Raw genomic sequence first — 72,089 nt, forward strand, 5'->3', positions numbered from 1 at the left:
TAAAGAACAAACAGAAACCAATAGTAAACTTCAACACAATAGTAACGACTTCATGAACTTCTTTTCTAACAAAATTACGTCTATAAGGGAAAACATCGTAGCTACCCAGGCAGCCACCACTCAACCCGTTAGTTCACTTAACACTAGACTACCATACGAACATCTTGATTCATTTAAACCTACTACAATAGATGAGCTCTCTAGACTAGTTACATCATCCAAATCATCATCCTGTATATTAGACCCCGTTCCCACAAAACTGCTTAAAGAGGTATTCCCTGTAGTGTCAACCCCGGTTCTAAATATCTTTAACTCATCGCTAGAAATAGGATATGTTCCAACAGCTTTCAAACTAGCAGTTATTAAACCGCTGATTAAAAAACCGCAGCTTGATCAGGGAGAGCTTAATAACTTTAGACCAATCTCAAATCTCCCTTTTCTTTCGAAAATATTAGAAAAGGTAGTGGCAAGCCAGTTACGCACATTCTTGACAAATAATAGTACATATGAAAAGTTCCAATCAGGATTCAGGCCCCACCATAGCACAGAGACAGCGTTGCTTAGAGTTACAAATGACCTCCTATTAACATCCGATCGTGGTGAAATCTCAATTCTTATATTATTAGACCTTAGTGCAGCCTTTGACACAATAGATCATACAATCTTACTCAATAGACTAGAAAACTATGTTGGTATCAGTGGTCAGGCGCTAGCCTGGTTTAGGTCGTATCTAACCAATCGCTATCACTTTGTTTATGTAAACGAGGAAGAGTCATATCACTCCCTGGTTAAATACGGTGTACCGCAGGGATCGGTTTTAGGTCCTATCCTGTTCTCGTTATACATGTTACCTCTAGGAGACATTATCAGGAAACATAACATAAGTTTTCACTGCTATGCGGATGATACCCAGCTTTACATCTCCTCACATCCCAGCGAAACACACACGTTTTCTAAGCTAACAGACTGCCTTAGCGATGTTAGTGACTGGATGGCACATAACTTTCTTAAACTGAACTCCAATAAGACAGAGATACTTATTATTGAACCGAATCGCTACAAACATAATATGTCAGATTACAAGTTGCACATAGATGGCTGCGCTGTGGTGCCATCTTCCACGGTTAGGAACTTAGGTGTGATGTTCGACAGCAACTTATCCTTCGATAGTCATATCGCCAACGTCTGCCGCACAGCATTCTTCCATCTTAGAAATATCTCGAAAATACGCCATATACTGTCTACATCTGACGCAGAGAAGCTTATCCATGCTTTTATGACCTCTAGAATAGACTATTGTAACTCGCTACTCGGGGGATGCCATGCAAATCAAGTAAACAAGCTTCAGCTAGTTCAAAACGCTTCCGCAAGGGTACTTACTCGATCTAAAAAGTATGACCACATAAGCCCAATTCTGGCATCTTTACACTGGCTACCAGTTAAATATCGCATACAATTTAAAATATCACTAATCACCTACAAAGCTTGAAATGGCCTAGCACCCTCATATCTTAGAGAATTACTATCAGAATACAATCCATCACGCACACTACGGTCGCAAAATTCTGGTCTCTTGATTATCCCTAGACTATCAAAAGTGTCTAAAAGTGGAAGGTCATTTTCCTACTTAGCCCCTAAGCTCTGGAATGATTTACCAACCGATGTCCGAGAATCAGACACAGTCGATAATTTTAAATCTAGACTTAAAACTTTTCTCTTCAACAAGGCATTCACATAATTGTTTTATTAATGGTACTCATCTCACAATAGATAGCTTGAACAACCTAATAAATAAATAAACTAAATATTCTTACGAAAATGTTTAATCTCTCCTTACTCGTTTACATATGTGCAGCAAACCATGAGCCGGGCATAAACTTTTAAAAACAAAGGTCACGTATAAAATAGAAAAGGCTACATACAAGGAAAAGAAACGCTACTCTGTGCACATACAAACCACAATACAAGGCCAAAACTTCAAAATTACACCAATAAATCCCCGAATCGGGCCATTAATTGCCAAGCGCAGAGGAGTGATTGAAAGTTATGTATGGAATTATGTTATCACTTGCTCGGCCCATCTCCTGAGGTTTCTGAGTCGAGTAGGGGAGTACTGTGAAGCCCAGACAGGCATCAGGGAGATGGCTGGCGCAGTCACGTCCCCGTCTCCCCTTTACTCCCTTGCTCGTCCGAACTTCAATAAAGCACGATGGGTATAGATTTGTGGTGTTAAGGCGGGACTTCAGTCCTTAAAGGGTGTCACTGCACCCATTTCCAAAACATTCGCCGTCCCGTGCATTTTTCTCATTCTCCCTAAACCAAACTGTGCAGAGTCTTTCACTAGGATGACGTTGTATCTTCAATACGTATATGTACATGTGTGTGTATGTATGTGTGTATGTGTGTATGTATATATATGTATATGTGTATATATATGTGTATGTGTGTGTATGTGTATGTATATATATGTGTATATATGTATATATAGATATGTGTGGATATATATGGATATATGTTTGTGTATATGTAAAGGTGTATACATATGAATGGCCCCTACGCTAATTACTTCCCCGGCTGAGCCTGGGGTTTTTTTTCTCCTAGGGGGTTTTTCAACCCGGGGAGGCAGCCCTCTTGGGCTTAACTTAGCACCATCTTCTTTACGTTACATTAGCAATACGCACGCTTAAAATGTTGATTCATAGCCGCATCAAATTTAGCTGCTTGTGCTATCGTGTATTATGTTGTGCTATCTGTCGTTTTTCTGTGCTTTTCACTTCTTCTATTAATGTAAAGCTGCTTTGAAACAATCACCAATTGTGAAAAGCGCTATATAAATAAAATTGAATTGATTTGAATTGAATTGAATTGAATTATTATTTATTATATCTTTATTTATTCTTATATCTGGACACTTTTTCGGCGCGTAACTCGTCCCACACAGTTTGTCGTAGACCAATGAAACAGGGCTCACAATGACCGGCTTATTGAGGACACGTCTGCTATGACTTTTATAAGGGATCGGGTGCAAGATTTCCGAAAGGGGGGCGAAAAACCACCCGAAAAATCCCATTGACTTAACATTGCGCCCAACTTTGATGAGTCATAGCTCCGCTCGAGGATTTTATAGAAACATGTGGGTTACAACATTTGAAGAGGGTGGTAGGCTCTGTAACAACATGGATCACAATGGGGTGTAAGTTGTACCCCTGGGGTGTAAGAGGTGCCCAAAAATGCCCAATGAAAAGTCAATGGGGCAAAATCCCATAGACTTACCATTGGAAAAATTTTGACGGGTCATAGGTACGAGTGAGGATTTTGTAGAAACATGTGGGTTACTAAATTTGAAGAGGGTGGTAGGCTATGTAAGAACATACATGACATTGGGGTGTAAGTTGTACCTCTGGGGTGTAAGAGGCACCCGAAAATTCCCATTGACTTATAATGGGGCAGGAAACATGCCCATATAAGAGAATAAAACAGTTCCAGATGGGATATCTTTGCTTTACAGTGTCGTAGAGATAAGTGGGTGGGCTCATTTCACTCGGGCATCCAATCAGTCTCTCAGGATCATCCCAGAGCTATTAAGCCACGCCCCTAGCAACAATTTTGGGCACCCTAGCAACATCTCCCATAGATTGCCATTATAAAATGCCCAGATGGATATCTTTGCAACACAGTGTCATAGAGACATGGGGGTGGGCTCATTTTACTCAGGCATCCAATCAGTCTCTCAGGATCCTTACATAGGTATTAAGCCACGCCCCTAGCAACCACTTTTGAGCACCCTAGCAACATAAAATTCAAACAGTTATATCTCGACATACGAACATCGTAGAGACACGGGGGTTGGACCGTTTGACTCGTGACTCAGAGTGTAATCATTATGGGATGCCAATTTTTTCCCTAGCAACCAAATACAGTACCCTAGCAACAGAGTAAACAAAGCCTTATATCTCCTCATCAGAACATCGTAGAGACACGGGGGTTGGACCGTTTGACTCGTGACTCGGAGTGTAATCATTATGGGATGCCAATTTTTTCCCTAGCAACCAAATACAGTACCCTAGCAACAGAGTAAACAAAGCCTTATATCTCCGCATCAGAACATCGTAGAGACACGGGGGTTGGACCATTTGACTCGTGACTCGAAGTGTAATCATTATGGGATGCCAATTTTTTCCCTAGCAACCAAATACAGTACCCTAGCAACAGAGTAAACAAAGCCTTATATCTCCGCATCAGAACATCGTAGAGACACGGGGGTTGTATGAAGGTATATTTGGTGCAAAACAACTCCACACCTGTGACAGTGGAATTTGTATTTGTAGAGATTATCCACACATGTGTATCAGTAAACTTGAAGTCGCAGAGGACGTGATGCAAACTTGTAGATTTTTTTTCTTTCCCCCAAATACAACACACCAGCCACACATCCACAAATCCTCCAGTGCAGCTGCACAAATCCCATTTTACAAATCACAGATTAAGAAACTCACAAGTTCACATTTTTTGCTACAATTGATGCAGTAAATATGGTGCATAACCTACTTGAATGCCTGCATCAAATAATGTGAAGTCACACACAAATTTTGTACATTTGCAAAATCAGTTTGTGCATCTGTGCGATGAGACTTGCATGTGTGTACAATTTATTTTTCACAAATATTTTTTTATTTTTTTAATATTTTCTAGCCCAAACACAAGTACATAAATACAACTGCTTGAATCTGCTGCTACGAGTTTCAAATACTCTTTTTCATGTGCTCTCTCTTCTGCACCAAATATCTTGAGATAAATGGTGCGAAAGTGATTTGTATACCTGTAGGCTTTGGCGAGCACTGTTCAGCACTGCCCACCAGGTGGCGCCCCAGACACTCACTGAAGCAGAGTTTATAAATTACCACCAATGTTTCAGCAAAGTAAATCGCCTTTATCAAGGTATTATTTTCAACAAGTGGAGAACAATATAAATGGGAGTGCTAATTGTACACACATGAAGGTAATTACATACAATATTCCAATGATTCATTAGTAAACAAAATATAAGTTCCATAAATTTCAAACCATCAATATAAGTAGATTAAAAAATACAAGCAGCAAATACACACATAGGCCTACATTTAAATAAGATACCAAATGATGTAAGTCCCATTCATTTTTAATATCATAAAACAAATTATTTTATTTTTCAGATAATTTTTAATTCAAACAGGAGGTTGGGCCATGGAAAGAATGTTTGTGATTTCTTTTGCAAGATAACCTTTTTTTGAAGAAAAATATGTGTACTTAAATCATGCTTTTTCTTCTAATATACTAATTTGGGTGATTATTTCTGTCTTTTTGAATCGGGTTACTGATAAATTCTTTTTTATTATTGTCTAAACAGTTGTTCTGATTTCTTAACATTTACTTTGGATGCTAACCCAAATCAAATCAGCTTTTTAGACTTGTGGATAGCTCGTAATTGTTTATATAGGGATCCGATTAAAAAACCTACAGGGCCGTACGCAGGATTTTATAAATACCGAGGTCCATATGTATTTTTCTAGGGCATGCACCCCAGGAAAAAAATTCTTATTTCTCTGCTCTACATATATGACTTCTAACACATCAGAAAAAAAAACAATCAAATAAATATAGATTTAAAACCATGTCAGTATGCGCAAGACTTGTGTTGTTTATTAGTAAGACATTGAAATAATTATGTTACCATCCTGGGCACTGTCAGTTAAGTAAACATAGGCTAACTGAATATAGGATCAGTTTAATGAATTAACCAAAGGCTATCAAGAATTTGTTTATTAAATTCATTCACAATATGCACACACTTATTATACACTTAATATGCTGAAATACAACATCAATATTGCAGTGGCAGCACTAGAATTTTATAAATGGGGTGGCCAAGGCTACTTTAGGGGGTCCATATCCCATGAAAGAAAACGATATGTAATTATTATAATACTTCACATTACCCCATATTAGATAAATATTCTTCTTGCCCTGAATTCATTACATGCATTATACTAACTGTAAGATACAAACATAATGCAAGGCTGAACTTGCCTAATAAACCAATAATAAACCAACTTACTTCAAAGAGCAGAGCTCAACATTAAGGATTGTTGGCAGAAAAAGATATTTATTTAAAATCAAATATGGATTAATCTTTTTTTATGAAGTTACAGTCAGGACCAGTGAGTGATTTTCTCTTCTTTTGTTATTTAAGTAACTTTAATGACTTCAACAGGTACTGTTTTTTAGGCTTTAAGACAAAATGTAATAAAATGTTTACATTCGGAAGACATATTACAGTTTTTTCCAATTGCTAACACACAATTTTGCAAACTAGTCTGGTTTTATCAAAAAACTTAACACAATTTACAAAACCACACACCCAAATAGCAAAATACCACATATATCCTGCAAAATGGAGCACTCCAACCTAAACTACATATAACATTATCAAAATCAAACTTTGACACAAATTGGAACACACTTCATTCATATTACCAGATTTTTGTCTAACCAACTACACACAGTTGGGCATAATGAAAAGTGCACGTTTCTTTAGCATGCTTTGCCATAATACTAAAATATGTATTAGATTGTTCACATGCACAAAAATATTTGCAGATACCCACACATGCTGTTGAATTTTTTTTATTTTTCACCAAACAAGTCACAACGCCTCGTCCACATCACAGGCAATATATTCCCTTGCCAGACATCGAGGGAAGAAGCGCCTTGAGCGCCTTATCCATCCCTAAATTGCACCAACATCATTCTCATCACATGTCTCTTCCATAGCCTGCAAAAGAGGCATGCACACAAAGGGCTGGTGGTCATATACCTTCCATATAACTCTTCTATGGGGTTCAAAAATGGCAAGTATGGGGGGAGGTATTGCACGATAAATGTTTGGTTGTCAGCAAACCAGATTTGGACTGGGGCTGCATGATGAAAGCTCAGGTTGTGCCATACTACAACATACCGGTTTCTTTGGTCTACATCATTCATACACTCAGATGGTATGAGAATGTTGTGGAGTCTTTCTAGAAATGTGAGAATATGGGCTGTGTTGTATCAAGGTTGACATGACGGTGGAGGACACCATCCATATTGGAGATGGCAGCACACATTGTGATGTTCCCACCACGTTAGCCAGGAACATCTATAATGGCTCTGTGGCCAATGACGTTCCTGTGGTCTTTTCTAGTGCTTACATCCTGATTGAAGTGTTAACAATTAACCATTCAGGTGTTTGGGCAGGTGGCACATATATTGGACATTTAGCTCGTGTAGTGTCATTTTGAATGGTAGTGTTTTGAAAAGGCAAACATGTGACTTTATGTCAGATTATTGTGTCTTATGCAGAGAACCGTGTTCAGTGCATTTAAAAAGTGCCATTGTGAATTGCAAAATGTGTGTAAAGCAGAAAATGTGTTTAGACTTTTGGAGACTTGAGAAGAGGTGTTGCTCTCTGTGTGTCAGTTTAAATAGTTGTGCTGTTCATGTCATTTTAGTGTGTTAACAATTGGAAAAAACTGTAAGACATAATCAGTAGTTTACTATGATACTCACTAAAACAGTACGGACCTCAATGGTGGGTACGGCCAAGGTCAAGAGTCCTGTCTGTGTCTGCCCTATTTCCCTCTTGTTCCTTTGTTGCCCCGCCCCCTTTTTTGTTGCCATGGACATTAATTCATACTCCACCCACTGCCCATCTGTTTCCATAGTAATTAATTGTTTCTGTTCTGTCATTGGTGCTTGTCACGTTTAATTACCCTGCCTGTTGATTGCCTGTTTGTCAGCCGTTGTTTTATGTTGGTTGTTTCCTGTCATGTGTTACTGTTCGTGTTCTTGCCTGTGCTCCTGTACCTTTTTTGGATTTAATACACTTTAAAACTGCATTTGGATCCACTCATCTTGCCATGTTTCGCCTTCCTGTGACAGTTATCATCCGTTAACATTGAAGAAAAGTCTTCCTTAAGGTCAAATGTAATATATAAAGTCTAAAAATAATATATAAGGGACCAAATGATTTTATTAAGAATCTTAATGATATGGAAATATCTTTGGGATTCACCCCCAAACAAATACAAGCTTATTTATTTGATAACATGTCACTGTGGTAAATAATATGTAGGAAAAACAAATAGAGAGTATAAAACACACATCACAAAACATCAGAGTGCAATAATATGCAGAAATATGAACCTGCCATTAGCACTGCATTTTATTGAACTTAATCATCATATTACTTCATTATTGTATATAGGAATTGAGAGGGGATTTCCATCTAGAAGGTGAGGTGAGTTTGACCAATTTTTACTTAGACAGAAGGCCTTTTAGGTATATTAAATGTGAACATTGGCACACATGGTTTAAAAGTAGATTTTGATTTGGGTTGTTTTTATAGGTATTATGATATTAAAAATGAATGGGACTTATTTAAAGTTAAAATGTGTGTATTTGCTGCTTGTATTTTTTAATCTACTTATATTGATGGTTTGAAATTTATGGAACTTATATTTTGTTTACTAATGAATCATTGGAATATTGTATGTAATTACCTTCATGTGTGTATAATTAGCACTCCCATTTATATTGTTCTCCACTTGGTGAAAATAATACCTTGATAAAGGCGATTTACTTTGCTGAAACATTGGTGGTAATTAATAAACTCTGCTTCAGTGAGTGTCGGGGGCGCCACCTGGTGGGCAGTGCTGAACAGTGCTCGCCAAAGCCTACAGGTATACAAATCACTTTCGCACCATTTATCTCGAGATATTTGGTGCAGAAGAGAGAGCACATGAAAAAGAGTATTTGAAACTCGTAGAAGCAGATTCAAGCAGTTGTATTTATGTACTTGTGTTTGGGCTAGAAAATATTAAAAAAATAAAAAAACATTTGTGAAAAATAAATTGTACACACATGCAAGTCTCATCGCACAGATGCACAAACTGATTTTGCAAATGTACAAAATTTGTGTGTGACTTCACATTATTTGATGCAGGCGTTCAAGTAGGTTATGCACCATATTTACTGCATCAATTGTAGCAAAAAATGTGAACTTGTGAGTTTCTTAATCTGTGATTTGTAAAATGGGATTTGTGCAGCTGCACTGAAGGATTTGTGAATGTGTAACTGTTGTGTTGTATTTGAGGGAAAGATAAAAAATCTACAAGTTTGCATCTCGTCCTCTGTGACTTCAAGTTTACTGATACACATGTGTGGATAATCTCTACAAATACAAATTCCACTGTCACAGGTGTGCAGTTGTTTTGCACCAAATATACCTTCATAGGGTTGGACCATTTGACTCGTGACTCGAAGTGTAATCATTATGGGATGCCAATTTTTTCCCTAGCAACCAAATACAGTACCCTAGCAACAGAGTAAACAAAGCCTTATATCTCCGCATCAGAACATCGTAGAGACACGGGGGTTGGACCATTTGACTCGTGACTCGAAGTGTAATCATTATGGGATGCCAATTTTTTCCCTAGCAACCAAATACAGTACCCTAGCAACAGAGTAAACAAAGCCTTATATCTCCGCATCAGAACATCGTAGAGACACGGGGGTTGGACCATTTGAATCGTGACTCGAAGTGTAATCATTATGGGATGCCAATTTTTTCCCTAGCAACCAAATACAGTACCCTAGCAACAGAGTAAACAAAGCCTTATATCTCTGCATCAGAACATCGTAGAGACACGGGGGTTGGACCGTTTGACTCGTGACTCGGAGTGTAATCATTATGGGATGTCAATTTTTTCCCTAGCAACCAAATACAGTACCCTAGCAACAGAGTAAACAAAGCCTTATATCTCCGCATCAGAACATCGTAGAGACACGAGGGTTGGACTGTTTGACTCGTGACTCGGAGTGTAATCATTATGGGATGTCATTTTTTTCCCCTAGCAACCAAATACAGTACCCTAACAACAAAGTAAACAAAGCCTTATATCTCCGCATCGGAACATCGTAGAGACACGGGGGTTGGACCGTTTGACTCGTGACTCAGAGTGGAATCACTATGGGATGCCAAATTTTTCCCTAGCAACCAAATACAGTACCCTAGCAACAGTGTAAACAAAGCCTTATATCTCCGCATCAGAACATCGTAGAGACACGGGGGTTGGACCGTTTTACTCGTGACTCAGAGTGTAATCACTATGGGATGCCAATTTTTTCCCTAGCAACCAAATACAGTACCCTAGCAACAGTGTAAACAAAGCCTTATATCTCCGCATCAGAACATAGTAGAGACACGGGGGTTGGACCGTTTGACTCGTGACTCGGAGTGTAATCATTATGGGATGTCAATTTTTTCCCTAGCAACCAAATACAGTACCCTAGCAACAGAGTAAACAAAGCCTTATATCTCTGCATCAGAACATCGTAGAGACACGGGGGTTGGACAGTTTGACTCGTGACTCGGAGTGTAATCATTATGGGATGTCAATTTTTTCCCTAGCAACCAAATACAGTACCCTAGCAACAGAGTAAACAAAGCCTTATATCTCTGCATCAGAACATCGTAGAGACACGGGGGTTGGACTTTTTGACTCGTGACTCGGAGTGTAATCATTATGGGATGTCAATTTTTTCCCTAGCAACCAAATACAGTACGCTAGCAACAGAGTAAACAAAGCCTTATATCTCCGCATCAGAACATCGTAGAGACACGGGGGTTGGACTGTTTGACTCGTGACTCGGAGTGTAATCATTATGGGATGTCAATTTTTTCCCTAACAACCAAATACAGTACCCTAGCAACAAAGTAAACAAAGCCTTATATCTCCGCATCGGAACATCGTAGAGACACGGGGGTTGGACCGTTTGACTCGTGACTCAGAGTGGAATCACTATGGGATGCCAAATTTTTGCCTAGCAACCAAATACAGTACCCTAGCAACGGAATAAACAAAGCATTATATCTCCGCATCGGAACATCGTAGAGACACGGGGGTTGGACCGTTTGACTCGTGACTCGGCATGTAATCACTAGTGGATGCCAATATTTTCCCTAGCAACCAAATACAGTACCCTAGCAACAGAGTAAACAAACCCTTATATCTCTGCATCAGAACATCGTAGAGACACGGGGGTTGGACCGTTTGACTTATGACTCGGAGAGTAATCACTAGTGGATGCCATTTTTTCCCTAGCAACCAAATACAGTACCCTAGCAACAGAGTAAACAAAGCCTTATATCTCCGTATCAGAACATTGTAGAGACATGGGGTTTGGACCGTTTGACTCGTGACCCGGAGTGTAATCACTATTGGAAGTCAAATTTTTCCCTAGCAACCAAATACAGTACCCTAGCAACCGAATAAACAAAGCCTTATATCTCCGCATCAGAACATCGTATAGAGACGGGGTTTGGATCGTTTTACTCGTGACTGGAAGTATGATCATATACTGTCCCCAAAAATTTGCCACGGCAAGCACCACTCACATTTTCTTCAGGAAATGTACCTATCTAGTTATAATTATTATTCTTATGTCTGGACACTTTTTCGGCGCGTAACTCGTCCCGCACGGTTTGCCGTAGTCCCACGAAAGAGGGCTCAAATCGACCGGATTATTGAGGAGAGGTGTGCTATGACTTTTATAAGCGATCGGGTGAAGGGTTTCCGAAAGGGGGGCGAAAAACCACCCAAAAAATCCCATTGACTTAACATTGCGCCGAACTTTGACGGGTCATAGCTCTGCTCGAGGATTATGTAGAAACATGTGGGTTACATTGTTTGAAGAGGGTGGTAGGCTCTGTAAGAACATACATAACATTGGGGTGTAAGCTGTACCCCTGGGGTGTAAGAGGCACCCGAAATTTCCCATTGACTTATAATGGGGCAGGAAACACGCCCATATAAGGGAATACAAACATTTCCAGATGGGATATCTTCGCTTTACAATGTCATAGAGAAAAGGGGGTGGTCTCATTTTACTCAGGCATTCAATCAGTCTATCAGGATAGTCCCAGAGCTATTAAGCCACGCCCCTAGCAACCATTTTGGGCACCCTAGCAACATCTCCCATAGACTGCCATTATAAAATGCCCGGATGGATATCTTTGCAGCACAGTGTCATAGAGACATGGGGGTGGGCTCATTTTACTCAGGCATCCAATCAGTCTCTCAGGATTCTTACATAGGCATTAAGCCACGCCCCTAGCAACCACTTTTGAGCACCCTAGCAACATAAAATTCAAACGGTTATATCTCAGCATCAGAACATCATAAAGACACGGGGGTTGGACCGTTTGACTCGTGACTCAGAGTGTAATCATTATGGGATGCCAATTTTTCCCCTAGCAACCAAATACAGTACCCTAGCAACAGAGTAAACAAAGCCTTATATCTCCGCATCAGAACATCGTAGAGACACGGGGGTTGGACCGTTTGACTCGTGACTCAGAGTGTAATCACTATGGGATGCCAATTTTTTCCCTAGCAACCAAATACAGTACCCTAGCAACAGAGTAAACAAAGCCTTATATCTCCGCATCAGAACATCGTAGAGACACGGGGGTTGGACCGTTTGACTCGTGACTCGGAGTGTAATCATTATGGGATGCCAATTTTTTGCCTAGCAACCACATACAGTACCCTAGCAACAGAGTAAACAAAGCCTTATATCTCCGCATCAGAACATCGTAGAGACACGGGGGTTGGACCGTTTGACTCGTGACTCGGAGTGTAATCATTATGTGATTCCAATTTTTTCCCTAGCAACCACATACAGTACCCTAGCAACAGAGTAAACAAAGCCTTATATCTCCGCATCAGAACATCGTAGAGACATGGGGGTTGGACCATTTGACTCGTGACCCGGTGTGTAATCACTATTGGATGTCAAATTTTTCACTAGCAACCAAATACAGTACCCTAGCAACCAAATACACAAAGCCTTATATCTCCGCATCAGAACATAGTAGAGACACGGGGGTTGGACCGTTTGACTCGTGATTCAGAGTGTAATCACTATGGGGTGCCAACTTTTTCCCTAGCAACCACATACAGTACCCTAGCAACAGAGTAAACAAAGCCTTATATCTCCGCATCAGAACATCGTAGAGACACGGGGGTTGGATCGTTTTACTCGTGACTGGAAGTATAATCATATACTTTCCCCAGAAATTTGCCACGGCAAGCACCACTTCACATTTTCTTCAGGAAATGTACCTATCTAGTTATTCTTCTTTTTCTGGACACTTTTTCGGCGCGTAACTTGTCCCGCACGGTTTCACGTAGTCCCATGAAAGAGGGCTCAAATCGACCGGATTATTGAGGAGAGGTGTGCTATGACTTTTATAAGCGATCGGGTGCAGGATTTCTGAAAGGGGGGGAGAAAAACCACCCGAAAAATCCTATTGACTTAACATTGGGCCCAACTTTGACGAGTCATAGCTCCGCTCGAGGATTTTGTAGAAACATGTGGTTTACAATATTTGAAGAGGGTGGTAGACTCTGTAAGAACATACATCACAATGGGGTGTAAGTTTTACCCCTGGGGTGTAAGAGGTGCCCAAAAATGCCCAATGAAAAGTCAATGGGGCAAAATCTCATAGACTAACATTGCGGAAAACTTTGTCAGGTCATAGGTCCGAGCGAGGATTTCGTAGAAACATGTGGGTTACTAAATTTGAAGAGGGTGGTAGGCTATGTAAGAACATACATAACATTGGGGTGTAAGTTGTACCCCTGGGGTGTAAGAGGCACCCGAAAATTCCCATTGACTTATAATGGGGCAGGAAACATGCCCATATAAGGGAATAAAACAGTTCCAGATGGGATATCTTTGCTTTACAGTGTCGTAGAGATAAGTGGGTGGGCTCATTTTACTCGGGCATCCAATCAGTCTCTCAGGATCATCCCAGAGCTATTAAGCCACGCCCCTAGCAACAATTTTGGGCACCCTAGCAACATCTCCCATAGACTGCCATTATAAAATGCCCAGATGGATATCTTTGCACCACAGTGTCATAGAGACATGGGGGTGGGCTCATTTTACTCAGGCATCCAATCAGTCTCTCAGGGTCCTTAAAGACTTACTAAGCCACGCCCCTAGCAACCACTTTTGAGCACCCTAGCAACATAAAATTCAAACAGTTATATCTCAGCATCAGAACATCGTAGAGACACGGGGGTTGGACCGTTTTACTTGTGACTAGGGGTGTAACAATTGGGCACATAATTGGCCACTCCCAAGCCACGCCACTAGCAACCAAATTTGAGCACACTAGCAACCGAATAAACAAAGCCTTATATCTTTGCATCAGAACATCGTAGAGACACAGGGTTTGGACCGCTTGACTCGTGACTCGGAGGGTAATCACTAGTGGATGCCATTTTTTCCCCTAGCAACCAAATACAGTACCCTAGCAACAGAGTAAACAAAGCCTTATATCTCCGCATCAGAACATGGTAGAGACACGGGGGTTGGACCGTTTGACTCGTGACTCGGCGGGTAATCACTAGTGGATGCCATTTTTTTCCCTAGCAACCAAATACAGTACCCTAGCAACAGAGTAAACAAAGCCTTATATCTTCGCATCAGAACATCGTAGAGACACGGGGGTTGGACCGTTTGACTCGTGAATCGGCGGGTAATCACTATGGGATGCCATTTTTTCCCTAGCAACCAAATACAGTACCCTAGCAACAGAGTAAACAAAGCCTTATATCTCCGCATCAGAGCATCGTAGAGACATGGGGGTTGGACTGTTTGACTCGTGACTCGGAGTGTAATCATTATGGGATGCCATTTTTTCCCTAGCAACCAAATACAGTACCCTAGCAACAGAGTAAACAAAGCCTTATATCTCCGCATCAGAACATTGTACAGACACGGGGGTTGGACCGTTTGACTCGTGACTCTAAGTTAAATCATTATGGGATGCCAATTTTTTCCCTAGCAACCAAATACAGTACCCTAGCAACAGAGTAAACAAAGCCTTATATCTCCGCATCAGAACATCGTAAAGCCACGGGGGTTGGACCGTTTGACTCGTAACTCAGAGTGTAATCATTATGGGATGCCATTTTTTCCCTAGCAACCAAATACAGTACCCTAGCAACAGAGTAAACAAAGCCTTATAACTCCGCATCAGAACATCGTAGAGACACGGGGGTTGGACCGTTTGACTCGTGACTTAGAGTATAATCATATATTGTTCCCCGAAATTTGCCACGGCAAGCACCACTTCACATTTTCTTTAGGAAATGTACCTATCTAGTTAGTGGTGCTTGCATTTATGCAAGGCATCACTATTACTATTCCTCATACTTATTATAATAATTATTATTATTCTTCTTTTTCTGGACACTTTTTTCGCCGCGTAACTCGTCCCGCACGCTTTGTCGTAGACCCACGAAATAGGACTCAAATCGACCGGCTTATTGAGGAGAGGTGTGCTATGACTTTTTTAAGCGATTGGGTGCAGGATTTCCGAAAGGGGGGCGAAAAACCACCCGAAAAATCCCATTGACTTAACATTGCGCCCAACTTTGACGGGTCATAGCTCCGCTCGAGGATTTTGTAGAAACATGTGGGTTACAACATTTGAAGAGGGTGGTAGGCTCTGTAAGAACATGGATCACAATGGTGTGTAAGTTGTACCCCTGGGGTGTAAGAGGTGCCCAAAAGTGCCCCAATGAAAAGTCAATGGGGCAAAATCCCATAGACTTAACATTGCAAAAATCTTGACGGGTCATAGCTCAGCTCGAGGATTTTGTAGAAACATGTGGGTTACAACATTTGAAGAGGGTGGTAGACTCTGTAAGAACATACATAACATTGGGGTGTAAGTTGCACCCCTGGGGTGTAAGAGGCACCCAAAATTTCCCATTGACTTATAATGGGGCAGGGAACACACCCATATAAGGGAATTAAATTGTTCCAGATGGGATATCTTTGCTTTACAGTGTCTTAGAGATAAGTGCGTGTGCTCATTTTACTCGGGCATCCAATCAGTCTCTCGGGATCATCTCAGATCTATTAAGCCACGCCCCTAGCAACAATTTTGGGCACCCTAGCAACATCTCCCATAGACTGCCATTACAAATTGCCCAGATGGATATCTTTGCACCACAGTGTCATAGAGACATGGGGGTGGGCTCATTTTACTCAGACATCCAATCAGTCTCTCAGGATCCTTACATAGGTTTTAAGCCACGCCCCTAGCAACCACTTTTGAGCACCCTAGCAACATAAAATTCAAACAGTTATATCTCGACATCCGAACATCGTAGAGACACGGGGGTTGGACCGTTTGACTCCTGACTCGGCGTGTAATCATTATGGGATGCCATTTTTTCCCTAGCAACCAAATACAGTACCCTAGCAACAGAGTAAACAAAGCCTTATATCTCCGCATCAGAACATCGTAGAGACACGGGGGTTGGACCGTTTGACTCGTGACTCGGAGTGTAATCATTATGGGATGCCATTTTTTTCCCTAGCAACCAAATACAGTACCCTAGCAACAGAGTAAACAAAGCCTTATATCTCCGCATCAGAACATCGTAGAGACACGGGGGTTGGACCGTTTGACTCGTGACTCGGGGTGTAATCATTATGGGATGCCAATTTTTTCCCTAGCAACCAAATACAGTACCGTAGCAACAGAGTAAACAAAGCCTTATAACTCCGCATCAGAACATCGTAGAGACACGGGGGTTGGACCGTTTGACTTGTGACTCGGAGGGTAATCACTAGTGGATGCCATTTTTTTCCCTAGCAACCAAATACAGTACCCTAGCAACAGAGTAAACAAAGCCTTATATCTCCGCATCAGAACATCGTAGAGACACGGGAGTTGGATCGTTTTACTTTTGGCTTGGAGTATAATCATATATGTTCCCCAGACTTTTGCCACGGCAAGCACCACTCACATTTTCTTCAGGAAATGTACCTATCTAGTTATTATTCTTCTTCTGTTCATACTTTTTACCAATTGTAACTCCTACCAGAGCTTTCAAGCTACACCCACAAAACTTTACAAAACTTTTAAGACTGGTCCGTAGATGGGTGCTATGACTTTTCTAACTGACGGGACCTACCGAATTCCTAAACGGGGCACTCAAACACCCCAAATTTTCCATTGACTTAACATTGCGACAAACTTTGACGGGTCATAGCTGCAAGCGAGAAATTTGTAGAAACCTGTGGGTTACCCCATTTGAAGAGGCTGGCAGGCTCTGTAAGAACATACATCACATTGGGGTGTAAGTTTCACCCCTGGGGTGTAAGAGGCACCCAAATTTCCCCATTGACTTATAATGGAATAAAAGGGAATAAGGGAATAAAAGCGTCCCAGATGGAATATCTTCACTTTAGAGTGTCGTAGAGACATGGGGGTGGGCTCATTTTACTCAGGCATCCAATTAGAGGCCTGCACTCCCGCGGGAGTCCCGTGGGACCCGCGGGTCCCGAGGCAAAACCGTGCGGCGCGGGACAAATTTTGAATGGTCATTGCGGGAGCGGGCGGGATTATCGAGATGCACTTGCGGGTGCGGGCGGGTGGGATGATACGCTGCACTCCCGCAAATTAAATATTAGTTAATATTACAAAACTTTAGATTTATTTATGTTAAAAGATGAGTAAATGTTTTCTGTCTATTAGTTTTTGTTAAACGTTCCATTTAATAAGCGAGTCATTTTACTAATTTATTGTTGTTCTGTTTTAACAAAAAAAAAAAAAAATACTAAGCATTCGTAGTGATGGAAAATTATGTCTTTCATTTATTCGTTATAACGCAAATAGCATCCGTTGAATTCATTTTATTATTAAAACAAACTGTTTAATATAAGTGAGTTTGTCATTGTAAGCCTACTATTTTATTGGTGTTGATTTTGAGGCTGCAAGGGTCACTCTGATAATAGTTATACATTGCGAGTTATAGCAACCCCGTCTGGCGGCTTGATGTGAATATAATTCATATTATAAACGAGAGTATTCAACTGCAATATGGCAATATATATTCTCACAACATTATTATTTCTCAAAACTTTGACAAAAATTATTTTTAAGGATTAACTGTATTCTTACAGTTATTCAAAGATGCACACATTATTCCGCATATGATTTGAATATTAGTCGAGAGTATATAACGGCAATTAACGTCTTATATGGCAATAAATATCCACATAACTTAATATAACAGCATAATGAAATGAATAAAAGACAAGGAAGTAGGATTGGCATGTAAATTGTATTATTATTATTACCGGAAAAACAGCAACATAACTGAAATAAACTCTGAGGTAAATGCGCGAGGTAAACACGTTAAAATAAATGAGCAATCACAGTGGAAAAAAACATTATTATCTCTCAAAACTTTATATGACAAAAATGATATTTAAAGGAAAAATTCTTACAGTTTTTCAAAGATGTAAAGAAAGTATTCCATATTACTCCAGTTTATGAGCACGTTCATCTCTGGTCTCGCTCTGTTATGTAATAGCTGATTGACAGGTGCGCATCTCCGTCTTTTAAACAGGTATCATTTTGTAAAGATACTCATTTAGGGAAATTATCAATGATTTGATGATTTTATTATTGTTATGAAAAAGTTTTTTTATTTTTGCAGATTGATTGCGATTTGTATTACCGTTTTACTACAAATACAAAATCTTTTTTTTTTACCACGGAGGGCAGGTGGTATATGAAATTTCCCGGTAGATTTTTTGGTCCTACTCTGCCCCTGATATATACAATGAATAATAAACAAACATTTACCAAATTTATTTTATTAAGAAATGGAAATAATTAATAATCTAACGATAAATATTAAATGTAGCCTACTGGGTAGGATTTTAAACGTCTTTGCCAAATTTATTTTCGTTTAAAATATGCGGTGTGTTTAATGTATTCAGAAGGTGAAAAAAATCCTCACCTGCATATCCCTAAATCCAACACATCTTTGTAAGAACGTAAGTTAAGTGTCCATGTTATTTTTACATTCTGACTTTAAAGAACAATTTGGAAAAAGAGATCAGAGCAGAGGAGCGTGTAAATGCTGCAATTACACTTGCTCTGACAGCAGCTTATTTTTAAAAGACGCTGTATTTTTTTGCTCTATTCGCCAAGTGTATTTTAATTGGCCACACTATGAAATTTATATATAAATTCAGAACTTTTTAAAATTTTATTCACTTAAATTTATTCAAAAACTACTGAAAGGAAATAAATGTGTTTGTTTCTATTTTTTTAAATGGTGGGTCTTGAGATTACCTGTTGGGTTGAAAAAGTTTGCAAACCCCTATAATACATAAGCAAGATTGATCAAAGCTTTATCAAATCTTTTAATTTTTTTTATTAGTAATTATATCATGTTATTCATGTATATAAGTAAATAACGTCGTAAGATACGCATACTTTGTGTCCAAAAACTTACTTTATTTTCCAATAAACTGATGAGTTTTGCATCAAATAGATTTTTGATACTCTTGCAATAGACTATTTATGACGATTCACAGACGATTCATTGTTACATCTATGACTTAAAAAATTACGATTTGTATATCCTTTTCTTTTTAGAGACCGTTCGCATCAAGTTGCCAAGTTTATTTTAAATCTTGATGAGCGGCAAGCGCACACAAATATAGACGCGTCTGAAACAAAACTCGTATTTACAGGCGAAGGCTTTGAAAAGAAGAAGAAATTCAGTGCGTCCTTCGTTTTCCATTCACTTTAGATGTTAAGTTAATGGACTCGAATGCAAAAATTCTTCCAATAAGTGGTCGGGACTCAGGACACAATCACTTTGGGCATAAAGTGGTGGGGCTGCTGTGACTGCAGGCAGCCTATGACAGCAACCTTCAACCTGGTGGCATGACAACAACCGGCCTCGTTGCCAAAAAACAGACCGGCCCATCAGGAATTTTCCTTGTCCGATCTAAGCCTGTTACCATGTATTGGTAAGGAATTATATGTGCACGCACATTTTTTTAAGACCTTTCCTGCGACCGAAAGTAAACACCCATCCATCCTGCCTGCGGGCATTTGCAGGCGGGAGCGGGACAAAATATCACAGATGCGGGCGGGAGCGGGACTAAAAATTAAAAATCTTTGCGGGAGCGGGCGGGAGTGGGACTGAACATTGCGGGTGCGGGCGGGAGCGGGACTGAAAATTGTGTCCCGCGCAGACCTCTACATCCAATCAGTCTCTTAGGATCATCCCATAGCTATTAAGCCACGCCCCTAGCAACCATTTTTGGGCACCCTAGCAACATATCCCATAGACTGCCATTATAAAATGCCCAGATGGATATCTTTGCAGCACAGTGTCACAGAGACATGGGGGTGGGCTCATTTTACTCAGGCATCCAATCAGTCTCTGAGGATTCTCATCAAGGTATTAAGCCACGCCCCTAGAAACCAAATATGAGCACCCTAGCAACATAATAAACAAAGCCTTATATCTCTGGATCCGAGCATCATAGAGACATGGGGGTTGGGTCTTTTGGACATGTTAGCCTTATGCTAGCTTCATGCTAAGTCATACTAGCTTCATGCTAGTTTTATGCTAGCTTTATGCTAATTTTATAATAAGTCTTGTTAACTTTATGCTAAATCATGTTAGCATCAAGCTAGCTTCATGCTTATTCATGTTAGCATCATGCTAGCTTCGTGCTAATTCATGTTAGCATCATGCTAGCTTCGTGCTAATTCATGTTAGCATCATGCTAGCTTCATGCTAATTCCTGTTAGCTTCATGCTAGCTTCATGCTAATTCATGCTAGCTTCATGCTAATTCATGTTAGGATGTTAACTTCATGCTAATAAATGTAAGCATCATGTTAGCTTTATGCTATTTAATGTTAACATCATGCTAGCTTCATGTTAATTAATGTTAACATCATGTTAGCTTCATGCTAATTAATGTTAGCATCATGCTAGCTTCATGCTAATTCATGTTAACATCATGTTAACTTCATGCTAATTAATGTTAGCATCATGCTAGCTTCATGCTAATTCGTGTTAACATCATGCTAGCTTCATGCTAATTCATGTTAGCATCATGCTAGCTTCATGCTGATTCATGTTAGCATCATGCTAGCTTCATGCTAATTCATGTTAGCATCATGCTAGCTTCATGCTAATTCATGCTAGCTTCATGCTAATTCATGCTAGCATCATGCTAGCTTCATGCTGATTCATGTTAGCATCATGCTAGCTTCATGCTAATTCATGTTATCATCATGCTAGCTTCATGCTAATTCATGTTAGCATCATGCTAGCTTCATGCTAATTCATGCTAGCTTCATGCTAATTCATGCTAACATCATGCTAGCTTCATGCTGATTCATGTTAGCATCATGCTAGCTTCATGCTAATTCATGTTATCATCATGCTAGCTTCATGCTAATTCATGTTAGCATCATGCTAGCTTCATGCTAATTCATGTTAACATCATGTTAGCTTCATGCTAATTCATGTTAGCTTCATGCTAGCTTCATGCTAATTCATGTTAGCATCATGTTACCTTCATGCTAATTCATGTTAGCTTCGTGCTAGCTTCATGTTAATTCATGTTATCATCATGCTAGCTTCATGCTAATTCATGTTAGCTTCGTGCTAGCTTCATGCTAATTCATGTTATCTTCATGTTAGCTTCATGCTAATTCATGTTAGCATCATGCTAGCTTCATGCTAATTCATGTTAACATCATGTTAGCTTCATGCTAATTCATGTTAGCTTCATGCTAGCTTCATGATAACTTCATGCTAATTCATGTTAGCATCATGTTACCTTCATACTAATTCATGTTAGCTTCATGCTAACTTCATGTTAATTCATGCTAGCTTCATGCTAATTCATGTTAGCATCATGCTAGCTTCATGGTAATTCATGTTAGCTTCATGCTAGCTTCATGGTAATTCATGTTAGCATCATGCTAGCTATGCTATTTCATGTTAGCATCATGCTAGCTTCATGCTAATTCATGTTAACATCATGCTAGCTTCATGCTTATTCATGTTAGCATCATGCTAGCTTCATGCTAATTCATGTTAGCATCATGCTAATGATTCTTAGCATCATGCTAACTCCTGTTAACATCATGCTAACTTAGTGCTAAATCATGTTAACATGCTAACTTTTTGTTAAATCATGTTTACGGAAAGTTAGACTACTAAACTAAACTTGTTTTAAGTTTCTCTCAAACTGTTTTAAACATTTAGGCCAGGCTTTGTCAAGCCAACATAAAGTTTGTCTTCAAACTTTTCTATCTAGTTATTATTATTATTCCAACCAAATTTCCGCAATTAATACGGCTCGAACCGTTTAACTTAGAAACTTCATTCAAACTCTCAAACGTGCGGACTATTCGGGAATAGTGTGCTATGACTTTTATAAGCGGTCGGGGGTACGTTCTTCGCCCCAGGGGCGACAAAGCAGCCGAAAAATCCCATAGACTTAACATGGAGACAAACTTTGACGAGTCGTAGCTCAGACCTAGGATCTCACAGAAACTTGTGACTTGCCACATTTGAAGAGGCTGGCAGGCTCTGTAGGAACATACCTCACAATGGGGTGTAAGTTGTACCCCTGGGGTGTAAGAGGCCCCCAAATTTCCTATAGACTTATAATGGGGCAGGAATCATGCCCATATAAGGAAATAAAAACGTCCCAGATGGGATATCTTTGCAGTGCAGTGTCATAGAGACATGGGGGTGGGCTCATTTTACTCAGGCATCCAATCAGTCCCTTAGGATCCTTATTGAGCTATTAAGCCACGCCCCTAGCAACCATTTTGGGCACCCTAGCAACATTTCCCATAGACTGCCATTATAAAATGCCCAGATGGATATCTTTGCAGCACAGTGTCATAGAGACATGGGGGTGGGCTCATTTTACTCAGGCAACCAATCAGTCTCTCACCATCCTTATTGAGGTATTAAGCCACGCCCCTAGCAACCAAATATGAGCAGCCTAGCAACATAATAAACAAAGCCTTATTTCTCTGGATCCGAACATCATAGAGACATGGGGGTTGGGTCGTTGGGTCATATTAGCTTCATGCTAGCTTCATGCTAAGTCATACTAGCTTTGTGCTAGTTTCATGCTAGCTTTATGCTAATTTCATAATAAATCTTGCTAACTTAATGTTAAATCATGCTAGCTTCATGTTAAATCTTGTTAGCTTCACGCTAAATCATGCTAGCTTCATGCTAATCATGCTAGCATCATGCTAGGATCATGCTAATTTCATGCTAAATTCATGCTAACTTCATGGTAATGATGCTAGCATCATGCTACCTTCATGCAAATTATGCTAGCTTCATGCTAATCATACTAACATCATGCTAGCTTCATGCTAATCATGCTAACATCATGCTAGCTTTATGCTAATCATGCTAACATCATGTTAATCATGCTACCATCATGCTACCTTCATGCAAATTATGCTAGCTTCATGCTAATCATACTAACATCATGCTAGCTTCATGCTAATCATGTTAGCATCATGTTAGCTTCATGCTAATCATGCTAGCATCATCCTAACTTCATGCTAATCATGCTAGCATCATGCTAATCATGCTAGCATCATGCTAGCTTCATGAAAGCGATCGGGAAGCCGTGGAGGAGCCGCTGCCCGGCCGTCGCAGATTCAGCGTGCCTCACATCACACTGGCTACAGACGTCCGCAGGCGATCGGGGCGTGCTGTGAGTGAGCTTCCCTCGCGATGTAGCTTCACGGACCGCGTCCAGGTGACCGGAGACACCATCACCCAACATGAAAGCGGTAAGACTCCGCTTGTTATTGTAACCTGCATTACTTGCCACATGTACAGTTTAGCTTCTTCCATCAGCACAGAGGGGTTTACTTGTGCTAAGTGTATTGAAGTAGTAAGGCTGACGGAGAAGATTGCAGAACTAGAAGCGCGCATCCAAACGCTAGTTGATGACAGCAATACCGCTAATGCTACAAACGCTAATACCGCTAATGCTACAAACGCTAATGCTACAAACGTTAATACCGCTAATGCTACAAACGCTAATACCGCTAATGCTACAAACACTGTTTCGGGTGCGTCTAGTGTTAAACGTAATACAAATAGCTCGGTTCCATCATCTGAGTCAAGGGGGTCGACTAACTGGGTGACTGTCAGGCGGCAAAGTCGTTTCCAGTGCCCACCCAAGACCCCCCTGGTAATTTCAAACAGGTTCGATATTCTAAGCAACACACTGACTGAGACGTCTGTTAAAAGTGCCTTGGTCATTGGAGATTCGATACTTAGGAACGCGAACATTGAGGCACCAGCCACCATAGTCGATTGTATACCGGGAGCCAGGTCTTCAGACATTAGATCAAAACTTAAAGTGCTGGCTAATGCTAAGCGTAAGTTTTCTGAAATTGTTATTCACGCCGGCACGAATGACACCAGACTCCGCCAGTCGGAGATCACCAAAGATAATATTAAAGAGGTATGTGAAATTGCTAAAACAATGTCAGACAATGTAATATGCTCTGGTCCCCTCCCCGCCTACCGGGGGGATGAAACTTACAGTTGATTATTGTCTCTTCACGACTGGATGTCAAAATGGTGCCCTCAGCATAACGTAGGGTTTATAGACAATTGGAAGCATTTTCGGGGGAGACCTGACCTGCTAAAGAGAGATGGCCTCCATCCATCTCAGGAAGGAAGGGCGATTCTCTCTATAAATCTGACCAATAGTCTTACTTCGAATACAGTCTGACTATCCAGGGTACAAGTCAGGCAACAGACGGATCGGCTTAACCGTCCATTTGTTAGCTGCCGTGATATGTCAAGATCACTTATATCCCAGCACTTCGAGTCAATCTTACCAGAATATCAACACATTTCAACTGTATCTGTTCTCCGAACAAATAAATACAGAGCACCGCTTGCCACATCTGGTACAAATCTGATTAATATAAAATTAGAAAACAATACATTAACAGATGAACCTCGAATGTTAAAATTCGGCCTTCTTAACATTAGATCGCTTACCAATAAAGAACCTATTGTCAATGAAATAGTTACAGACCAAAACTTAGATGCACTCTGTTTAACAGAAACCTGGCTTAAAGCAGACGACTACATTAGTTTAAACGAATCCACCCCACAAGACTATTATTATAAACACGAACCTCGATTAAAGGGGAGAGGGGGTGGTGTAGCTACAATATACAACAAAATTTTTAAAGTAAACCAAAAATCTGAAGTAAAATTTAAATCATTCGAACTAATGTTGTTAAATATGGAAATAACCGATCGTAACCACAAACAGCTCTCTTTTGCCTTAGCTACAATCTATAGACCTCCGGGCCACCATGCAGATTTCCTTAAAGAAATAGCAGATTTCCTGTCTGAGCTTGTAGTCACTGTAGATAAAGCTCTTATCGTTGGTGATTTTAATATTCATGTGGATAACCCAAAAGATGCACTAGGCCGTGCATTTATGGATGTTCTAAATTCTCTCAATATTAGACAAAACGTGACAGGGCCAACGCATACTCGTAAGCACACATTAGACTTAATTCTGTCACTCGGGCTCAATATTAATGACATCAAAATATCACCTCAGAGTGATGCAGTTTCTGACCATTACCTTGTGTCATACACTGTACTTCTAGATAGGATCACTCAATCCACAACATGCTACAGATTAGCCAGAACAATAATTTCCACCACTAAAGATAGCTTTATTAGCCCTCTTCCAGACCTGTCCCAAATTAAACATGTAGCAGATAACTGTGACGATCTAGATATTGTAATAGAAAACCTAAACAATGTCTGTTCTAACACATTGGATGCCGTTGCTCCCATTCGAAAAAAGAGAATCAAAGAAAAACCGCCAGCTCCATGGTATGACCATCACACCGCAGCACTCAAAAAGGCAACTAGGAAAATGGAAAGAAATTATAGAAGCACAAAGTTAGAGGTATGGCGTGCAGCATGGAAAGAGAGTGTTAAACAATACAGACAGGCTATTAAAACCGCCAGATCTACCTATCTTAGCAAGCTTATAAATGAGAATCATAATAACCCTCGTTTCCTCTTCAGCACCGTTGCAAAACTAACTAGAAACAAAGAACAAACAGAAACCAATAGTAAACTTCAACACAATAGTAACGACTTCATGAACTTCTTTTCTAACAAAATTACGGCTATAAGGGAAAACATCGTAGCTACCCAGGCAGCCACCACTCTACCCGTTAGTTCACTTAACACTAGACTACCATACGAACATCTTGATTCATTTAAACCTACTACAATAGATGAGCTCTCTAGACTAGTTACATCATCCAAATCATCATCCTGTATATTAGACCCTGTTCCCACAAAACTGCTTAAAGAGGTATTCCCTGTAGTGTCAACCCCGGTTCTAAATATCTTTAACTCATCGCTAGAAATAGGATACGTTCCAACAGCTTTCAAACTAGCAGTTATTAAACCGCTGATTAAAAAACCGCAGCTTGATCAGAGAGAGCTTAATAACTTTAGACCAATCTCAAATCTCCCTTTTCTTTCGAAAATATTAGAAAAGGTAGTGGCAAGCCAGTTACGCACATTCTTGACAAATAATAGTACATATGAAAAGTTCCAATCAGGATTCAGGCCCCACCATAGCACAGAGACAGCATTGCTTAGAGTTACAAATGACCTCCTATTAACATCCGATCGTGGTGAAATCTCAATTCTTATATTATTAGACCTTAGTGCAGCTTTTGACACAATAGATCATACAATCTTACTCAATAGACTAGAAAACTATGTTGGTATCAGTGGTCAGGCGCTAGCCTGGTTTAGGTCGTATCTAACCAATCGCTATCACTTTATGTAAACGAGGAAGAGTCATATCACTCCCTGGTTGAATACGGTGTACCGCAGGGTTTGGTTTTAGGTCCTATCCTGTTCTCGTTATACATGTTACCTCTAGGAGACATTATCAGGAAACATAACATAAGTTTTCACTGCTATGCGGATGATACCCAGCTTTACATCTCCTCACATCCCAGCGAAACACACACGTTTTCTAAGCTAACAGACTGCCTTAGCGATGTTAGTGACTGGATGGCACATAACTTTCTTAAGCTGAACTCCAATAAGACAGAGATACTTATTATTGAACCGAATCGCTACAAACATAATATGTCAGACTACAAGTTGCACATAGATGGCTGCACTGTGGTGCCATCTTCCACGGTTAGGAACTTAGGTGTGATGTTCGACAGCAACTTATCCTTCGATAGTCATATCGCCAACGTCTGCCGCACAGCATTCTTCCATCTTAGAAATATCTCGAAAATACGCCATATACTGTCTACATCTGATGGAGAGAAGCTTATCCATGCTTTTATGACCTCTAGAATAGACTATTGTAACTCGCTACTCGGGGGATGCCATGCAAATCAAGTAAACAAGCTTCAGCTAATTCAAAACGCTTCCGCAAGGGTACTTACTCGATCTAAAAAGTATGACCACATAAGCCCAATTCTGGCATCTTTACACTGGCTACCAGTTAAATATCGCATACAATTTAAAATATCACTAATAACCTACAAAGCTTTAAATGGCCTAGCACCCTCATATCTTAGAGAATTACTATCAGAATACAATCCATCACGCACACTACGGTCGCAAAATTCTGGTCTCTTGATTATCCCTAGACTATCAAAAGTGTCTAAAAGTGGAAGGTCATTTTCCTACTTAGCCCCTAAGCTCTGGAATGATTTACCAACCGATGTCCGAGAATCAGACACAGTCGATAATTTTAAATCTAGACTTAAAACTTTTCTCTTCAACAAAGCATTCGCATAATTTGTCTAGTAAAAGTACTTAACTCGAAATAGTTATCTGTACGGAACAAAGCACTCGCGGTCATAACACAGACCAACCAAATAAATAAATAAAAACCTTATCTTAACCTATAGTCGGATTGCGATTCTGGAACTTTCGTGTTCTTGTGAATAGTATGCCATACAAACCCGTTTGCCACTGAACCTGCATTAACGACGACAGTGGGGCCTCCAGCCTTAGTCAAACGGGTTGGCACGTATGGTTGGGTTGTGATTTTGGCGCTTTCTTTGTATTGCAAATATTATGCCATACAGACCCGTTTGCCACTGAACCTGCAATAACGACGACAGTGGGGCTTTTGGCCTTAGTCAAACGAGTTGGCACGTATGGTCGGGTTGCGATTTTGGCGCTTTCTTGTGTCTTGTGAATAGTATGCCATACAGACCCGTTTGCCACTGAACCTGCATTAACGACGACAGTGGGGCCTCCAGCCTTAGTCAAACGGGTTGACACGTATGGTCAGGTTGCGATGTTGGAGATATTTCGTGATCTTGTAAATAGTATGCAATATAGACCCGTTTGCCACTGAACCTGCATTAACGACGACAGTGGGGTTACAGGCCTTAGTCAAACGGGTCGACAGGTTTCATTTTCTCTTAAAAATCGGAAGGTGACCCTAAGTTACCATATATACCGTCGCAGTGGGCCCCCAATTTGCAAAATCCTCAACTGTGGATAAAACAATTATGCCTCAATAGTTAGTCTGTCTGAAACTAAGCTGATTAAACCACATCACTGTGTGACACTTGCATTACATGTGAACGGCCCCTACGCTAATATGATTTTGTTTTTCTCTCCCTGTCTTGTCCCTGGGTCCCATTGACCCTGAGGACAATGGGACAAACAGACCCAGTTCCGGTAGATGTGAAAGTCGGCACACCTCTGATCTACTGGTCGTCCTTCAATGTGATGCCCAGCTGATGCCTGACCAACGACCATCGGCAGGACCCGCTTAATATCCGCTTAATCTCTGCTTAATCTCCTTATCCGTTTATATGTGTTTATATACATGTATATCTCCCAAGGGTTTTTCCCTCCTAGGACTTTTATTTTTATTTCCTCGGCTAAACAACCCGGGGTTTTTGTTTTTTTTCTCCTAGGGGGTTTTTTACCCCGGGGAGGTAGCCTGCTTGGGCTTAACTTAGCTTCTTCTTCTACACGTTACATTAGTAATATGCTCGCTCATAATGTCGCGTCATAGCCGCAGCAAATTTGACTGCTTATGCTATTGTGTATTATGTTATGCTATCTGTCGTTTTTCTGTGCTTTTACTGCTTCTATTAATGTAAAGCTGCTTTGAAACAATTGAGTATTGTGAAAAGCGCTATATAAATAAAATTGAATGGAATTGAATTGAATTAAATCATGCTAGCTTCATGGTAAATCATGCTAGCTTCATGATAAATCATGTTAGCTTCATGCTAAATCATGTTAACGTCATGCTAAATCATGCTAGCTTCATGCTAAATCATGCTAGCTTCATGCTAAATCATGTTAACTCATGCTAGCTTCATATTTCATCATGATCACTTTTTTAAATCATGCTAGCTTCACACTAAAACATGTCAACAGCCAGGTAAACTACTAGACTAAATTTCTTTTACATTTCCGTCAATCAACTTTTTTGCATTTTCATGCACTGGTAATTCCTTGGGAATTGCATTTCTAGTTAATAAAGTGATCTTTATTAATGAAGATCTTAATAGCAATGTATTTAATGCATTAGCATGCATTAAGCGTCATGTTAATGTCCCTAAGGTTGTGTTAAGGTTTTTTTATTCTGCACAGGAATTAATAAAACTGTATATGAAGTATGACTCATAAATAAGGTATATAGTAATCTTGATCTTTAAATAGCACTGTATTTATGCGTTAAGCGTCATGTTAATGTCCCGATGTTTTTTTTTATTATTCCGGACAGGAATGAATAAAACGGTTTAAGACCCAAGATGTATGAATTTGATCCTTATATAGCACTGTATCAATGCGTTAGCTACGTTATATCCCAATGTTTTTTATGAAATTCTGGGAAGGAGTTAATAAAACTATCACGAGCCATAAGGTGTATGAATTTTATACTTAATAGCAATGTATTAATGCATTGAGCTGTGATAAGCGTCACTATTCCGATGATTTTAATGAAATTCATGGCAGGAATTTATAAAACTGCATTTAGTATGCGTCCTTAATAATGTCTATAGTGAATTTGATATTTTAATAGATGTGTTACTTACAGTGTTGTGTGTAACGCGTTACTACTGAAAATTTGGTAACGTAACGTAGTTCATTTTCCAATTCAGCGCAACGTTACTTTTGGTTAGATTTGACAGCGACACTGCCATCTGCGCACTTGCGCAATAGTCACAAGGTCCACAAACATGACAGAGGCTCGTATCAGTCTGCAAAGAAATCATGGCAAGCAAGAAGCAGCTGACGCTAACTTTTGAGGGATGGAGGCATCTTAATTTTAATCAATGTTTTATCAACCAATGGCCTGATTTTAATAAAGAAATAAATTAAAGAAAACGATTCAGTTTCATATTTTTGTTTAAATGAAATATTTTTTTAAACATAAATATAAAACTAAATCGTTTTCTTTTATTTATTTCTTATTTATTAAATTCAAGCAATTGGTTGATAAAACATTGATTGAAATTAAAGATACAATTAATACAAAACGAAATTCACTTTAGAGAAAGATTTCTACGAAAACAAACTTAATAAAGTGGTCAAAATCATGTCTACCCACTCCGTTTGTCTCCGAAAATATTGCGCAATATTATGATCCTATGCATGATTTTCACTTTTCATATAATGAACATAGATGAAATACATTTTTTATTTATTTTATGTTGATTTTATGAAAAGTAAAAAGCATGCATAAGATCATAATTTTGCGCAATATATCCGGTGACAAACGGAGTGGGTAAACATGATTTTGACCACTTTATTAAGTTTGTTTTTGTAGAAACCTTTCTCTAAAGTAATTTTGGTTTTGTATTAATTGTATCTTAATTTAAATCAATGTTTTATCAACCGATTGCTTGAATTTAATAAATAAGAAATAAATAAAAGAAAACGATTTAGTTTTATATTTATGTTTAAAAAATATTTCATTTAAACATAAATATGAAACTGAATCGTTTTCTTTAATTTATTTCTTATTTATTAAAATCAGGCAATGAGACAAAGCAGCGCCAATGAGAAGGACTTTTTTCTTTTGATGAGGAGGAGGAGGATGATGCAATGGCCTTTAGTGCAGACTCGGAGGTACTAACTTGAGTACATGAAATCGGGCTTAGAGTTAGAAGTTCTCAACCGTTTCCCCCAAGTGAAAGCTGTGTTCATGAAATACAACACTGCCACACTAGGGCTGCACGATCACAGGAAAAATGATGATCACGATTGTTTTGCTCAAACTTTTGATCACAATTAAAAATACGATCATTCTTTTAGTGAAGAACTTCTATTTACTTCAGCATTTTTATTACACTTTACAGCCATGTATATAATATTATATACATTTTATAGGCCTATATTATAAAATATTTTATTGTTTTGTAATATCCACAGCTCCCATTCTCTTAGATCTTTTTAAAACATTTAAAATAATTCCTCAAAATTCCGCATAGATTTTGCAAAAGAAATCCGCAGAAATAACAAAAATGACTCCTTACACAGATTCCTTACAGCTGTACGACTATTGCAGCAATTAAAGCAGTTCAGTTTTAACTGTCAAAATTATAAAATATCTTTTTTTATTTTAGAGCCTTTTTTGTTTGTTAAATTAAGGTTTTTGATAATGAACAAGCGGTTAGCGGCCGACAGCTAACGTCATGTTGACGACTTGTTTGATCAAATGAGCCTCTCAAATCAACAATTCACTTGCCTACAATAACGTCTATATAATATATATTTTTTCAGCATATAACAATGTTAGTTTAAATGTTTATTATCAACACATTATTTTTTAAAAAGCGGAGGGGGAGCTGCTCTGTTGCTTGCAGTTGGCAGGGTGCAGAAAAATAATGAATCAAAACAAAACGAAATAAACATGAAACAAAATAAACATGCAGGTTGCCTTACCATGCACATTCGCTATGCATTAAAATCTAAATTTACACCGCATTTTTTACATGACTACAGAAAGAAGTCTTTCATAAATTATGCGCAGTATTTAAGGTTTTTATTCAGTTCTCCATATTCCCCAATGCGTTGAGGTTCTGCTGCTGGCGGGGACGCTAAACACAGTTGCAACAGGTGCATTGTAAATGTGCGTGGTGGACTCGTGCGATAGGTTAAACGTCTTTCTTTTACAATTTATCAATGTCTCAACGTTTCTTTTAATTAAATTATTATATATATATAAAGGTGGAGAAGCCTAAAAAATCCAGAGGCCTGGCCGCATATCAACTGTGATGTTAAAATTGGTCCGAAACCCGACCCAATGGGCGTAAAAAGGTTGAAATGCAGGGCTCTAATATATATTTCTTTTCAGACTTTCAGATAAATCTATTTTGAGACATATGCCTCATTTTGAGGTTACCATGTTGTTCCTAAGGAACTTATTGATACTTTTTTATAATAAAGAGCACAAAAGAAATACCTGTTATGTCCTCCATAGTATAACTTTATTTAGGCCTACACATTTAGAAACAGAAATTGGGTTCTGCCCAAAGTCAGTCAACATAAAAGTAACGAGTAACGTAAAAAGTTACTTTCCAAAGGCGGTAACTAAGTAAAGTAATGGATTACCTTTTTTAAAGTAACGAGTAACGAGCAAACACTACTTTTTTAAAGTGACTTCCCCAACACTGGTTAGGGGAGACCGGGGTTGGTTGTCAAAATCTTTACTCATGCATGAATTGCTCATCTTCAAAAAATCTTTCAGCAGTAATTCCTACATGAAATGAAACTTTGGAGTCTTGGCTTTAAATGTGTATACTTTTTATTTTTCGAATGTATTGTAACAGGAAGTAATTAACCATCAAAGACACTCTGACACAATGTGACAACCAACCCTGTGTCACAGGGTATGGGGTTGGTTGTCCCTATAGAGGTTCAATAGGATTTCAGTGATAAATTGGGATCTGAAAAGATAATGTGTAACTTTTAATTTTTTTAAGATAGAAACTGCAAATAAGTTTTAATATGAATCCACCCCTATGATAGTTGTTATTAATGCCCCTTATGTTTAAACAATGGGACTAAAGTGGGTGATCAATTACTTGAATAGGCTTTATGCCCAGCTGCACTATGAACTTCAGCCAGCTCCTTGTGTCCTGTCTGCCATTATTGGACAAACTGATTAATCCAGGTATGTCTGATTATTGTGGTTGTGACTACTGAGGTCAGGCACACCTGGATTAATCAGTTTGTCCAATAATGGCAGACAGGAAACAAGAAGCTGGCTCAAGTTCAGGAAGTAGTGCAGCTGGGCATAAAACCTATTGCCTACTGTGTTGAGAAATAAAATGAAATAATTTTTTTGTGTTAAAACCTCTTTATTTAATGCTTTATTTTATTTTAACAGCAAACAAAAACAGACAAACAGTCTTAAAAGGTCTACATGTCCAATATTCTTATGTGACAACCAACCCCGCAAGCTATGTGACAACCAGCCCCAACTGACTTCTTGACAAACATGATAAGCTAGCTGCCAAACGGCTTTAACTTGATCGCTAAAAGATGATTCAAAATAAAGCTACTAGTTTTAGCTTTTTAATGAGTGTTTTGTTTTTGAATGACTAATATCCTACAAGATCTCAACACCAAAACAACACCAACATGAAAATTTACTCTGACCCATAAAAATAAAAAATTGTCTCCTAACCTCAATGTTTTGTGTCTGCTCGGCAAAATTTCAAATGCAAATGAGTAAGCTATTAAAGGCTAACAAATTGATATCAAAATTGTACCACAGCACCATGTAGTATGTCTGGAATAAGCAGTGTGACAACCAACCCGTGAGACAACCAGCCCCGGTCTCCCCTACTTAGCAGTGTTAATGTCCCGATGGTTTAAATTAAATTCTGTGCACTAATTCATAAAACGTGGGCACGATTTAGCTCAAACGAGGGAACGAATTACTAAAACGTGGCCACGATTTAATAATTCGTGGGAACGAATTGCTAATTCGTGGCTACGATTTAAAAAAAGTTTTACCATGTCATGAGACGGGCTCGGTAGTTTCTTACCAATTTTAACGGTTGGGAAGCCGACTGAGGAACACCCTTATCCCAAGTAATGGTTCGACTACGATGTTCCGGTAACTTTAAACCACGCCGGGGTCCTAGGGGAGACCGAATTGCTCGGGGGGACCGAATTGCTCACGACAGGTGTGTAAACACAGCGATTTGGGAACACGGTTCTACTACTTTGACTGGAGATTGCGTTACTCTCCCCCACCCGAATTCAGTTTCTGAACTTGCAGGATAACATGACGACGTGGCCCAGCATAATATACAGCAAGATTTGCTCCTACTTTGTGCAATCCATGGCAATAGATGGAAAAGCAATGGACAATCTGAAATCCTCCGATGCATGAACTGGATCTTATATCATCATGAACCGAACACTTATTAATAAACAATAAAAATGTCTCATTGAAATATTTTACATATTCATTACTTTGCTGGTTCTTTGAGACAGCTGTTAGGTGCTGTTATGAACGTGTCAACACTGCATCAGCACAGAAAAAATTGAGAGGGAGAGAATAAGATTTGTTTAACTTATCGCGCTTATTGCGGTTTGGAAAGAAACTGCTTGTTGCAGTACATTTTAAATATAGTGACTGATTTGTCATGAAACGTTGATGGAGCAGCAAAATGACACGACAAAGTCATTTTTTTTAAATGGTGTTTATTGCGTTTTGGAAAAGAGCTCTTCATTTATAAAATGAACACACACATATAGAACATATTCCAATTCCCAAGATATTACATAAGCAAATAAACAGAGGCGGACACTTGAGTATTTTTACTTTCTACAAAAAAGTACATTTTCATATATTTGTATTTTATCAGTGTTTTTCTTTGGAAAACATATATTCCAATGCATCTTTTACTTAAAGCTCCACTGTGTAGGATCTACTCCCATCAAGCGGTGAAAGTCTATATGACAACCAACTGAATTTTACTTTCTAGCCCCCCCCATTCGGAACGCGTTTTAACTCGTACGGTGGCCCGGCCGTGTCATGCCAAGGTTAACATGGCTTCCAGTAGTTACAAAGCAAAAGCAATGAAAAAAAAATGAACAATTTGCAATGTCATTTGCGTGTGATCCATCAAAGCACACAGATTTATGTTTAACATGGAAAAAGTCTGATTGTCATGATATGTCCGCTTAAAATCACATACAAAAAGCAACCATAAACGTAGCTTAGACACTTCTTTTTTCATCGACGCGAGGAAAATATCACACGGGCTGTTAAACTTGGTATTAAGATGTGTTTTCATTGATCAGATCACAAGTGGACGAGAGAGAGACATTACGTTTACACTTGGTGTTTAAATCCGTCTCTTTTTGTCCATTTTCGACAGCTTCTCTTCAGAGTCCCTCTCCTGTCATTTAATCATGAGCTAGAGTAATGACGGGTTTAAATGGACACGAACTAATATGTCAGAGTCCAATGCTTATGTTTAAGTAAACATTACATGTCTGTGTATATGTAAGAGCTTTCTCTGATATTGGTGAAATAAGATCGCTCAACTTTCACACGCTTGTAAAATGAAACGAAAGACGCGCAGATCAGACGCTTTTATCAATGAAAGGCTAAAAATAGCGCTGTACACCGTGTGTTTGTGTTAGAGGTCAGAAAAGATGAAAAACATTTATCTCAGTACCTCAGATTACATAAATGGGCGGAGAGACGGCGTGTGGCTGTTCCAAGACATTAAACCACATGCATGTTTACACTAACAAGTGTTACGCATACCCATGCTATAGTTAGTCAAGGAACTATAAAACTTCAAGTTTACAACATAAACTGTATAGATGTAAACGAATATGCTGAATTACCTGTGGTGAAGTAACCTAGCAACTTCATTGTCCAATGAGCCCCATCTTGGAAAACTAACTCCAATATTGACTTTGGTCTTGATGTTTTTCCTGTCGCGTTGTCGTTTAAAATCCCCGTTTCGCTTCCTTGGCGACTTGTTTTAATGTCCTCGAGAATAGTTCTTCAACAGGCTTTCAAATCCAAGCATTAGATCGCAGGTTTATCACGGCGTGCGGCCGAAGGATTCAGTCTAACGCAGGTCGCATATCCGGGCTGCATACGTCATCAAGCCTGGTTTATTTAAATTAACTGAGCATTACATTCGCAAGTCATAAGCATATTACATCAATTTACAATTAACTAAGAATAAATGTCAGCTTTATAATTGTTAATATTCTGAAATAAGACTGTCTTGATGACGTATACCGCCTACACATGCAGCCTCCGTAGGCTTCAGCTCGCGGCCAGCTTGAGTGTGCTCTGAAAGCGCGAAAGGTGGAGCTTGAATTTCAGGAATGTCCCTCGTCAGCGAATGTATTTCAAAGATGGAGGCACAACATGGATTCAGCCAGAGAGCGACTCGATCGTATGTATTTTAAATAGCAGATTCTACACTTACGAGAATACTTTGATTAGTGGGGTGGAAGGAATTACACATGAATGAGCACATACTTTTGGAAGAAAACATGGGTTTTTGCTAAGAATTAACTAAAAAAAGTACACACTGGAGCTTTAAGAAAGTAAAAATACACATTTTATGTACTTAGGTATTAAATGAATTTTAATATGCAATATAAAAGGAATACACAATATGATTATATGCTTTAGAATGTAGTGAACATTTATTAGTAAGGTAAATTTTTTCCCAAGACAAACACTCTGATAAAGCATAGATGCTTGGACAATTTACTTAAAGTACTCAAGTAGTGTCCGCCTCTGCAAATAAATAATAAACTACTTTTTACTTTTTACTATATCTCTCTAGGTCCGAGTCGGTATCAGGCTTGCGAAAAAATGTAAACAATTGAGCGCATGGACATTGCCTTTTCGTAGGTGGTTTGTGGTCGTAGCACTCACTTCGGGTGCTTTCTCGAGTGTTTGCAACCAACTACCGCACACGTCGTTCCCGAACCACTTTTCTTCATGTTGTAATTGTTATATCCTCTTTGTCACTGCGATATCAGTGCTTTGTCAGCACTAGGGATGGGTCGCTCGAAACACTGTCCCGACACACGTACCGAGCTTTCGAAACACTACTGCTTCGAAACAGTGCTCCGGAGCCTAGCTTGCTGCTTGAAATAAGACTGTCACGTGACCTATGAAAACGAAGCTTCGTTACCTCACTGACACGTCATGCAGGTTTTACAGCGCGCAATTTGTTCCAGTTAAAGCATTAAATAATTATAATGTATCAATGTCTATAACATTGTATGTGCATGTGTATTGTTGTTCATTAAATAATAATAATAAAACCACAATGACCGTGTTGTTTGAGTGTCATTTAACAGTTTGCCGACTCAACCATCACTCAATAAAGAATAAAAGTCCGACCTCAATCACAGTACTGTTTGCTGCTTGTACAGTAGACGCTGTCTGACTAGCACGCTAATAATTATGGAAAATGCACGAAAGAGAACCGGTTCTCAGGTGTGGGAACATTTCAGTCTAAAAAAGTCCAACACAAGTAGTATGTGGTATATGTGATCAAACTTTATCATTTTCGCCATCTACGTGCAAAACACCCACTAACTGTGGCAGAGGATAATTAATGTGCATTACGTTTTCACTTTTTTATCCATAGTGCAGGCCTAATTGAATAATATTAGAAATTAAGAATAGCCAAGCAAACAGTGCAATGAAACCACAACAAACGTGACGTCAATAAAATGACACATAGCTACTGTAATATACTGCTATGTATCTTGAAATTATGTGGCCATACAAAACATCTGGATGATGCTGGTTAAGTATGATATTTATTGAGCACCAGATGGCGATGTGGAGTAGAGTATCAAAAGCTTCGAAGCTTCAAACCTGTTTGACTGTAGAAGCGTCACTGCTTCAAAAGCCTCGCTCGGCACATCCCTAGTCAGCACAACAGAGCTAGCTAGCAAAACAAACCCAGCCCGCCAGAACGGAAGTGGGTTGCATCGATGGGAGGAGTTTAAGACGTAGAGCGGAAACGGCTCAAAAACTTTGCTGCGTCCGAAAACTCAAGGCAGTGACTCGTTGCCTCGCTGCCTCACGAGGAAATGACTTCGGAGGCATGAAGGCAGCTCAGAGAAAGACTTTCAGACACACTTCAAAGGCAGCGTGTTTGAAATTTAAACAGAGCGCGCCTTTGTGATAACTAATCACATATTTGAAAACTACAATACTAATTTCTCGCTAGAAATGCAATTAAATGTGTAAAAAGTGAAAACCTACCTTTATTTACACTCAATTGGTGGTCCAGTCGCGTCCTTGGCCGCCATTTTATTTTTTCGAACTCGACCAGGCTCGACCAATCACATTCCTAATGTATGTCCACGCATAGGTATCTCAGGAGACAGGAAGTAAACCAAACATTGAATTCGGACATGCCTTGACGCCTTCCTGCCTTGGAAAGCTGCCTCAGAAGGCAGCAATTTAGAGTTTTCGGACGCAGCCCTTGTCTCATTGGAAGCACGTGATACGTCTGGATCCGAACCTTACTTCCGGTTTTGTTTTTTTAATGCTCTGATTTGCTAAACTGATCTCTTGAACAAATGCCTCGTCGAAAATAACAAATGTTTTGGTTTCCTAGGTAATCTATGTGTTGTTTTTTTGCTTGTTATATAAATAAACTACGTTTAAAGAACTTTGTTGTTATTTATTCTTAGCGGAGTTTACCGGAAGCTACGTGCAGCAGCTTGTTTATGTTGTTACTGCTGAAACGATAGACATCATAGGTAGTTGCCTTATCGACCGCTACTGCCTACTGGCGCGGCGAGACATGGGGCCGCCATCTTAGATCGGTCACCCGCTCCACTCAGTGCAATCTGTATGACTGGTGGAATGAGCTATCAGCGCATTTAATTAATCATATCTCAGTGAATACCGAACAGATTTTCACGCGGGTTTTTTTTGCTGCAACGGTCATTCATAGAGCTATGATACAGGACACATGGTTCGGCGTATTTTAACCCCTTATGTGCCGCAAATCCCGTTTGAGTGGAGGGTGACAATGTGATGTACATCCTTAAATGAATATATTCTGGGATTCTTTGGGCTAGAAACATAATCTTGGTCTTGTTTTAAAGAAGACAATTTAGGGTTTTTCACAAAGGAGTAAGAAAGTAAAAATATTAAATATAAATATTTTTATAGCCGTTTACCTTTATTTTAATATATAAAATAATGCAGTAACATATTAATTTATTAATAAAATTACATAAAAGTTAATGTTTCACACAATAAATAATGTTAACATGAAGCAATATGTCTCAAGTAGTTGTGATCCAAATTTCAAGTTAAGATCACAAAAAATGATGTTTGTGTCACAAATTTAATGGTTTTACCAACAACTGCCACTAGATTTTGCTGCACACTCTTGTATTCTCACAAACTAATAAATTACTGTCACCGCATTATTATTCATGCAAAAAGGTTTTCAAATATTAAAACTACATTCTGAGAGCTTTCCGATGATATATAGCTTGTCATGCTTTTTTAGGTTTAGAGTAGGGTTTTAGTGTTATATGCAAAAACAAATTTGGCCTACCTGTGGGCCCGTAACCTTCTAGAAACTGATTGTCACTATGTCATAATTTTCCCCAAATGGTAATGAAATATGAAAATTATACTCTTTGAGCTTTCCAACAATATATAGTTTGTCAAGATTTAGGTTTAGAATATTAGTGTTACAAACACTAATGTGGACAGCGCCACTTAATGTTCATAGTAGGAATGAATTAATATTCACTTAACAGTAATAAAATATTCTGATATAAGATATAAAGTGAGTCCAAAATCAAAATATGTGATGTAGGATATAAGATATTTTATAAATCACACACTATAAATATGACAAAGATGCAGAAACAGATAGTTGCAGTAAAATAAGATTTTAATAAGGTGAAGAAACAATTTAAAATGATTTGCGTTCCACTTCGTCAAGTGGACGAGGGAAGTTTGTATGGACAGACCCTCGCTCCCTCGATTTTGACCGAGGGAGCGAGTCTGCTTCATTTGTACACTTCATGCAGCTTCATATCCCACAATGCAACACGATTGTGACGTCACTTCAGCAACTCGCGCTTTGCACATGGAGGGGGCGGTCTCCACTTTCCATGTGATCGAGGGCTTAGGGCGATCCATTTGAACCCACTTCAAGTGTTCTAGCAGTAGTCGGCACTTGTACAATGTAAGCAATGACGTACATCCGAGTGAACGAGACTGAGGGAAGTTAGCGAGGGGAAGTTCATAAAAAAATGAACTGGAACGCAGGGCTATAATTTGGTCTGTCCCCGATTATTTATATTATTTGACTAAATTATCAATAGTTAAAGAACAAAATACTGTTTTATAAGATTATAATCTATTGTTTGGAATAATACTATATAACACATTATATTTACTATTAATTTAGTAATTTCCCTGTTTTTTCTTCTTTCTTGTAAGCTGTTTTGAAGCAATGCAACTTTGTAAAAAAAACACTATATAAATAAATCTGGCTTGGCTTGACTTAAAATTAAATTTACACCCCATTTAGAAATTACAGATTTGTAGAAGTGTGTGTGTGCACTGTAAAATATCCAATTGAATTCCAATTAAATGTTGGACGGGCAAAAATATATAAGTTAAACCAATTTTTTTGTTTGAGCTAGTTGAGAAGACATATTATTTTAAGTCTAGATAAATCTGTGTTTAAAACATTAAATGAATGGTTATTTTCAAATCCAGTCAACATCAGAATGGCTAGTGTTGACTGAACTAATTAAGACAAATTAGGAAAATATGTGGACTTATGACAGCTATGTTTCCTGACAACAAAATTCTCATAATATTACTGTTATTTGGTCACAAAATGTAATTGTAAGAGTTGTTCAGGCGTGAATGTATGTACTTTAAGTTTAAATATGCGGTCGGTTAATAAAGATAGCGTCTATTTAAAAATGTGCTCAGACACTTTCGGACGGAGATGAGCTCCATATGAGCTCCAGAAAATCACCGACACTTAAGCGCTCACACCCCGCCCAGCTCAGCCTCGCCTCGACAAGCGCATCAGAAATCGACTGCTGGCTCTAATATCTCTGTGGCGTTTAAACATGTGATTTAATTCATTTTAATTTCTTATATTTAATAATAAAAGGTTTACCGGTATGTTTTAAATCATATTTTAGGATTGCACTTAATTGATATCGCTGTTGAGTGATGTTTCATATCTTTTACATTTGTTATAACCGGACTGGATGCGAATTTGAACTTCAGAGCTGAAGGAGCGGGTGGAGAAATAGTCCCAATGTCATAACAATCTTAAATAAAACTTCTAAATATACTCGTGTGTGTACCCGTGTGTGCGGGATCGCGCGCGCGCGAGTGTATGTACAGTATGTGCGTGAGTTTTTAATTTAAAATGTCTTAACTTAACTCGGAAGGATCTGGATCACAGGTCATTTCATCTGAGATCATTCCGCATGTAACAGCCGGAATCACTCACTGTTTCCCACAACGACACACAAGTCATCAGCCGTTTCCTCAAGTTCACGTCAGGTAAGTGTTTGTAAATAAATGCTAATTTTAGACTATATTAATTGGCAAAGACGCAAATACTCGACGTTTTTGTAAAGATATAAGTTATATAAAGGTGTGTTATTTTATGTATTTAAAGTGGAGCTATTTTAGTTAAGATTACCGGACAGGGTTTAGGACTGTGTCTTAATTATAATTGGGAAATTTTTACAAACAAACCTTATAAAATACAATACTGGCGTGCATTTTGAGACAAAACAATAGCACTTATATGTTAAGAGATGTCAGTGTCACAGGTCGGAGTGGACCCGAGATAGCTAAAGGGTCACGCCCCTTCCTAGTTTCCACCTCGAGGAGGATCCCAAAGCCACCCTAATGACCAGACAAACAGAGTATACTAAGTTTAAAACAAATCTTTATTTAAATATTTAAAAGTAAGGGGAAGGGGGAAAAGGCAAATTAAAACAACTCTCTCTCTTCTCGCCCCCAGGACCGGGCTCTGTGTGGCGCAGAGGGTAGGACTCCTTTCTAGGGGCTTTCTGTTATCAGTGGTGCCCTCCACTTCTCCTGGAGGCAGAACAAAGGAAATGCAATGAGTACTTGTTTCTGTGATTTTCGGCTACTTGCCACTTGTGTTCGTGGAGGTCGTGTCTGAGGTAGTATTTCTTTTCTCGCCCTTAGGGTTCTCCTCGGGATCGTGTTGGGGCAGGGGTCGAGTATCCGCGTCCCAGGACCTCTCGTCCTTCTTCGGAGTCGTACTGTAAGACAGAGGTAAGTATGCACCACAAAGGTAAGTTATTTATACACTGAGGCTTTTCATTCCTCTTCAGGGCGTGCTGAAGCAGAGGTAAGTTACACTGCACGGAGGTAAGTTATACACAGACTGGGGCTTTTCGTTCCTCTTCACAGGCGTGCTGAAAACAGAGGTAAGTTACACTTCACAGACATAAGTTATGCACAGACTGGGGCTTTTCGTTCCTCTTCACAGGCGTGCTGAAAGCAGAGGCAAGTTACACTTCACAGACATAAGTTATGCACAAACTGGGGCTTTTCGTTCCTCTTCACAGGCGTGCTCTAAGCAGAGGTAAGTTGCACTTCACAGACATAAGCGATGTACAGACTGGGGCTTTTCGTTCCTCTTCACAGGTGTGCTGAAAGCAGAGGTAAGTTACACTTCACAGACATAAGTTATGCACAGACTGGGGCTTTTCGTTCCTCTTCACAGGCGTGCTCTAAGCAGAGGTAAGTTGCACTTCACAGACATAAGTTATGCACAGACTGGGGCTTTTTGTTCCTTTTCACAGGCGTGCTGAAAGCAGAGGTAAGTTACACTTCACAGAGACAAGTTAGTTCATATCTCACCCAACGCTTCTCCCGGGGGCAGTGGACTTGTAGAGCAACGACTGGCAAGGCGTACGGGGCCGAACGCTTCCCTAGCTCCCCCCTCCTATCTGGTTCCAGGGGTACTGAACTGGGGCGAACTCTTTGGAGAGGCTCCGCACGCAGATGGTTATTGTAGGTAGCTGTATACAACAATGGCCTTCGGCCCAAACAGTAAATACTGGTCGCTTACTCACACTGATGCACAAATATGATTCACCACCGCCCTCTCTCAGGATCGGCGAAGATTAACGTTGACACACCGAAGATCCTACTATTTGATTTCCTTCACTTGCACTGGTCTGGCCTCAACGTGCTGATGTCTTCCCACGGGTTCACTGGACTGAGAGCGGCTTCTGTCTCTAAAAGCACAGCACCACACTGCAAGCTTTAGTGTACACACACAAAATAAAGATCAAGACTCACCCACAGCATCTCGCACACACTTCGGGAACTAAGGATTTGGCCCGCTCCGCCCAGGTCTCTTGTGTGACTCGTCGGGCGTTATTTACAGCACAAAGGGAAAGGTTTTTTTGGAGGTCGTCGATGGATCTCCTGTCCGTTCCTACTACACGTCGTTCGGCTCGCCCACGCTTCTCTCACCAATGGGGCCGGAGCTGTTTAACAACACTCACAACACACTTCAAGCAATTCTTCCTTCTCAATGTTTGTATAGTACTCCAAACGTTACTCACATGTCAACACATCCGTGAATCAACACTGCTTATCCTCCTCTACTCAACCCAGTCGCGTAGTGCATCTGTCTTTTTCTCACCCAGTCCCCTTCAATATGAGTTTCTCCTAGCTGGAACTATTAGCAAGCTTCCACTTCTTTCCCCAAGGGAACGGTTTCGTCACACACCAGCCTGCAAAGCAGCAAAACAGAGCGCACCAAACGCACAAAAGAGCACAACAACCAGACCCCGTTTGGTTTTCAGAGCTCTTTTTATACTCAGCTCCTCCTCTTCAGTATCCTATCAGCGATCGCTTTCTTTATTAATCACACCTGCATCCAATACGGCCTGATTTGTCTTCGGGGGAAACCCGGAAGTTCCGGTGTTTTCAGTATATCTTCCGGGCGGAACTCATCGTCGGGCGGAACCCATCTTCCCTACTTTTGGTTCCGCCCCCACAAAACGTCACCCTGTGACATCAGTATTTTAGTCAGTGATAAGACCTGTCCGAGAAAACCGCCCAATAGTGTTTAATTCCATTACGTGTGATGTCTGAGGGAAATTTGGCAATTTTAGGGTATAAAGTCTTTCACAGTCAAGTTTTATTATATTAAACATGTATTTATGTATGTATTTATATTCCTCTGTTTATCAAACTAGAGTGGAGATGATGTGAGAGGCACACCAGAGGGATACATGGCAAAATAAGTTCTTCTAAATGACCCTGCAGATGTTCTGACTGACTTTGGAGTGCTTTTTGGACTGTTTTATGCCTTCTATTTAAAGAAGACTTAATTCTGTATGTTCAGTCTCTATGATAAGTGAATAAAGCTTTTGTTTTTATGTGACTAAAGTTAATTATTTGTTAACAACACCAGCATAAATTATTTGAATAATAATTTAAAAAAGTTTATTAAAAATTCCCAAATAATAAATATTAATTGAAGTAACACATAAAACATTAAGTAAATACTTAAATTTTAATTGAAAGAGTCTTTGCTGTACGTTTTTAAAGATTCAACTGATTAAACATTTTAGTTGAATGAACTATAAAGCTAGTTGAGCAAACATACTTTTTTATATTTGAGTCAAGTTTGGGCCAACTAAAAAACATCAATCCAGGTAACACTTTGGAGTCAGAAATTGAGTGAACGTAACATTTCTGTGGAACTAGTTACTAAAAAATAATTAATTGAGCCAACAATTTATTTTTTACAGTGTGTTTACATTTAATATTTAATTTACTTAGTACTTATTTAGTATTTACTTAAATAGTGTGTTCTATATAAATCTGTACTTATTTCAGCACACTCTAATAAATGTCTGCATCTAAGCTTACACAAAGGTTTAGCTTATTTATTTTTTCCTTCAAATTATTGATTCATAAATAAATGAGTTCATTACACATTTCATTCATTCACTCCTGTCTACTGCAATTGCTGATTAAGAAACATGGCATTGACCTTCAGGCCTTGTTCATTAACACAGTATGACAAAAAAATTAAATTTCCTCTCGAACCTGAAATATGAACAGAAATTCATCCTTTATTCCAGAGAATTCCCCACTCAGGACCTTCCAGAGTGCATTTTGTTGATCATCTGGTCAAGTAAAGATGCAAGTTGTAAAAAAATATAAAAATCACATGAAATGATATGTAGAGTCTGTCATATCGTGGATAACTAGCGCATATGCGGTTTTACCGTCTTATCATGATTGTAGTGAGTAAATATCTATATTGCTATTATTAATGTTACATATATTGTTGCTTTTTATAAATATGACCGTTTAAAAACCAAATTCAGTGGGCCTATTTATTTATTTATTTGTAAATGCAGAATGAGGAGCAATCCCCACGTGGGTTGCCCACATGAAATTGATATAGAAACTGAGTGGGGCTTATGTGGGGTCCAGCTGGGCAACTATAGGGCCCACATTGCCCCCACCTAATGAAGCCGACGTTATTTACCAGGGCCCAGAATGGGTTTTTAATGGGTACTGGACTGATCTGGTACTGGACTGGTCCCTTATTATGTAATAATTATACTTTTTATGCTTAATTGTAATTTACTCAAATAATATATTTGTTTTAAATTGAAAACTGATAAAAGCTAAATAATTTCAGTTCGGTAAATATCAGATTTCAGCATAAATATTCAACAGTTTATTCATCTGTAACATCACAAAACATGAAGGAGGTGCAATATGAGAAATCAAATTAACAAATTGTAAAGGTTAAATATATCAAAATACTTTATTGTCAATTTATATCAATACAATGCTAAAATAATCATGAACATTTCAAAACTGCTAAGGCAGGTAATGACTAAAAATTTAACATAACACTTAAAATAAGCATTGAAAGAAGTCGAACTCTTAAAATATTTGAGACTTAAAAACAACACAAATATTGCTCACTGTTCTTGAGATGATCTTAATTCTGATCATTATTAAATCTTTGTTCAACAGTTTTATGAAGAAATTCCAAAGCATCCACAGCCAAAATCATTAAATGTCCTTGCACGTTTGCTTTGATTCATCACTGTGCAGTCCGTGAACTTGCACCGTAGTCCCAAGGTGGGGCCCATGTGGGCCCCATATGGGCTTCCTATGTGGGCCCTATATGGGTTTGTCCACGGGTTCCACTATGGCCCCACGTGGGTTGCCCACATGAATTTGATATAGACACTGAGTGGGGCTTATGTGGGGCCCAGCTGGGCAACACACATGGGGCCCATATTGGCCCCACTTAATGAAGCCCACATTATTTACCAGGGCCCAGTATGGGTTTTCAATGGGTACTGGACTGGTCCCTTATTATGTAATAATTATACTTTTAATGCTTAATTGTAATTTATTTAATATATTCATTTAAATAATTTTTTTTAAAATTGAAAACCGATAAAAGCAAAATAATTTCAGTTCTGTAAATATCAGTTTTCAGCATAAATATTCAACATTTCATTCATCTGTAACATCACAAAACATGAAGGAGGTGCAATATGAAAAATCAAATAAAAAACTGTAAAGGTTCAATAAATCAAAATACTTTGTCAATTTATAACACTTTCAATGCTAAAATAATCATCAACATTTCAAAACTGCTAATGCTTGTAATGACTAACAATTTCACATAACACTTAAAATAGGTATTGAAAGAAGTCAAACTCTTAAAAAACTTCAAACTCAAAACAACACAAACATTGCTCACTCTTCTGGAGATGGTCTTCTGATCATCAATTAATCTTTGCTCAAACATTTTATGAAGAACTTCCAAAGCATCCACAGCCAAACTCATAAAATGTCCTTGCACGTTTGCTTTGATTGATCCCTGTGCAGTCCGTGAACTTGTACCGTAGTATTATATTTTCTAAAAACACAACTCAGGATAAATTACAAGTGTAACAGTTGTGAGAGACTCCTGGTGCTCCGGTAGAAACTGTATCCTTGCGCCTGAGCGGAAATTCTTGTAGTTTAAATGTTTATCATCTTTATAGTTGTAATTTTAAAAGTCTGCCTATTTTAGCAAAGATTATTTAAAATATGATATTATATTATGTGAAAAAAAAACTAAATTAAAAACATTTGAAGCAGGACTACTTTGTCAAGCGTAATGTGTCGTAGCAGTGAGCAGATTGTAATGAGGTCTCCTTATATGAAACACCTGACTCCACTAATTAGACTCCTTTCAAATTGTTTGAAACTTTTCTTTAATTAACACACTAACAAACTTATGAACTTTCTGACATTTCTTTTTTTCAACTCATGCTCAGCTGTGCAAATTAAAATTAATAATTGGCAGGTTAACATTACAAATATCACAATTAAATGTTAACAATAATGCATTTTTATTTAAAATGTTTTATACTGATCAGATCTGTGATATTATTTGCTCTTTGTATAAAAGTGACTATCAACCAAAAGTAATAATTTTAAATGTATATAAAATGTATTTTAGGCATGAAATTATTTTGCCCACATAGGTCCCATATGGGTCTCATATTATCATCCAACATGGGCATACCTATATGGGACCCATAGCCAACCCACATGGGACCCATATATATTGCCCATGTGAAGCCCATGCCCACATGTAACCCATGCTGCCCAGATGGGACCCACATGGGGCCCATATATCAATGTTGGCTGGGATGAGGTAAAACGCAAGGTAAGCTAACGTAACACGGCTTTCCCTTTATGATTAAATTATTAAGACAATACATCTACAGCCAAATATTAATTTGTAAAACGAAAATCATTTAATTTAATATAAAGCACATTGTCTAGGCTTGTTTGCATTGTCTAGTGCAAATGTACGGACCCTCGGTCAATGCGGTGTCTGAAGTAAAAGTGAGCCCGCAGCATGTGCTCCTGTAACTGTACAAAATAAATGCCATACAGAAGGCACTACGGAAGCGTATTGCATTCACTTGAGTAAAAAAAAATCTACTCTGTTTTTCTGAATTAACGTGTTAATTATCTCAGAATTACGAGATAATTTTTCACGGAAAAAAGTTTTTGCTCTGTTTTCTGAATTAACGAGTTAATTATCTCAAAATTACGAGATAAAAGAGTCCGCAGGCTCCGCTGGTCCGGCGACCGCTAGAAAGCGGGCGGAAAGAGTGCGGGGCTGGTCCGGGCGAAAGGACGTGTGAAGGAAGTTCATTTGTTGGGGTTGATTGTCGGAGCTGCAGTGTTCGCGTGGTGAAAACATACCGTTTCGGTGATAGAGAGGAAGGACCTGGGCACAGTCACGCTGGAAACAGTAAGAGTAAGAGTTGGTCTACTGGGAACGAAGCAGAGGAGGACAATATAGCCAGCGGCTAAGTAAGTGATAACCCTGAAGAGTTTGGATGCGAATGGATTTATGTGTATTACTGTTGTGTTTGGAGCATTGAGGAGGAATGACTTACCGCAAGAGTTGCTGATGAAGATCCGAGTGGTCCCACACAGCAAAAGGACTCCGTGGCGGATCAGTCTCGGAGGTATCGCGGCTTCTGGAACGGACCCGCGAAACGGACCCGTGTCGGCGTCCACTTGCGCGCAGTGACGGATCCGCAATGAAGGCGGATCGCGGACCCGCCGTGGCCTCGGGCTGCATACGCTCCGCATCCGTGGCGCAAATTCATTCATATATCCGCCGCGGACCCGCAACTGACTCATTAAAAGTCTGAAATAAGCTCCGGGACGGATCCGCAACGGATGCAGACCGGAGCTACTGACTCCGCAGCGGTTCCGTTACGAATCCACTCCGGAGCTTATTGCTATCAGGACCGGGTCCGTTTTGGACCCGTTTATCTCACTTTCAAATTCAAAATCCCTTCTTACTGTAGGATAAAATAGGATAAACTAAACTAAAGGATAAAACCAAAACTATCACTAGGCCTGGCCACTGCAGCAATATAGAACCTTAAATCTGCATTGTTGTATTTTTAACCTAACAATATTGTAAATAGGCCTAACAGAAAAGTTTCACTACAATATATCAATTTAATGTACAAAAGTTACTACTCAATGGAAATATAAAATTGCCATTTACATTTATGGACAGTTATAGCATATTCTGTTTTTGTTTAAAAATATTATTTTTGGGGTCAAAACCTAATTTAGTGCTTTATAGGCCCAGGTCAATGCAAACATAAAATACTTGATATATTAGGCTACAACTTCAATGAAATGCTGCATTATGCACAGCTAAAACATCTGACAATGAATAACTGGAGAAAGACAAGTTGTTCAACAAAAATGTTTTTTTATTATTTAATAATTTCTCCCATTACACAACACACGTCTCCTTGTTGCCCGATCTGTTGCCAGGTTGAACACAGCACCTGTAATCAAACAGACAGATATGGTTTGTAGCATCCAAAGTCAAGTATGCTTATCATAATAACACCACAGAATGAAGTAAAAGTACAGTTTTTTCACTAGAAATGTACTTGCGTAAATGTATCCTTAAAAAGCACTTAAAAAGTACTAGTTACCCAAAACTGTAAATGGAATTCGTTACACACCTCTGGTTAAATCACCCTGTTAACAGCCGCTCAAAATAACAGACGAGAAGATTGTCTTTACCAACCACACAGTCGCTCTGACTGACACCTGCATTCATTTAGTCACTGACTAACACCTGCATTCATTTAGTCACTGATTAGGTCACATGGCATCTTGCAGTGTGACCGTGAGTCTGAACCGAGTCAAACAATGAGTAAATTGCCAAAGATTAATTTTCATTATAAAGAAGATGGCAGATACACTACACCAAAATTGCCAACATGTAAACTTAATAATGCATAGCTAGGGCTAAACCATTATCCACGAGTGAACATGCTAAAGTTTTCCTAATATCAACGTCATTCCAATCATTAGTACAGGATGATTAAAAAACAATGTTTACTGGCACAATTATATACTCAAAGGGTTCAGCTGAACCGTGTCCCAGCAAGAAAGTCTTGATTGACAGGTGTGCATCGTTTAACCGTTCAGTAAAGGCGCGTCCGAGGATCCGACATGGGTCCGTTCAGGATCCGCTGTTTGACAGTAGAATTTACCGCGCTGCCGGAGGCGGAGCTGATCCTCTGCGCGGCTCCAAAACGAATGTGACAGTCACGCGGGTTTGGCGACTTGAACGCGGATCCGCATAGGAGTCTCCTGCTGTGTGGGGTGTATCCGAATACGGGTGAAGAGGATCTCATCGGTCTGTAGGAGAAAGAGACAAAGGAGGTCATTATTAAAACATTGTGAGTACTCAGTGTTTGATACAGTGTGTATTGGGGAGCCGTCTTGTCCAACGTGTGTTGTGAGCTCTCAGTATTCAGGTTGATGGTCCTGCCACGGAGCAGAGTGGTGGGAGAGCCGAGGAATAACGATCCTGGGAGGACCACGGGGCGCCACAGCGACGTCTATCTTGCTGGTTTTCACTTCCAACGCCAACCGGTCCCAGGTGAAACTCGAGGAAGACGGGGTTGTGACCTTAATGTGCACATAAAATGCTGTGGGTGAGTCTGTGCCTTTGCTGTGAGAATACACTTTGAATTAATGCAGTGGTGTGCTGTGTCTGTATTGTCCCTTTTCCCTTCACTGAATTCGCCGTGGGAGAACGAGAGGCTGTGGAAGCCGGTGAAACTACCCATTGTATATGCTGTGTGTGTGTCCTCTGTGCCACAGCTAGGAGCCTGCCGACGGAGAGAGAACCTAAATGCCACGTCTGTGAAATACTTACCTGCACGTCGTCAGTAGTGAGAGTTGAAACCCCAGTGTCTGTTACAAAATCTTCTGTGTTGTAGCTAAAGGCCGCAGAGAGAGAGAGAGAACCTGCATATCATACATGTGCGCTAAAGCCTGAAGGAGGAGAGAGAGCCTGAATACCATACTTGTGAGGTACTTACCTGTATGTCGTCATGGTGAGAGTGAAAGTCCCAGTGTCTGTCATGTAATCCTCTGTGCCACAGCTATAAGCTTACAGAAGGAGAGAACCTGCATATCATACCTGTGAAGTACTTACCGTACACCACCCTAGGAAAGCGCCAAGGGGATGACCAGCCTGTCGCATACAAGACCCCCAGGGCCCCGCAACCATTAATCACTACTTACCCTGTTTTTAATCTGCCTCCAGGAGGAAAAGGAGGGCGCCACGAGAGGAAGGAGCCAAGGCATAGGAGCTTCGCCCTGCTGCCCCCCCCTTGCCCCCTTACGTCCCGGCTCACCTGGAGAGCAAAAGAAGAGACCCTTATTTTTAACTTACCCTTGCCCCTTTCCCTACTTATTTTAATTAAATTAAATAAAGTGTCTTTTAAAATTATACTCACGCTTGTGTCGTCTGGTCATTGGGTTGACTTTGGGACCTCCTCGAGGGGGAAACTAGGAAGGGGCATGGCCCTTTAGATGTCTCGGGTCCGCTCCGACCTGTGACAATTGCATGGAAGTAAACATGTCCCGCCTTTCAAATTTAATCCGGTTTTATTTTACTTTGGGTTTGAGACATTGGGAGATACTGCTGTCTTTAAGTAATATAAATGGTATTGTTATTAGTGTGTCAACTTTGCGCAGACACCTCAAGACTTTGCGCCTGTTCAGACGAAAAGAACATTCTGATCTGCTTGACATTGCTATGTTTCCTCAGGATCAGTTAAACCAATATTGTATGCTTCACGGATATAAAATTATGCATCTGAAATGCATTCAGGCTGGCTACGTGGGTCAATCAGGCAATTGTTGAAAATACTGGATCCCCATGGAGTGCATCTGAGGTGCCGGAATCGTCTTCGGCGACGTTTGTATCATAATCCAGGCCAGAACTTTTTATGGCATGTTGATTCTTATGATAAACTCAAACCATATGGGATCTGCATCAATGGCGCAATCGACGGGTTTTCACGAATGATGATATGGCTACATGCATACTCTACAACAAGGGTGGGCAACTCCTGGTCCTGAGGGCCAGTGTCCCTGCAGAGTTTAGCTCCAACCCTAATCAAACACAGCTGAAAAATCTTATTGAAGTCTTCAGGACTGTTTGGAAATGACATTCAGGTGTGTTTGATTAAGGTTGAAGCTAAACTCTGCAGGACTGTGGCCGTCGATGCCCACTCCTGCTCTACAAGTAGTGATCCCAAGGTCATCTGGATACTTTATTGATGCAGTGTTATCCAGGAATGGGACAGCCACCCGAATTCGCTCAGACTTAAGTACAGAGAACTGTTACATGGAACAGATGCAGATGTTCATGAGACATGATCATACGGACGACTTTTCGAGAAATTGCTATTTGTATGGCTCAAGCAGTCATAACCAACGGATAGAGCATTGGTGGGGATTTTTGAGGAAGCAGCATGCACAGTTCTGGATCAACCTATTTGAAGATCTAAAAGATTCTGACGACTTCTCCAGTGACTTCCTAGACAAAAGTCTAATACAGTTCACATGTCTTGAAATAATAGAGGTAAGAAATGTGCATATTAACATTATTCAGCTATAGATTTTGTCAATATGCCATGTTGTGACATGCAGCATAATTATGTCATTTCGTAGGTCTAACAACTGTTCCATAACAGAAGCAAATGGGCGATAACCATTAGTTATTTTATTAGATTATTAAATTAATTTGTAGATCACAATTTTTCCTACATATAGTTGACTTTTTAATAGATATGTGGATCTCAATATAAGTAGTTAGAATTTGCAGCAGCCTACATCTACAATCAAATTCAACACAAACATTATGCAGCTGTAATATTAAAGGGATAGTTCACTTTAAAATGAAAATTCTGTCATCATTTACTCATCATCATGTTGTTGTAAACCTGTATGAATTTCTTTTTTCTAATGAACACAAAAGAAGATATTTTGAGAAATGATGGTAAACACACAGCAGTAAGTGACCATTGACTTCCATAGTAGGAATAAAAAAAATATGATGGAATTTAATGAGTACTGTCAACTCTGTGTTTACCATCATTTATCAAAACATTTTCTTCATCATTTATCACAATACTTCCAAAATATTTTTTCCTACCATGGAAGTCAATGGTCACTATCTGCTGTGTGTTTACCATCATTCCTTAAAATATATTACTTTGTGTTCATCAGAAAAAAGAAATTCATACAGGTTTAGAACAGCATGAAGATGAGTAAATGATGACAGAATTTTCATTTTAAAGAGAACTAACCCTTTAATCTTGTTATATGGATGTTGCACAAACTGCTATCTAATATTAAACCAAAAACCTCATAATAGTAAAACACTGACAAGGAAAATTTACAGCACTATGAGTAGCCTAATTTTATTCATTTCATTCTGGTACTTTTATGTACATTTAGATGAAAGAAAATTGTTTCTCTGCATTAGTGGGACACAGTATGTGAGAGAGGGAGGACTTATCTGACCCTGATCATTTAACACAAATTCTTTCCCACTCTTTTTCTTTATATTTAGAGAGAACTGCAAGATGTTGTTCACCTTTGGAACACTAACAGAATTCGCCCATTCAGAAAAGCTGTGTCTCCAAGTCCAGTGATGATGTACACCCTACCCCAACTTTTTGGTGCTAGGGAGTACCTTAAAGAGGTATCCCAACAGAAGATACAGGCTTGTAGGTAGGAATGTCGCGAGAGAGGACCATATCCCTGTGACAATACAGTGTTTGACATTTGTTGCCTTGCCATGGCAGAAAACAGTCTTCATCCACCAACCTCTCCAGAGGAAGCCATTGATCTTTACATGTTCTTACGTGCTTACATATACGCACCCAAATTTAATAATCACAAGTTGTTCTACTGGATCAAATGACTGAATGTGAGCACCCACTCATAGCCAAAAAAACAACAGAATTGCAGTTTGAACAGAAAAGGTTATATACCATGATATTCACTGTAAATGTTTGACAGAAGTACTGTGTTTAAGCAATCAATAATAGACAACTCTTTCATAATTGACTTCTCCCAACTGAGCTCCCTATCATCTCTTTTTTTTAATCATTATGTAAAAAGTACTTATCAACCACAGAACTGTAACAATCCTGTACCTGCAAATGAAAGGTATCACATGTTGCCATGATCAAAAGTGGCACATTTGTCCTTATGGTGGAACTATTTTTTATCACCAGATGTGGTCTGACACACATTGGGCTCATTGTAACAGGGCAACCTACATGATGTTTGGATGGCCTTTAAAGGTGCAGTGTGTAATTTTTAGAAGGATCTCTTGACAGAAATGCAAAATAATATACAAAACTAAATGACCAGGGGTGTATAAAGACCTTTCATAATGAACCGTTATATGTTTATTGCCTTAGAATGAGATGTTTTTTATCTACATACACAGAGGGTCCCCTTACCCCCTTAACGGACAAACTATTTTACTAAGTTGTCTCCAACGATGACATATTTGTCCGGTGGGGGCTACCGTAGCTTCTCTATGTGTTTCAAAAGCAAGAAGTGAGCAGTGGACTGAGCCGTTGGTTGCAATTCTCAACCTCACCACTAGATGCCGCTAAAATTTACACACTGCACCTTTAAATCAAACATATTATTGTATCTTGTTATCATGTGTCTCTGGGCTGCACATAAAGCACTTTTTTACACAATTATTTGGCATCATATAAATACACGCTAAACCAGTGCAGTGCAACATTTTTTCTCCCCAGTGTAATTTACTGTGTATGTAGGAAATTGGCCTATTTGGTAATGTAGAGATGACTGTTTAAATATGTTGTCTAAAGAGTGCTGGTGAGTGCAGGAACTGCAGTGCAGTTGTCAAAACTCAGTAATTCTACTGTGTGAGACAAGATCCATGTGTGTTATCTGCAGTAAAGACCCGATTTGTTTGAAAACATCTGTAGAAAACAAGAGAGAAACCTGTGCTTTTATTTGTAAAAAGCAGAAAAGGGGTGTATGTCAGAACAGATTTGCAAACACTGCCAATATTAAGATTTAACATGCAAACAGGGCAACGTAATTGGCAATTGAATGGTCCTGTATCATTATCAATAAAATCAAACTGATTATTAGGGCCCGAGCACACCGGGGTGTGAGGACCCTATTGTTCTTCAAGGAGTTATTATTAGGGCCCGAGCACAGAGGAGCAGGCCAGAATGGCCTGCACCGAAAGGTGCGAAGCCCTATTGTTTTTGCTCAAATGTATTATTATTAGGGCCCGAGCACCGAGGAGCAGGCCAGAATGGCCTGCACCGAAAGGTGCGAAGCCCTATTGTTTTTGCTCGGATTATTATTTTTATTATTAGGGCCCGAGCACCGAGGAGCAGGCCAGAATGGCCTGCACCGAAAGGTGCGAAGCCCTATTGTTTTTGCTCGGATTATTATTAGGGCCCGAGCACCGAGGAGCAGGCCAGAATGGCCTGCACCGAAAGGTGCGAAGCCCTATAGTTTTTGCTCGGATTATTATTAGGGCCCGAGCACCGAGGAGCAGGCCAGAATGGCCTGCACCGAAAGGTGCGAAGCCCTATTGTTTTTGCTCGAATTTATTAGGGCCCGAGCACCGAGGAGCAGGCCAGAATGGCCTGCACCGAAAGGTGCGAAGCCCTATTGTTTTTGCTCGAATTTATTATTTTTTTTTTATTTTTTTTTTTTTTTTTTTTTTTATTTTTTTTAACACTTTTGGGCATTTTGGGTGCCTTAACATACTCGAAAACTCTTGAAATTTGGCACAGCCGTCAGAGTCGTCTGTCATTGCGAACGGGCAAAGGCTGGAACACGGGCGTGGCACAGGGGCTCTGTAGCGCCCCCTGTAATGCAAGAAAAAACATTGGTGCACAGATCGTGCAAACATGTACGCACATGTACGAGAGTTGGTACGCATATAGATCTCATCGATCCGAACAACTTTCGCCCTCTAACATTTTAGCTCCGCTCAACAGGAAGTCAGCCATTTTGGATTGTTTAAAAAATGCATGCAGTGAACTTTTAAATACTCCTTCTAGGGGATTCATGGGATTGACACCAAACGTGGTGATCATGATGTCAAGACATTGGACTTGCTAAATTGCGAAGGGATTTTTGATATCTCGAATGGTTCTGCCATGGCGAGGCGACAAAGTCATGGCGAATTCAGAAAAACAGGAAGTGTCTAATATCTAAGGCAAAAAAAGTCTTATTGTGATGCCATGCGGAGTGTTTGTTCTTCTGAAGATTCCGATCGCATTGATGTGCCTATTGTGACTCCCGGGTATAGCGCCACCACCAGGTGCCAGGAAGTGTGTCAGTCATGAACTTTTAAATACTTCTCCTAGGGAATTCATACGATTGACACCAAACGTGGTGAAGATGATGCTGAGACATTGGACTTGCTAAATTGCGAAGGGATTCTTGATATCTCGAACGGTGTTGCCATGGCGAGGCGACAAATTTATGGCGAATTCAGAGAAACAGGAAGTGTCTAATATCTAAAGCAAAAAATTTCTTATTGGGATGAAACGCAGTGTGTATGTTCGGCCAAGGATTCCGATCGCATCGATGTGCATATTGTGAGTTTTGGGTATAGCGCCACCAACAGGCACCAGGAAGTGTGGCAGTCACAAAAGGTGGATTTTTGACAGTTCCATGCGATGTTCTTTTAAATACTCCTCCTAGGATTTTCATGCGATTGACACCAAAAGTGGTCAACATGATGCTGAGGCATTGTAGATGATAAATTGCGAAGGGATTTTTGATATCTCGAATGCTGCTCCCATGGCAACACGTAAAATTTTACTTTCATTTTCAGGCATATTTAAGCACTTGGCATGCACTTTGGGTGCCTTAACATGCTCGAAAACACCGGGAATTTGGCACAGACCTCAAAGTCATTGGCCATTAGGACCGGGCAAATGCTGGAACACGGGCGTGGCGGTAGTGCTCTGTAGCGCCCCCTATAATGCAAAAAAATTATTGGTGCACAAATCGGGCAAACATGTAAGCACATGTACGAGAGTTGGTACGTATATAGATCCCATCGACCGAACAGCTTTCACAATCAAACCTATTAGCTCCGCCCAACAGGAAGTCGGCCATTTTAGATGGTTTCAAAAATGCATACGGTGAACTTTTGAATACTCCTTCTAGGGGATTCATGGGATTGACACCAAACGTGGTGAACATGATGCCGAGACATTGTTCTTGCTAATTTGCGAAGGGATTTTTGATATCTCGAACGGTTCTGTCATGGCGAGGCGACAAATTCATTGCGAAATCAGAGAAACAAGAAGTGTCTAATATCTAAGGTAAAAAATGTCTTATTGTGATGACACACGGGGTGTTTGTTCGTCTGAAGATTCTGATCGCATCGATGTGCCTATTGTGAGTCTCGGGTATAGCGCCACTACCAGGCGCCAAGAAGTGTTGCAGACACAAATGTTGATTTTTTTGACAGTTCCATGTGATGTTCTTTTAAATACTCCTCCTAGAATGTTTATGCGATTGACACTAAAAGTGGTCAACATGATGCTGAGACATTGTAGATGCCAAATTGCGAAGGATTTTTTGACATCTCGAACGCTGTTGCCATGGCAACGCTTCAAACTTTACTTTAATTTCAGGCATATTTAAGGCTCATGGCGTGCTTAGATTAACTTTGATGTGTGTGCCAAATTTAGAGTTGTCGGCTGTTAAGATAAATGTCAGATAAAGGCGTGTCTATTAAGTGTCTCACTAGTGCCCCTGCTTGTCTAAAATGTGGGGTTTCCTTTACCTACAGTCTTCAGATTGGTCAGTAACAACATTAAATAATCCACCGATATTTACCCACTTGATGCACTTGCCCACCTTGCATCGTTTTCTATGAGGCATCGTGTAGCAGTAAAAAAAACTTGTGAGGGCCCGCCATCGCTGCTAGCAGCTATATTTAGTTTTTTTTACACTTTTGGGTATTTTGGGTGCCTTAACATACTCGAAAACTCTTGAAATTTGGCACAGACGTTAGAGTCGTCCGTCATTGCGAACTGACAAAGGCTGGAACACGGGCGTGGCACAGGGGCTCTGTAGCGCCCCCTGTAATGAAAAATAAAACATTGATGCACAGATCGTGCAAACATGTACGCACATATACGAGAGTTGGTACACATATAGATCTCATCGACCCGAACAACTTTCGCCCTCTAACATTTTGGCTCCGCCCAACAGGAAGTCAGCTATTTTGGATCGTTTAAAAAATGCATGCGTTGAACTTTTGAATACTCCTCCTAGAGGAATCATGCGATTGACACCAAACGTGGTGATCATGATGTCGAGACATTGGACTTGCTAAATTGCGAAGGGATTTTTGATATCTCTAACGGTTCTGCCATGGCGAGCCGACAAAGTTGTGGCGAAATCAGAGAAACAGGAAGTGTCTAATATCTAAGGCAAAAAATGTCTTATTGTAATGACACGCGGGGTGTGTGTTCATCTGAAGATTCCGATCGCATCGATGTGCCTATTGTGACTCCCGTGTATAGCGCCACCAGCAGGCGCCAGGAAGTGTGTCAGTCACAAAGCTGGATTTTTTGAAAGTTCCATGCAATGTTCTTTTAAATACTCCTTCTAGGATTTTCATATGATTGACACCAAAAGTGGTCACCGTGATGCCAAGACATTGTAGATGATAAATTGCGAAGGGATTTTTGATATCTCAAACGGTATTCCCATGGCAACCTGTCAAACTTTACTTTCATTTTAAAGGCATATTTAAGCCTTTCAGTTGCATACAGTTAACTTTTAAATACTCCTTCTAGGATTTTCATGCGATTGACACGAGAAGTGGTCAACATGATGCAGAGACATTGTAGATGATAAATTGCGAAGGAATTTTTGATATCTTGAACGCTGTTTCCATGGCAATGCATCAAACTTTAATTCATTTTTACACGTATTTAAGGCTGACAGTTACATGCTTTGAACCTTTAAATACTCCTCGTATGGGATTCATGCGATTGACACCAAAAGTGGTCAACATGATGGCGAGACATTGTAGATGATAAATTGCGAAGGAATTTTTGACATCTCGAACGCTGTTTCCATGGAAACGCGTCAAACTTTACTTTAATTTCAGGCATGTTTAAGGCTCTTGGCGTGCTTAGTTGAACTTCAAATTTGGCACACACATCAGAGTTGTCGGTTGTTAAGTGTTAACAAAAAGGTCAGATAAAGGCGTGTCTCTTAAGTGGCTCACTAGTGCCCCTGTTTGTCTAAAATGTGGGGTTTCTTTTACCTACAGTCCCCAAATGGCTCAGAAACAACATTAAATAGCCCACTGATATTTTACCCACTTGATGCCCTTGCCCGCCGTGCATCGTTTTCTCGGACGCACCGTGTAGCGGTAAAAAAACGTGCGAGGGCCCGCCATCGCTGCTTGCAGCTATATTTAGGGCCCGAGCACCGAGGAGCAGGCCAGAATGGCCTGCACCGAAAGGTGCGAAGCCCTATTGTTTTTGCTCGGATTATTATTAGGGCCCGAGCACCGAGGAGCAGGCCAGAATGGCCTGCACCGAAAGGTGCGAAGCCCTATTGTTTTTGCTCGGATTATTATTAGGGCCCGAGCACCGAGGAGCAGGCCAGAATGGCCTGCACCGAAAGGTGCGAAGACCTATTGTTTTTGCTCGGATTATTATTTTTATTATTATTTTTTTTATTTTTTTCAACACTTTTGGGCATTTTGGGGGCCTTAACATACTCGAAAACTCTTGAAATTTGGCACAGACGTCAGAGTCGTCCGTCATCGCCGAAAGCCAAAGGCTGGAACACGGGCGTGGCACGGGGGCTCTGTAGCGCCCCCTGTAATTCAAAAACAAACAGTAGTGCACAGATTGGGCAAAAATGTACACACATGTATGAAAGTTGGTAAACATATAGATCTCATCAACCCGAACAACTTTCGCACTCTAACCTATTAGCTCCGCCCAACAGGAAGTCGGCCATTTTGGATTGTTTAAAAAATGCATGCAGTGAACTTTTGAATACTCCTCCGAGGGGATACATGGGATTGACACCAATCGTGGTGATCATGATGTCAAGATATTGAACTTGCTAAATTGCGAAGGGATTTTTGATATCTCGAAGGGTTCTGTCATGGCAAGGCGACAAATTCATGGCGAAATCAGAGCAACAGGAAGTGTTTAATATCTAAGGTAAAAAGGGTCTTATTGTGATGACACGCATTGTGTTTGTTCGTCTGAAGATTCTGATCGCATCGATGTGCCTATTGTGACTCCCGGGTATAGCGCCACCACCAGGCGCCAGGAAGTGTGTCAGTCACAAAGGTGGATTTTTTTGACAGTTCCATCCGATGTTCTTTTAAATACTCCTTCCAGGATTTTCATGCGATTGACACGAGAAGCAGTCAGCATGATGCCGAGACATTGTAGATGATAAATTGTGAAGGGATTTTTGATATCTCAAACGCTGTTCCCATGGCAACCTGTCAAACTTTACTTTCATTTTTAAGGCATATTTAAACCTTACAGCTGTATGCGGTAAACTTTTAAATACTCCTCCTGAGGAAATAATGTTATTGACACCGGAAGTGGTCAACATGATGCCGAGACATTGTAGATGATAAATTGCAAAGGAATTTTTGACATCTCAAAAGCTGTTCCCATGGCAACTTGTCAAACTTTACTTTAATTTCAGGCATGTTTAAGGCTCTTGGCGTGCTTAGTTGAACTTTAAATTTGGCACACACATCAGAGTTTTCGGCTGTTAAGTGTTGACAAAAAGGTCAGACATAGGCGTGTCTCTTAAGTGGCTCACTAGTGCCCCTGTTTGTCTAAAATGTGGGGTTTCTTTTACCTACAGTCCCCAAATGGCTCAGAAACAACATTAAATAGCCCGCTGATATTTTACCCACTTGATGCCCTTGCCCGCCGTGCATCGTTTTCTCGGACGCACCGTGTAGCGGTAAAAAACCGTGCGAGGGCCCGCCATTGCTGCTTGCAGCTATATTTTTTATTATTTTTTTTATTTTTTTTAACACTTTTGGACATTTTGGGGGCCTTAACATACTCGAAAACTCTTGAAATTTGGCACAGACATCAGAGTCGTCCGTCATCGCCGAAAGCCAAAGGCTGGAACACGGGCGTGGCACAGGGGCTCTGTAGCGCCCCCTGTAATGCAAAAACAATCAGTAGTGCACAGATTGGGCAAAAATGTATGCACATGTACGAAAGTTGGTACACATATAGATCTCATCAACCCGAACAACTTTCGCACACTAACCTATTAGCTCCGCCCAACAGGAAGTCGGCCATTTTGGATTGTTTAAAAAATGCATGCGGTGAACTTTTGAATACTCCTCCTAGGGGATACATGGGATTGACACCAAACATGGAGATCATGATGCCGAGACATTGTACTTGCTAAATTGCGAAGGGATTTTTGATATCTTGAACGGTTCTGTCATGGCGAGGCGACAAACTTATGACGAAATCAGAGAAACAGGAAGTGTTTAATATCTAAGGCAAAAAATGTCTTATAGTGATGACATGCGGGGTGTTTGTTCGTCTGAAGATTCCGATCGCATCGATGTGCCTATTGTGACTTCCGGGTATAGCGCCACCACCAGGCGCCAGGAAGTGTTGCAGTCACAAAGGTTGATTTTTTTACAGTTCCATGTGATGTTCTTTTAAATACTCCTCCTAGAATGTTTATGCGATTGACACCATAAGTGGGTCAACATGATGCCAAGACATTGTAGATGATAAATTGCGAAGGGATTTTTGACATCTCGAACGCTGTTGCCATGGCAACGCATCAAAGTTTACTATTATTTCAGGAATATTTAAGCCTCTTGGCATGCTTAGATTAACTTCAAATTTGGCACACACATCAGAGTTGTTAACTGTTAAGTGTTGACAAACAGGTCAGACATAGGTGTGCCTCTTAAGTCGCTCACTAGTGCCCCCGTTCGTCCTAAATGTGGGGTTTCTTTTACCTACAGTCCCCAAATGGGTCAATAACAACATAAATAGTCCACCGATATTTACCCACTTGATGCACTTGCCCACCGTGCATCGTTTTCTCGGAAGCACCGTGTAGCGGTAAAAAAACGTGCGAGGGCCCGCCATTGCTGCTTGCAGCTAGATTTTTATTATTATTATTTTTATTTTTTTCAACACTTTTGGGCATTTTGGGGGCCTTAACATACTCGAAAACTCTTGAAATTTGGCACAGACGTCAGAGTCGTCCGTCATCGCCGAAAGCCAAAGGCTGGAACACGGGCGTGGCACGGGGGCTCTGTAGCGCACCCTGTAATTCAAAAACAAACAGTAGTGCACAGATTGGGCAAAAATGTACACACATGTATGAAAGTTGGTAAACATATAGATCTCATCAACCTGAACAACTTTCGCACTCTAACCTATTAGCTCCGCCCAACAGGAAGTCGGCCATTTTGGATTGTTTAAAAAATGCATGCAGTGAACTTTTGAATACTCCTCCGAGGGGATACATGGGATTGACACCAATCGTGGTGATCATGATGTCAAGATATTGAACTTGCTAAATTGCGAAGGGATTTTTGATATCTCGAAGGGTTCTGTCATGGCAAGGCGACAAATTCATGGCGAAATCAGAGAAACAGGAAGTGTTTAATATCTAAGGTAAAAAGGGTCTTATTGTGATGACACGCATTGTGTTTGTTCGTCTGAAGATTCTGATCGCATCGATGTGCCTATTGTGACTCCCGGGTATAGCGCCACCACCAGGCGCCAGGAAGTGTGTCAGTCACAAAGGTGGATTTTTTTGACAGTTCCATCCGATGTTCTTTTAAATACTCCTTCCAGGATTTTCATGCGATTGACACGAGAAGCAGTCAGCATGATGCCGAGACATTGTAGATGATAAATTGTGAAGGGATTTTTGATATCTCAAACGCTGTTCCCATGGCAACCTGTAAAACTTTACTTTCATTTTTAAGGCATATTTAAACCTTACAGCTGTATGCGGTAAACTTTTAAATACTCCTCCTGAGGAAATAATGTTATTGACACCGGAAGTGGTCAACATGATGCCGAGACATTGTAGATGATAAATTGCAAAGGAATTTTTGACATCTCAAAAGCTGTTCCCATGGCAACTTGTCAAACTTTACTTTAATTTCAGGCATGTTTAAGGCTCTTGGCGTGCTTAGTTGAACTTTAAATTTGGCACACACATCAGAGTTTTCGGCTGTTAAGTGTTGACAAAAAGGTCAGACATAGGCGTGTCTCTTAAGTGGCTCACTAGTGCCCCTGTTTGTCTAAAATGTGGGGTTTCTTTTACCTACAGTCCCCAAATGGCTCAGAAACAACATTAAATAGCCCGCTGATATTTTACCCACTTGATGCCCTTGCCCGCCGTGCATCGTTTTCTCGGACGCACCGTGTAGCGGTAAAAAACCGTGCGAGGGCCCGCCATTGCTGCTTGCAGCTATATTTTTTATTATTTTTTTTATTTTTTTTAACACTTTTGGACATTTTGGGGGCCTTAACATACTCAAAAACTGTTGAAATTTGGCACAGACATCAGAGTCGTCCGTCATCGCCGAAAGCCAAAGGCTGGAACACGGGCGTGGCACGGGGGCTCTGTAGCGCCCCCTGTAATGCAAAAACAAACAGTAGTGCACAGATTGGGCAAAAATGTATGCACATGTACGAAAGTTGGTACACATATAGATCTCATCAACCCGAACAACTTTCATACACTAACCTATTAGCTCCGCCCAACAGGAAGTCGGCCATTTTGGATTGTTTAAAAAATGCATGCGGTGAACTTTTGAATACTCCTCCTAGGGGATACATGGGATTGACACCAAACATGGAGATCATGATGCCGAGACATTGTACTTGCTAAATTGCGAAGGGATTTTTGATATCTCGAACGGTTCTGTCATGGCGAGGCGACAAACTTATGACGAAATCAGAGAAACAGGAAGTGTTTAATATCTAAGGCAAAAAATGTCTTATAGTGATGACATGCGGGGTGTTTGTTCGTCTGAAGATTCCGATCGCATCGATGTGCCTATTGTGACTTCCGGGTATAGCGCCACCACCAGGCGCCAGGAAGTGTTGCAGTCACAAAGGTTGATTTTTTTACAGTTCCATGTGATGTTCTTTTAAATACTCCTCCTAGAATGTTTATGCGATTGACACCATAAGTGGGTCAACATGATGCCAAGACATTGTAGATGATAAATTGCGAAGGGATTTTTGACATCTCGAACGCTGTTGCCATGGCAACGCATCAAAGTTTACTATTATTTCAGGAATATTTAAGCCTCTTGGCATGCTTAGATTAACTTCAAATTTGGCACACACATCAGAGTTGTTAACTGTTAAGTGTTGACAAACAGGTCAGACATAGGTGTGCCTCTTAAGTCGCTCACTAGTGCCCCCGTTCGTCCTAAATGTGGGGTTTCTTTTACCTACAGTCCCCAAATGGGTCAATAACAACATAAATAGTCCACCGATATTTACCCACTTGATGCACTTGCCCACCGTGCATCGTTTTCTCGGAAGCACCGTGTAGCGGTAAAAAAACGTGCGAGGGCCCGCCATTGCTGCTTGCAGCTATATTTTTATTATTATTATTTTTCTTTTTTTCAACACTTTTGGGCATTTTGGGGGCCTTAACATACTCGAAAACTCTTGAAATTTGGCACAGACGTCAGAGTCGTCCGTCATCGCCGAAAGCCAAAGGCTGGAACACGGGCGTGGCACGGGGGCTCTGTAGCGCACCCTGTAATTCAAAAACAAACAGTAGTGCACAGATTGGGCAAAAATGTACACACATGTATGAAAGTTGGTAAACATATAGATCTCATCAACCCGAACAACTTTCGCACTCTAACCTATTAGCTCCGCCCAACAGGAAGTCGGCCATTTTGGATTGTTTAAAAAATGCATGCAGTGAACTTTTGAATACTCCTCCGAGGGGATACATGGGATTGACACCAATCGTGGTGATCATGATGTCAAGATATTGAACTTGCTAAATTGCGAAGGGATTTTTGATATCTCGAAGGGTTCTGTCATGGCAAGGCGACAAATTCATGGCGAAATCAGAGAAACAGGAAGTGTTTAATATCTAAGGTAAAAAGGGTCTTATTGTGATGACACGCATTGTGTTTGTTCGTCTGAAGATTCTGATCGCATCGATGTGCCTATTGTGACTCCCGGGTATAGCGCCACCACCAGGCGCCAGGAAGTGTGTCAGTCACAAAGGTGGATTTTTTTGACAGTTCCATCCGATGTTCTTTTAAATACTCCTTCCAGGATTTTCATGCGATTGACACGAGAAGCAGTCAGCATGATGCCGAGACATTGTAGATGATAAATTGTGAAGGGATTTTTGATATCTCAAACGCTGTTCCCATGGCAACCTGTAAAACTTTACTTTCATTTTTAAGGCATATTTAAACCTTACAGCTGTATGCGGTAAACTTTTAAATACTCCTCCTGAGGAAATAATGTTATTGACACCGGAAGTGGTCAACATGATGCCGACACATTGTAGATGATAAATTGCAAAGGAATTTTTGACATCTCAAAAGCTGTTCCCATGGCAACACGTCAAACTTTACTTTAATTTCAGGCATGTTTAAGGCTCTTGGCGTGCTTAGTTGAACTTTAAATTTGGCACACACATCAGAGTTTTCGGCTGTTAAGTGTTGACAAAAAGGTCAGACATAGGCGTGTCTCTTAAGTGGCTCACTAGTGCCCCTGTTTGTCTAAAATGTGGGGTTTCTTTTACCTACAGTCCCCAAATGGCTCAGAAACAACATTAAATAGCCCGCTGATATTTTACCCACTTGATGCCCTTGCCCGCCATGCATCGTTTTCTCGGACGCACCGTGTAGCGGTAAAAAAACGTGCGAGGGCCCGCCATTGGTGCTTGCAGCTATATTTTTAGGGCCCGAGCACCGAGGAGCAGGCCAGAATGGCCTGCACCGAAAGGTGCGAAGCCCTATTGGTTTTGCTCGGATTATTATTTTTATTAGGGCCCGAGCACCGAGGAGCAGGCCAGAATGGCCTGCACCGAAAGGTGCGAAGCCCTATTGTTTTTGCTCGGATTTATTCTTTTTTTTTTTTTTTTTTTTTTTATTATTTTTATTTTTTTTAACACTTTTGGGCATTTTGGGTGCCTTAACATACTCGAAAACTCTTGAAATTTGGCACAGACGTCAGAGTCGTCCGTCATTGCGAACGGGCAAAGGCTGGAACACGGGCGTGGCACGGGGGCTCTGTAGCGCCCCCTGTAATGCAAAAAAAACCATTGATGCACAGATCATGCAAAAATGTACGCACATTTACGGGAGTTGGTACGCATATAGATCTCATCGACCCGAACAACTTTCGCCCTCTAACATTTAAGCTCCGCCCAACAGGAAGTCAGCTATTTTGGATTGTTTAAAAAATGCATGCGGTGAACTTTTGAATACTCCTCCTAGGGGATTCATGCAAATGACACCAAACGTGGTGATCATGATGTCAAGACATTGGACTTGCTAAATTGCGAAGGGATTTTTGATATCTCGAACGGTGTTGCCATGGCGAAGCGACAAAGTCATGGTGAAATCAGAGAAACAGGAAGTGTCTAATATCTATGGCAAAAAATATCTTATTGTGATGACACGCGGGGTGTTTGTTCGTCTGAAGATTCCGATCGCATCGATGCGCCTATTGTGACTCCTGGGTATAGCGCCACCACCAGGCGGCAGGAAGTGTGTCATTTACAAAGCTGGATTTTTTTGACAGTTCCAGGCAATGTTCTTTTAAATACTCCTTCTAGAAAAATCATGCAATTGACACCAAAAGTGGTCAAAATGATGCTGAGGCATAGTAGATGATAAATTGCGAAGGGATTTTTGATATCTCGAAGGCTGTTCCCATGGCAACGTGTCAAACTTTACTTTCATTTTAAAGGCATATTTAAGCCTTACAGTTTCATGCAGTGAACTTTTAAATACTCCTTCTAGGATATTCATGCGATTGACACCAAAAGTGGTCAACATGATGCTGAGACATTGTAGATGCTAAATTGCGAAGGGATTTTTGATATCTCGAATGTTGTTCCTATGGCAATGCGACAAATTTTACTTTCATTTTAAAGGCTTATTTAAGCATTACAGTTGCATGCGATGTTCTTTTAAATACTCTTTCTAGGTAAATAATGTTATTGACACCAAAAGTGGTCAACATGATGCTGAGACATGGTAGATGCTAAATTGCGAAGGAATTTTTGACATCTCGAACGCTGTTCCCATGGCAACACGTCAAACTTTACTTTTAGTTCAGGCATATTTAAGGCTCTTGGCGTGCTTAGATTAAATTTAAATTTGGCACACACATCAGAGTTGTCGGCTGTTAAGTGTTGACAAAAACGTCAAATAAAGGCGTGTCTATTTAGTGTCTCACTAGCGCCGCCGTTTGTCTAAAATGTGGGGTTTCTTTTACCTACAGTACCTAAATATCCACTGATATTTACCCACTTGATGCACATGCCCACCGTGCATCGTTTTCTCGGAGGCACCGTGTAGCGGTAAAGAAATGTGCGAGGGCCCGCCATCGCTGCTTGCAGCTATATTTATTATTATTTTTTTTTATTATTATTATTATTTTTTTTTTAACACTTTTGGGCATTTTGGGTGCCTTAACATACTCGAAAACTCTTGAAATTTGGCACAGACGTTAGAGTCGTCCGTCATTGCGAACAGACAAAGGCTGGAACACGGGCGTGGCACGGGGGCTCTGTAGCGCCCCCTGTAATGTAAAAACAAACAGTAGTGCGCAGATCGGGCAAACATGTACGCACATTTACGAAAGTTGGTACACATATAGATCTCATCGACCCGAACAACTTTCGCCCTCTAACATTTTAGCTTCGCCCAACAGGAAGTCCGCCATTTTGGATTGTTTAAAAAATGCATGCGGTGAACTTTTGAATACTCCTCCTAGAGGATGCATGCGATTGAAACCAAAAGTGGTGAACATGATGTCGAGACATTGGACTTGCTAAATTGCGAAGGGATTTTTGATATCTCGAACGGTTCTGCCATGGCGAGCCGACAAAGTTGTGGCGAAATCAGAGAAACAGGAAGTGTCTAATATCTAAGGCAAAAAATGTCTTATTGTAATGACACGCGGGGTGTTTGTTCGTCTAAAGATTCTGATCGCATCGATGTGCCTATTGTGACTCCCGGTTATAGCGCCACCAGCAGGCGCCAGGAAGTGTTGCAGTCACAAAGCTGGATTTTTTTGAAAGTTCCATGCAATGTTCTTTTAAATACTCCTCCTAGGATTTTCATGCGATTGACACCAAAAGTGGTCACCATGATGCCGAGACATTGTAGATGATAAATTGCGAAGGGATTTTTGATATCTCAAACGCTGTTCCCATGGCAACGCGTCAAACTTTACTTTCATTTTAAAGGCATATTTAAGCCTTTCAGTTCCATACAGTTAACTTTTAAATACTCCTTCTAGGATTTTCATGCGATTTAAGCGAGAAGTGGTCAACATGATGCCGAGACATTGTAGATGATAAATTGCGAAGGGATTTTTGATATCTCAAACGCTGTTCCCATGGCAACCTGTCAAACTTTACTTTCATTTTAAAGGCATATTTAAGCCTTTCAGTTGCATACAGTTAACTTTTCAATACTCCTTCTAGGATATTCATGCGATTGACACCAAACGTGGTCAACATGATGCCGAGACATTGTAGATGATAAATAGTGAAGGGATTTTTGATATCTCAAACGCTGTTCCCATGGCAACGCGTCAAACTTTTTACTTTCATTTTAAAGGCTTATTTAAGCCTGACAGTCGCATGCAATGTTCTTTTTAATACTCCTTCTAGGGAAATAATGCAATTCACACCAGAAGTTGTCAACATGATGCTGAGACATTGTAGACACTAAATTGCGAAGGAATTTTTGACATCTCTAACGCTGTTCCCATGGCAACGTGTCAAACTTTACTTGTATGTCAGGCATATTTAAGGCTCTTGGTGTGCTTAGATTGACTTTAAATTTGGCACACATGTAGAACCCTGCACAAATGTGTATATTAAGTATTTTGGATTCATGTGAATAAGAACGAAGAGAGTTGCATTATTGGTATGTAAGTTTAAAAATGCTATACACACAGATGTAAAACAATGGTTAACGGACCTTGTGTTTTTTTATATATAATACCTGTACTTACCAGATTTGTAAAATGTATATAAGTTGGAAAAAAATATGCCATGATTATTGTATGGTGTTTTCAGTATAACCAATAAGAACTGTGTATTTTGACCTTTGGGAGTTGAAGGGGAGGGGCTAGAAAATTCAAGAAAGCAGAGCAGCACTCATACACACACACCTGAATCACACGTGAGTTGCGAGACGAGAGACTTCGCACTAGGACTCCACGTGAGATTGTGCTGTTTGTGATCGTTATGTTTATTTGTTTATTAGCCTAAGATATAGAAATCGTTCCGGAAGAATAATACTCGCGTTTATTTTCTTACGCATAGTTTTACAGTTAAGGAGTATTTGTTTGCAACCCGGAAGACTATACACGCGTGTTTATTTCATTATTGCACTGAATATAGTACAGGTTAGTGTGCTTAAGAGCTCTCGTGAATGCTTGTGGTTTTAACAACACGGAGAGATCGTCAACACGTTCTGTGTGGATCTTCGCGGATTCATCTGTCCATCTCGGAGAGGAAGGAGTTAATCGGAGTGCATTCAACGGAATCGTAGGATGTTTCCCGGATACTGTTGTCATCTCGCGTGCAAGTGATGAGTATTGATTTCCATTTTGCAAGTGTTTCTCTTGTGCATTGAAAGAGCTCCAACTAGCGCGCCAACTGTGTACTGAAAATCCCAGCTGGGTAATTTGAAATTTGTTTAAAGGTTCGGTTGTTGTTTTATTGTGGTATTGTGATTGTTGTGGTTTATCTGTTAATCTGATCTGTTAATCCACATTTTTTTGGGTTACTAAAAGAAAGAAAGAAAGAAGGAAACAAGAAATCACACAAACAAAAGAGTTAGAGAAATAAATAAATGTTTATTTGATTTATATACATATTTCTTTGAGTTTTCTTCTATGAGATTTGTTATTTCAAATTTAAGGGTGACAGAATAATATACTGTATATTACCAAATAGAAAACATAAATCTGACACAATTAAGTGAAGGTCTGAGATCTGGGTTTTGTGTTTTAATGTTAAAGTTTAACATTAGGAAATTGTGGCCTAACTAAAGTGGTTTTGAGTACTTACCAGGTGGGAGGGCTACATTTTGTGGGGGCTCGTCCGGGATCACTCAGATTATTCAGATTTTGTTTTCAGAAATTGTGACCCTGTATGTTCTAAATTTTTTTTACATAGAATTCTTGAAAAAACAATGTCTAAACAAAGTTAATGACTAACAGCATTGCCTGTTTTTTGTTTGTTTGTTGATCAAATATTGTTAATGACACACAAGTAAGACAAAATGGATGTTAATAAGATTGTTGCATGGTGCACAGAGAAATATGTTGAGCTAGACAGAGTTCTTATTTTGAACAATGTTCCTGCAGATTGTGATGACAAAACAGTCTATAGGGTGCTTGATGCTGTACTGGGAATTGGAAAATGCAAAGTGCGGGATCAGCTTTTGGATAAGACTAAGCAACACAAGTCTGTTTTGGTAGAAACAGCTGACATTGTTTCCAAAACGTCTATACCTGCAGAGCTTGGAGGCCCTGAAGTAGGCTCCTGGTACACACAAGTTGTTCATGTTGCTGCTGAGGCACCCAAACAGAACAGAGAAGATGAGTTTCAGTTTAAGCTGATGTCTTTTCTCCAAAAAGAGGGTAAATCACTAGCTGACATTCCAAGTTCTGTTTCCTCTGCACCTGATCTTAACACTAAGCTCGTTGATGCAATAAACTCTCTTGTTCAAACATGTCACGTGGCTTCATCTGAGGAGAGAGTCGCATATAGAAAGTTGCGTCCTTTCTCAGGGTCTATCCCAACTCCTCCTGGAGAAGATGAATATGAGGTTTGGGTAGAGCAGACTACCCACATTTTGGAAGAATGGCAGTGCGTTGAGCATGTGAAGAAACAGAGGCTAGTGGAGTGTCTTAGAGGTCCTGCAGCGGACATTGTAAGATTTGAGAAAACTGGTAACCCATTTGCTACATTCAGTGACTATCTTAGTGCACTAGAATCTGCGTTTGGCACTACTGAGGATGCTGCGGATTTGATGTTAAAGTTTCGCAGCACTTACCAGAACGAAGGAGAGAAGCTCTCGGCCTACATACTGAGATTGGACAGGATGTTGCATAGTATGCTGAGGAAGAAAGGCATTGAATATTCTGACATGAATCACCTTCGCATGCAACAAATAGTCAGAGGTGCCCTTTCCAGTGATCTAGTTGCTATGCGCTTGAGAATGACTCACAAGTTGTCTCCCCCTCCTCCTTTTAACAAGTTAATGAAAGAGGTGAGAGAGGAAGAAACTCTTTTACAAGAGAGGAATTCAGCACAGTCCAATGCAGCTGTCTCTGTGGTGTCCCTTTCGAGAGATGTGTCGTCTGTTAACACTAACTTAGGTGAGTCAGAAGTAGAAAAGCTGAAGAAAGAGATAAGGGGACTTAAAAATGAAGTGTCTCGTCTGACGGCTGCTGTAAAAGAACCTATAACCCAAGATCATCCTGCTGTGCACAGTCTACCTGCGGCTGCAGAGAGCACAATTTCTAGACCAGTGAACAAAGCTAATATCTTCTGTTACAGATGCGGAGAAGATGGGCATATGAAGCGTGACTGTACAGGCGAGGAAAATCTCAGGAAAGTGAACCAACGACTCATAAAAGTGAGACAGCCATCGGGAAACTTTTCCGGGGCTCGGTAAAGGAACGGACCGAAGCTCCGGGAGGAACACGTTCCACCAAGTGCAAGAGAGTCAAAGTAAAGCCAGCAGTTCTGCCTAGTGGGCTAGTGGGACCTAGCTCTATTTTTCCTATTAAAGTGGAGGGGGTCTCTGCTAAGGCTTTG

The sequence above is a fragment of the Misgurnus anguillicaudatus genome, chromosome 7 (assembly GCF_027580225.2).
Source record: "Misgurnus anguillicaudatus chromosome 7, ASM2758022v2, whole genome shotgun sequence".
Lineage (NCBI taxonomy): Eukaryota > Metazoa > Chordata > Actinopteri > Cypriniformes > Cobitidae > Misgurnus > Misgurnus anguillicaudatus.